The sequence below is a fragment of the Vigna umbellata genome, chromosome 4, assembly GCF_029865625.1.
Source record: "Vigna umbellata cultivar VRB3 chromosome 4, Vumbellata_1.0, whole genome shotgun sequence".
NCBI classification, from domain to species: domain Eukaryota; kingdom Viridiplantae; phylum Streptophyta; class Magnoliopsida; order Fabales; family Fabaceae; genus Vigna; species Vigna umbellata.
The window spans coordinates 51009044-51081132 of record NC_142168.1 but is presented as its reverse complement, the minus strand read 5'-3'; the positions used below and the strand labels follow the sequence as shown (position 1 = coordinate 51081132).

The following is a 72089-nucleotide window of genomic DNA, read 5'->3' as shown; positions in this document are numbered from 1 at the left end:
AACTTTCGTAAACAAATTCATGTTAACTTTTTTCATTGGTTTGTTATCAATTCCTCTACTAAACGAAGAAATTTATTTGTTAACGATGAAGGCATGGTAGCAAACAAGAGGAAAATGTTAACACTTATGAATTTAAAACAGATTTTATTCAAAAAAAATCCTTCTACAGTTTAACAAAGAAAAAGGTTGAAAGATTTGGATTTTGCACCCTTTCAAAACGGTACAACCTCCATTCACAAAAATCCTTCTACAATTTAACAATCCTTCGGATCTTTTCGTGGTTCGATTTTCATTTTTTTTCCTGTGTTTAGTGTTATTATGTTTCTCCTTTGTTTCATTTCCATTTATAACCTACGTAATAATGGATTTCTTTTAGAAATCCTTCAAGTACTTTTACGTCGAATACGGAAGGAAAAATGACGTCCCTATGTATTTCCAAAATAACGTGGACGTCGAACGGTGTCAATATTGGACGTGTATCTCTTTGTTTTAACGTAGCATTTATCATGCCCTACCAACAGTCTCTTCCCATATACCTGGACGTCGAGTGATGTCAGTATTTGACGTGGATCTCTTCATTTCTAACACAACATTTATCAAGCCCAACCAACTATGTTTTCCCATATAAAGTTGGACGTTCTATTTGAATTTAAAAAGGATACATAAAAAAAGGGAGCGACCTTTGGGTTTGGTTAACGAATAATATGTCACATGCCCAAGAAATTGGACGTTTGTTGTTGGTTTAAAGGAAAAAGAAATAAAAAGGGAGTAATCTCGCTGACAATATAAGGATGATGAAGAAACCATTTCTAATCAGATTCTGGAACGTCTTTCACATTTCTAGGGTTTGTAACTCTTCAGTTTAGAAAACACTGAGTGCGTTTTCAAATCTAGTATTTATAAAGTTGTGCATCAAATCTTATCAGTTTCAAGCCCAACTATAATTTTCAATCTTATATGTCCCAATAAAATAATGGTTTAATCCATTTAGTTGTTCCTATTTATGTGGGTTTTTCCCAGTTTGATCCCCTTCTTATTAGAATCCCCAATTGAGTCCTTATAAGTGCTAATTTGAATCAATTGAGCCTCTGTCGTTAAATTTAGTTAACGGGGTTAAGTTTATGAACAGTTGAAAGACTGATAAGTCAAATTTTTAAAATGTGGCATACTGAGAATTGAATACGTGGAATTTAGCAACTTTTTAAATTTTAAAAATATGAATTTCTGAAATGGGATTTAGGGTTCATAGAAGAGTAAGAAGAAGCTCCATGTGGCAAAGAAGATGAAAGTAAATCTGTCATTAAATGGACAGAGGATGACCAAAAGAACCTCATGGATCTGGGAAATTTAGAGCTGGAAAGGAACACGCGGTTGGACAATCTTATTGTCAGAAGAAGAAAGGAGATTGATATCTGAGAAGAATCTAATAGACTTTGCCTAAATCCCATTTCAGAAATCCCTAATATTGTATTATTACATTTTACCAAAATTCCACGCCGGCCGTAACCATGCCACGTTTCAACTCTCACCATGCCACGTCTTAAAAAATTAGAGACATCAACCTCCCATCTATGCACAAACTTAACCATGTTAACTAAATTTAACGGTAGGGGCTCAATTGATTTAAATTAACACTTATAAGGACTCAATTGCGGATTCTAATAAGAAGGGGATCAAACTGGGAAAAACCCACATAAATAGGGACAATTAAACGGTTTAAACCTAAAATAATTTCAGCAACGACGAATTTCTAAAGCGTTCGACGTTTTATTATGCGATTGAAGTTGAACTCTGACAATATAAGGATTGACCTGGTGGGAGACGAATTTCTAAAGGGTTCGACGTTTTATTATTGATGGGCACTAGAGTAGTTGGGCGCATTAGTGGCTCCCAACATTTTCTTTAAATACAAAATTCAAATCCTTTGGAACTACCTTTTGAAAACCTACACTATAGAGCTTTCGTAACCAAATTCATGTTAACTTTTTCCTTAGGGTTTCCATTAGTTCCTCTACTAAACAAAGACATTTCTTTGTTAACGATGAAGGCACGGTGGAAATCCTGAGGAAAATGTTAACACTTATGAATTTCAAAAACATTCTCCATTGTTTTTCTGTTTTTTTATTTAATTCCTGTGTTTTTTATGTAGTTTCTTGTTCATGTAAAAGTCGTCATATTGTTTGATTAAATCTATCATGTATCATTGTCAGAAACAAAATTCTTAAACCCTTCTTGTAAATGTCTAAATCTTGTTCTCAAATGGCTTCTTCATCTTCACGGCGTGGAAAGAAGGCTGCACACCTTGTAAGAAATGCTAGTCCAAATGGGTGGATCAATGATGACGAAGAACGATACAAATTTAGATGTTATAGAAAACTCTTCAAGGTGGTCCCCCATAAGTTCTTGGATGTGAAATTATTCAGAAGGGAGGGGTTTATCTTTCAAGAATGGCTTGTAGATGTTGGTCTTCTAAAATTTGTAGAAATGACCGATGATTGCTATCCTGGCCTGGTACAGGTCTTCTACCACAATCTGAAGGTTGTCGATGGTGTTATATTGTCTCGAGTGAAAGGTGTCGATATTAAAATTGATGACCAAATATGGCTATCTTTTACTCCTCTCAAAGCAGAAGGCTTCATGTCTCATGAAAGAAATTTTGAAGTCAACCAATGGACCAACAAGAAGAAAATTTATAAGGAATATCTGAGAAGTCCAACAAGGCTAAAGGTATACAAGCTTTATCTACTTGATGGTTTGAAAATGGAAGAAAAAATGTGTGCTTTTGTACTTACTTGGGTAATACTACCTGGAAGATGTTTACGTGATCGTCTAACTACTGCAAATTTATTTTTGGTTCATGCCATAGAAACCCGGATACCAACCAACTGGGTTGCTGTCATGAGTGAGCACACGATTGAAAGTGCAAGTAGTCGTTGACATATTCTGCCATATGGTGTTTTTATCAGTCGTGTATTGAAGCATCATAAAGTTGATCTTATTGGTGAAAAAAAAATTCGGTGCACTGAATCAAAGGAAATAGGAAAAGCGGCATTGAGGCATAATGGTCTAAAGAAAACAAAAGATGGTTGGGTGTTCAAGGATTGTGACGAAACTCCTTCTACCTTCACTCCACAGACTGAGTTTGAAAGATTTGTTGTGGATCAATTTCGAAGGCTTTAAAGAAGAATTTCTAAAGTTGAAAAATCTCTGATCATGATTCACAAGAAATCAGATGAAGACAATGCTCTAATAACTCCCACAGCAAGTGAATCTGATGATGAAGACTGTTACCAATGAGGAGCATTGGTATCTTGAAAGCTACTGTAAAGTTTTGATGATGATAAAAGCTGAAGAATTGAAGACTCTAAATGCATCTTTGTTAAACGCATTTTGTAGAAACAAATGTATAAGATAAAATGTAATGATGTAAAAACTCTTAGAAGTTTTCGTATGTAGTGAGTCATTGCACAAATAATCGATTATCAAGAGGAATAATTGATTATCAGGAGCCAGTTTAGAAGAGAGTTGCTTGAGCAAATAATCGATTATTACAGAGAATAATCGATTATCACTGTTTCATTTAATTCTGTCCAAGTCTCTGGAATAATCGATTATTGCTCAGGATAATCGATTATCACCATTTTAAAACCCCATAACGGACACAAATAATCGATTATCACTTATGATAATCGATTATCAGTGGCAGTTGGGAGATGTCTTTTCAGTTTTTGACCTTGCACGAAACTAGGCTTATAAATAGAGGTCTTCACAGCTCTTAGAAAGGACTTTTCATATTGAGAGTATTAGAGCTTTGTGCCTAAGGGAAGCTCTCTGTGAGTGAAAAGGATCTATGCCATTTTGAGAATACAGTTTGTCTGAGGAAGTTCTCAAAGTGATAGAGTGCTCTTGCCTGGTCTTGTGAATAGGAGAAGCTCGGGTTTTGTGTGTCAAAGGTCGGAGCGGTTCTCTTCAAGTTGGCTGAACAGGTTCTTCCGTTCGTTTGTCGAAGGAAGGTGTTTTCTATTCTTTGCTTATTTTGATTATCTGATTGTAATCTTCAAACCATATTTTAGTGAAAAAGGTTAATCACTATTTATAGTGATTAACAACTGGACGTAGAATCTTTTGATTCGAACCAGGATAAAAATTCTGTGTTGATTTTCTTGATCCCTAAACTCTTAGCCCATCAACTGTTCGATAAAAGTTCACTAAGAAAATCAATTTTTGAAACCAACTATTTTAACTTTTGTTGTGACCGTTACACGCTTTCCGCTATCTATATTTTATTTCGCTGTGCGACTCTATAACAGTACCGATTGTTCCGACAAAGACGACACAACAGAAGATGAGTTTATGGAGACATTTGACTCAGATTAGGAACAAGAGTCCATTTTAGGTTATTTTTTTTGAAATTAATGTAATATTTTAATATATTTTAGTATATTTTTGTATGTTTGAAGTCTGTTTGAAATTTTAATATGTGCTTTTCGTGGTTATATTTTCATATTTTTCCTTTGTTTAATGTTATTATGTGTTTTTTTTTTTAAATCCTTGAAGTTTTATTACGTCGATTTCTTAAAAACGTCGATATTTTAAAACATAAAAATAGAAAAAATTTAATGTTACGTCGCATATTGTAAAAGCCAACGTCAAAGATCAAGTCCATTTCTATACTATAAATACACTTGCGGATCCTTGATCTAGTCTTCCACTAATAAAATTTAGTCGTAACTTGTCACTCTGGTATCATATTTTTTATGTTTCCTCATATCTCTTCCTACGTCATCACAAAAGTTAGTGTGACACATGGAAAAGCTATAGAAAACATAACAAATGAGTTAACAATTTGGATTTCGTTTCAAGTAGTACAATTTCATTCATATTCATAGTGATTACAATCAGATTAGAAATAAAACAGACACAAAACAGAAACACAAAACTGACTCCATACTAAAACTCTAAGCCTCTATTCTAATTTAGAATATTTCCATTGAATCCTCCTCACTAGACTCTTCACTTGAATCTTCTGTTGGAGAATCACTTTTATTCTTTTTCTCATGCAGAGTGTCTAGTTTTTCAACAACAAATCTTTTAAAATTGGTTTCAGGGACGAAGTTGGTGCGGTCTTCATTTAGTGCAGGTGTGCTTCCAGAACTTTGAACCATATTCTCTTCATCCTTGAAGCACCGTCCCTTTGTGGTCTTCACAAGGCCAATGGAAGTCAAGTTGTTTCGATTTATCACATTTGAGCAGTTACAAGAGCATTTCTTTTCACCACTAACATCCACACCTTGAAGGGTCAGGATTTTGCTAATAAACACAACATATGGTAAATGTCGTGCATGTTTGGTTCCTGCATCAATCATATGATCTTTTATTACTTCCACCCAATTGGTAGGAACATCATTCTTAATGGCATACAACAGAAAAACATCTTCAGTCATCATTTTGTCTTGTACTTGTATAGATCTAGTTGGTAAAATCACCCAAGCAAGAATGTGTGTTGTTATCTTTTCTTCTTTATTCAGTCCCTCATGCACATTTAATCTTTCAATTGTGTATCTCTCAGGAAACCTTAACCAGTTATTGTACACGTCCTTTTTTCTTCAGCCATCTATTTGTTTCTGAGTACCGTAAGTGAGAGAATAACCCTTCGGCTTTTAATCCAGCAAGTTGAAACCAGACATCATTATCAATGTGAACATTTACTCCTTTTTCTCGAGAATGAAGGACACCATTTATGTTTCTCATATTCTTGTAGACGACCCTTACCAAGTCAGGGTACCAATCACCCTTCATCTGGACAAGTGTAGAGAGACCTTGAGTTTCAATCCATTCCTAGAAGTGAAATCCCTCCTTTTCAAATAAGTGGAGGTTCAAATATTTGTGTGGAACAATAAGTTTAAACTTCGTCCACCTCAAAAACTCTAGACGAATCTCCTCATCACTGATCCACCTAGAGAGATCAACATTTCTTGCAGCCACAACAACCTTTCTTTCGTGTGTTGAAGGATGTGATGAAGAAGCCATTTGAATTTGGATACCAAATAATTTTCCTCAGCCTGTTCATTCAATATGTTAAAGAACACGCAAAACCAGTGAACGAGGCATATTTTTGCCTATGTGTTTGTTGTCTCAATCAAGTATACGAAGACTTGGACAACATCCATGATCATCTGTTCATCTATGGAATAATGAGAAGTTATACAGTTTGGACTTGGCATGGGGAAGTATTATATAAGCCAACAACTTTAAGAGGTTTGGATTATGTCGACGAATGGATGAGTGATCATTTAGATGAAATGGTACGTGACGTTGGCGAAGAAAATTTTCATTGACATATTCATGGTGCTCCTTTATTGCCCACTCACGCACGGGTAATGATTTATGATCCAAGAGACCCCCAGGCTCGAGTGCTAGTGCCTACATCTGAAATCCAATTCGTGGGGAAGGCCTTAGGCACATTTATAGCTTGGCCTAAGGCTATGATCATGCCATATTTCTATCCACCCGCGGTATTATATTCTTCTTTTTATTATCTTAAATCTTCAAGTTATAATTGAACGATTCCTAACTTTTGTAAATGTGAGTTGCAGGTCTATCGTCCTGAGAAATAACCAATTGCTCAACCTGTGAATGAGGCTCGTGAGGAAGCAGAAGACCATGATGTTATATCCATATTGACCTCTAGATTAAATAAGTTGAGAAAAGGATCGGTAGAGATGTTGTGGGAGTTAAGAACATTTGGCCTTGAGTGCCATGTTTCATTGTATATTAATTTCGATGATGCATATGAGATCATTGGTGGAGAAAAAATGCTCAACATTTCATGTGGTGCAGTAAGTTTTTTATTTGTTCTTTTCCAATTTGTATATTAGTATTATTACTTTTTAATAAATATACTTAACTTTATTCTTACAGGTACATGGGCACCATCGTAGTTGAATCAGGTCAGGCGTCAGTTTATGGCTTTGTTGAACCTCAGACCATTCAACCATCTGGAAACACATTAGATTTCAGAAAATCATATATTCAAACATGGATGACTGAGTCTAACAGAGAGATATATGTCGCGCCTTACATTGATGCGTATGTGTTTCCCAATATTGTCAACTTTTATCAACTTTTAATCAATAAACTAACTCACTAGTTGTTGGTACATGACAGGGGCCATTGGCAACTCATGGTGATCATTCCAAAAAAAACACAAGTTGTATGGTTTTGTTTCCTTCATAGGAAGATTAAAGTGGAGTTGAAGTCCTTGATACAAACGTAAGTATTGCATTCATTCTTATCAATTCATTATGATATTAATATATTAACTTGTGTTTCTAACGTTTCAAATTTGTTTAGAGTTGTGACTAGGACCAGAGGACAATAACTTGAAATTATATATCCTAAGGTTGGCATTCGTTGATCTTTAATCTTAAATTTTCGTAGTCAAATTTAAACCATTACATTTGACTAAGTTCTTTCACATGTTTAATGTAATAAGTAGAATGATTCCTATGTATGTGGCTACTACATCATGTCATGGATGAAGGCAATCATCCGAGCAGAAATCAGAGGGGAATGGACTAAGGTAGAAATTTACATTTGAAAATCTTACAAATATCAATAAACTTTTGACATTAAAATGAATATAATAGTAAAGTTTCCTTCATTATGCAGCGGTTCAACACTACCTCTCCATTGTCCACTTCAGTAATAACCACGAGAAGAGAGGATTGTGCACGATAGTAGCATTTGCTTACTTGTGCAACTTTTAAACTGTTAATAGATTATTGTGAATAGATGAATACTGTGAATAAATAAATGGAAAAATGGGTTCTTTTAAGTTTTGATGATAGCATTAGCATATTTTAGTTTTACTATTTAATTGGATTTGATGAATTGATGATAGCACGATTTAAATTAATTAATTCTGTGAATATATATATGAATTGGCAAACTGGCTTCTGTATTTCAGGTTTGGTTGAATAAGCTAAACTGAATCAAATTTAAAAAAAAAAAACATAGTATGTAACGTCGGGGTATACACCGTTCGATGATCAAACATCGACAGTAACGTCCAATATCGACAAAGTTCGACGATAACCTTACGTCCAATATAAATATTTATTCAAATATTACTAAAAAATTGACGTCCTCTTTGAACTGCGACGTAAACATTACGTCAGTTATCCTCCTCAATGATGTTAACTTTACGTCAATTCCCTCGTACATATGACGACAAATCTTACTATAAATATAAATATTTATTCAAATAATGGACGCCAATTTCTTTACTAACGGACGTAAACTCACGTCGCTGTACAAAATCGACGTTAGGTTTACGTCAATTCTCGATCTACTCGACGTGAAATTGTCCTATTAATGTCACCTAGTGATATTCGACGTAAAATTTACGTCACCCGCTATGACGTCGATTGAGAAATCATCGTTAAAACCCAAAAATAACCGACGTAATACGCTATTTTTGCACTAGTGTCCTTTCGAGACTTTTGATTTTGGGCCTTGATTTGCAATTTTGGACCAATAAAGTTTTACTTTCAGCTGCACAAATAAACATTAGAACATCCAAGAATAATTTATGCGCTAAAACTCACCTTTTCAGTCTCTTTAATTCTCAAACCCAATAAATTCAATAGTCACACATTCACTTTAAATCAATCATTTAATCACAAGAATATCAATAAAATTTTGAATTTTAAAGCATAAATGTGGGCATAAATATGCACTGATCAATTACATTAAGTGTTAAATTGATTAAAACTTGTGTCTTTGCATATATCATTTTTTCAAATGCGTTGTGATGAGTTGTTAAAGAGAAAAAGTTTTCAAAGTTTGCTTAAGTGCTTAGCTTAATCGATTACACATGTTATGTAATAAATTAAGTCTATGACAGTCATATTTTTAAATATGTTTGACTAGCATTAAATGAAAATCGATTACATTAATTGAGCATTCAATTAAGGGCTATGTTAGTTGTAATTCTATTACATCTAGTTTTTATGTAATCAATTACATTACTACCATTAATTGATTACTTTGTGTCTGATATGATGAAAACTATAAATTGACGCATAACTTGTGATTCAAAAAACTTTTGATCAGTGTACACTTTCATATCTGACAACTTTGATCTGAGAAAGTTTTACAGATTACACATACGATCCAAGAATCAAGAAGTGAAGAATTTGAAGAAACTTGAAGGATTCTTGAGAGGATTTTTTAGAACGTGACTGCCTGATCCGATTCACCCTATTGAGGTGTATTTGTTGTTATCAAAAAAGGTTTATACATTTGTTGATTGTGTTGTTTCCCTATTTGTGTGCGACAGGAAGAATATTGAGGAGCTCTTGGACTTTGAGAGGTGTTTTGCAAAGGGTTTCTTCAGCAAGAACGTGTGGTTCTATGTGTGCAGGTGTTTTCTTTTCTATATTTTATAGTGAGAGTGTGTTCACTATAAAACCTTTGGTGTAAATCTCAAATCATTATAGTGAAATATCCTTCAATCAAAGGTTGATTCGAAGGGTGACTGGATGTAGGCATTGAGGTCGAACTAGGATAAAACATTATGTTTGTTCTTCTTTCCCTATCTCTTTTACATTCCATTGCATACGCATTTTACTTACATTGCAAGAAAGTTTAAAGATCATTCTAATTTTGCCAAAAGATTTGAAAAGCGTTCATTTTTATAAATCACCAATTCAACCCCCCCCCCCCCCCCGTCCTCTTGGTGTTGAGAAACGAGGCTCTCTATTTCTAACAGATTACATTAAGTGTAAAATCGATTAAAACTCGTGTCTTTGCAGACATCTTTTTGAAATGTGTTGTGATGAGTTTTGAAGTGAAAATGTTTTCAAAATGCCTAAGTATTGTTCTTAATCTATTACACATTTTATATAATCAACTACGTTTGTTAAACTTTGAAAATTGTTTGTTGATAAGTTTTAATTGTCTCAACGGTCATATTTTCATATGCTTTGACTTACATGATATAGTTAATCGATTACATTATGTGCTTAATCTATTAAATATATTTGAATGTTTTTCAGGTGTAACTCTGTTACTAATGTAACCGATCACATTATTATAGTAATCGATTAGATTGCATCTGTTATGAGAAAACTATAAATTGATGCATTGTACACCTCTCTAAAGAAATAATCATTCTAAACTTTCATATCTGGTATTTTCTGAATTTAGAAAAGAGTTACAAGTGTACTGAGACGCTCCAAGAAACAAGATACACAAAAGTTGACTATCTTGAAGGTTTCTTGAAGAACAAATTTGGGTTTTCACTGTTGATCAACTACTGCACTACTGAGGTGTACTCTTGACTGATCAGATTTCGTTTTTACCAATCTTAGATTGTGTTGTTCCCTTTGCGTGCGGACAGGAAGAAGAATTAAGAGTTCTTTGTACTTTGAGAGGTGTCTCAAAGGGTGACTATAGAAGAGGATTGTTCTTGCTGCAAGGTTTTGTTGTTGGCTATATTAGACTAGTGAGTTGGGGAGATGGTTACACTTGAGAGGTGGTCTTTGTAAAGCCTTGTTGTGAAAACTAAAATCTTTATAGTGCAATTGGCTTTCAATCTCAGGTTGATATAAAGGTCACTTGATGTAGGCATTGAGGTCGAACTAGTATAAACCCTGTGTTTGTATTTCTTTCCTTATCTCTTTTACTTTCATTGCATGCGCTTTATTTCTCGGATTTCAAGACAGATTAAAGATCATTCTTAGTTTACAAAAAGATTGAAAAAGTAATTGTTTTTATTGATCACCAATTCACCCCCCCCCCCTCTTGGTAAGAGAAACTAGCCATATCTTTTCTTACAATTGTCACCAGAGTTGGTTTTCAAAAATTACTCAAAAAATAATCGATTACATTTTCTGTGAAATCGATTAATTGATCCTGATGGCCTCTATTTCTCAGACCTTAGGTGAAGATGCTTCTACAAACAGACCTCCTCTATTTGCGGAGAAAATTATCCTTTCTGGAAAATAAGAATAAGAATCTTTCTTGAATCTGTAGATAAGGACGTGTGGGATGTTGTAATTAATGATCCTTTTGAGCCTACAAAATTAGTTGATGGAAAACTTGTTTTGAAAAAAATTTCTGATTGGAATCAAGAGAAAAATAGAAGGGCTCAATATGATATAAAAGCTAGAAATGTTATTTCTTCTACACTTACCATTGATGAGTTTTTCAGGGTGTCAATGTGCAAAAGCGCAAAGGAAATGTGGGAAGTCCTAGAAGTGACTCATGTAGGGACCAATAGGGTAAAAGGAGCTAGAAAGAATTCTCTAATCCAGGAATACGAGATGTTCAGGATGAATGCTGGAGAGAATATTTATGATGTGTAGAAAAGGTCCACCCACATAGTAAACCATCTGATTGCACTTGGCAAAGTATTTGAGAAAGAAGAAATCAACATAAAGATCTTGAAGAGTCTTAACAGAAGCTGGCAACCAAAGGTAACAGCCATATCAGAATCAAGAGATCTTACTACTATGAATGGGTTTAAGTTTAAGTTAAAGTGAATGAATTGACAAATGTGTGTTGGTATTATGGTAGTATGTTTATAATTGTTTTGACTAGGGATTAAAACATCATTATAATCTGCACTTTAATTTGAGATGTAATTGAAGTTTAAAACTTCGTAATAGGTACTGGTAGTGACTATTTCAAAGTTAATAAAAGTAGAATACATGTTAGAATGAATTATGGCCAATATCTTGATGTAAATGAAGTTATCCACGACGGAGAGTATTATTGAAGATAATGAGGTAGGCGTAGGTGTCTTTAATGAGTGTTAGTGTTTTAATTTTTTATTGTTTAAGTGGTTTGGTATATTATACTATATGTTGCATTTTTTTTTATGATAAGGTGTTGGTATGTGTTGAGAAATATAATGTATGTCAATCTTTTTGTACTAAGATAAGAGTGGTGGTGTTTAGGTGGTGTTGATAGTGTAGAAATTAGAAAAGTTAAGACATGGTTAAGTGTAACTTTTATTATACTTGTAGATGTGGTAAGAATGGACTAATACAAAATTTTGAACTCAAAATAAGTTTCATTCACTACGATAAATAACACGTCAATTATACAACACTAAGCTGAATGTATTTGTCATACATATTGCCTCATAATTACATTGGATCATAATTACAATGAAAACACTACTAATAGACGTCATGGATTTGTCATCCATCTTGTAACTACAATAATGTTCATCAGACAAACAACATTAACCAACCCTATCAACATCTTAATCCATTTTTCCAATCTCTTTGCTGATTTTTCCAAATCAATTATAATCTTCCATACCTTATACTTAACGAAAATACCATACATTATATACTTAAGGCAACCCCAAAATTGCTTACCTCTGTTTTTAGTTGTTCTCATAATTCTTAAACTGATACACCAATACTAGTAGATCCTTCACCACCACCACAAACCACAAACCACACTAGGGTTTTGCTACCGCCACCCACTACATGAGGAAGACGAACACGAATGGACCATCTTCAAACCTCTCTTAGCTCAACAACAACAAACACCCCTCCCCCCCCTTCTCGAAGAAGAAGAAGCATAATGAAGTTATCCCCTTTTATTAGAGATTCAATTTAAAATATATTAACAACAAATAAACATACCAAACCAAATTTTATGCCCTGGTTACAATTAAAAGATAATTCACCCATTACCTAAATTGATACATCAATACAACTTAAAATATAATTCAATTTAACCTTAAGTACATTCCTAAGTCAACTTTACTCACATTATCTGGACATGTGAACAGAAGGTTATTAGAAGCACATACAAAAAGTATATTACAAGATCTTGTATAAAAGGTTTAGAAGGAGACTAAGAGATTTGACTATTAACTCAAACTAATGGTGTACAAGTAATCTATGTGATTGATCTCAACAAGTAAAATAAGACAATAGTAGTTGTAAATCAAAAAATTGAATGTTGACCATGGTTGTAAATATGCATAATATCAATAACCATGTTGAAATGTTGGATAGCCACGATGAGATGTTGGAAATGTTAATGTTGTACCACCCATTATAAAGACAATTCTTTGCCACAAGTGTATAAGTATGAAGTAATAGTCGGATACATAGATAGGGATGGAGATATTAATCATACACTGTAGTCAGTAACAACTTTTCAGTTTCATCATTGCTAATATAATTGTTATACACCTCATAACCATGCATATGCTTATCTATGTTTCATTCCAGGTTAATGAAATAGCGCAACCACTCCCTTCATGCATTTCAGATTACAATACAAACCAAATGCAAATTTTCTTTAACATTTTATCAACAAAATGGCGAGTAAGAGTATATTCACAAGATAAACATATAGGTTCATACATTCATCAAATATTAACATAACTTAAACAAATCAGTTCAAGTTAGCTTTTCCCATACCTGGAATTGGTCCTTCCTCACACAGGTAAATCCTTTAGGGAGGGAATGCGTCCCTTTTATCTACTTAGCCTCTCACGACCCACTCCTTCTCTCCTTCTCCCTTCAAATTCAATCGTTGTTTTTCATAATTTCTCTTTTCTTTGTCACGATCTTGCCATACCAAAACTCTCCCTTTTTCCTCAACCTAGGGTTTGTACTTTTTCGAATGAAAAGAATGAATAACCAAAGATGAAGAAGAAATTAATGGATATAGCCTTCACAACAGGAAACATGGACAACCACCACGATTGAAGAAAGGCCCAAAGAGAACACCAAATAGAAGAAAGGAAAGTTTAAGAGCGAGACAAAAATAAAGTCGAAGAACCAGAATAAGGAAAGAAAAAGAAATTCCCAAAAAAACATGCAATTTCCTATTTTACCCTCACATCATTGTGCATGTTTTAAATGAAATATGAGGTGGAGTAGTAATAGGTTGACACGCCTACGTGTCAGTTACACTCATTTGACACGCTCCAAGTAAGCTTTTCTTTAAATAAATTGCAAAGTGATGGAGGGTAAAAGTGGAAAAACACTTACTGGAGTTTGTTTCTTGTTTGGGTTCACAATCGAAATCCCCATTTAGGTTTTCTTTCAAAACCCGATTTCCATGCTTCCCATTTCCTTGTTTGAGGCGCTTCAGTGGTTTATTGTGGACGTTATTCAGGTGCTTCAGTGGTTTGTCGTGGAGGATTCGGTTGGTGTATCGATTTGTGTCGCGTCTATCGTCTTCAGGTTTTAGGTACGGGGTTTTGATTTTTTTTTCTGTCTTAGCCTGTGTAGTTTTTGTCGCTATGTCATATTTTACTATATCCGTTTATTGATGTGGGGTTGCGGGGGACCAAGCTCTTATTTTTGGGTTGACGGGAGGTGGGGTTGCTTTGTCGGTTATGTGTTATATATTGGAGGTGGGATTGTTTTGCTGGTGACGTGTTTTATTATTAGTACACTTTGAGACTTTTCTGTAAATTGAGGCGTAATACGGGTTCCATTTCGTTAAAAATTGGGGAGCTTCAGAAAGTGACTGATATTTTTTCATCTAAGAACTTCATTGCCTGAGGTGGGTTTGGGTTGCTTTACAATGGAACCTTGGCTGATGCAAAATTTAGATTCACCCAAAATAAATTTGAAATAGTTATAATATATATAGTTAAAATTTTAAATTTCATTTAGAGAAGTTAATTTAATAATTTATGTTATATTGATTAACATTATGAGCAGCCATGATTCCATTGGATTATATTTCAGTGGTAGTGTCAAGTTTACAGAAATTGAAGGTAATTTGTGTTAGTGTGTTTCCCTCTTAAAACAATGCATGTCCACGAAGCATTTTCCTAAAACAAACTTTATGCATGCATTAGTTGAGTAATGAGCTGCAGTAAGTGGTTATGTTGTTAGTTCTATGTGGTTATTTGTAAATCGAGTTTAGTACAACAGTAGAAGTTTTTATATTCAATGAGACAATGAGACCCTTAGAAACAATGAGACCCTTCAATACATAAAAAAGGTTTGTATAACAAGAACGAAATCTTAGTTCTAATTGAATAACAACGTTAACTTTTGAATAAACCTTTTCATTTTGAAAACCGTAGATAGGCTATGTGAAATTATGGTGAAGAGTATATGACAGGGGAGGAAAAGGATTAAGCCTAGGCAAGGGAACATAAAGGAATTTTTTTGAGCCCTTGATTGAGTTAACCCAGGTTTGTCTTCCATGTCAACAGTCTCATTTTGTCCTTTAACCTTCCATTCAAAGCACTGAATCATAGGAGCATGGTTGGTCTGTACAACCTGCTAAGCCAGTGAGGTTCCAGGACAACCTCTTCTTCCACTCCCAAACAGAATCAGATGAAAATATTGTCCCCTCACATCTAACAGGCTCTTACCACTTCCCTCTTGATTAAGAAACCTCTCTGGTCTAAACTCAAATGGGTTCTCCTAGTGGTTGGGATCCCTACCAATACCCCACACATTAACAAACAATTGAGTACCACTTCCGTTAAGAAAGGTTGAGAAGGTCTGATTCTTCTACTAATGTACCACTTCCAATCACACCATCAATCTCTTGGCTTGCTTTGTCCATCACATCTGGACGGTTGATCAGCTAGAGCCCATACGATTGTCAAGGCTGTAGTGTCTGTTGGTAGTATTTTAATACTATAGTTGCACTATATGCATGCATTAGTTGAGTAGTGAGCTGCAGTAACGAGTTATCTTCTTAGTCGGATGTGGTTATTTGTAAGTCGGGTCTTGTACAACTGTAGAAGTTTTTATATTCAATATCAATGTTCACATTTTTTGGTGCATTAAGTGGTGATATGGTTAGTTATGCATGCATTAGTTAGATACATTGTATTACAGTAAGTGGTCAATGTTCAAATTTTAATACCACAGTTCCACTTTATGCATGCATTAGTTAGATACATTGTATTTAACCAATTTATTAATCTGAACATGTGACTGTCAAGTGAGATACATAGTATTATACAATCAATTTTATTTTGTTTTGATAATGTTGCAGGATATAGTGATATAGACAAAGAAGTTGGGGAAATGGTAAGTATGGCGTAATTTTATTAATTTAATATTGAATATGCACATTGTTGTATTCAATTAAGTAACATATTGTTTGATTTATACTTGCAGGCTTCACTTAAAGTTAGGCATCGAGTCCAGACACAACATATAGTTCAAGTGAACGGTTGCCTATCATCCTTTCAAAAGGAACGTTTAAAGTCAACACCTTTCAAGTGGTTGGTGGATATGGTTGACAATATGGTTATTTTTAGCCCCATTCTTATAGAGTTAATTAGTAGGTGGGACGTGGTTCATAAGGCGTTTAGGATTAAGGAGAATTTAGTGCCTTTTAGAGTTGATGAAGTTTGTTTTTTTTTAGTTTTACCAAATGTTAGTGAGTATGTTAATTTAGAGAATGATGTTGGTGGCATTGTCAATGACTTGTTTAAGGATGAGGACATCACAATTTTAAGTATAATGGAAAAGATGATGCATAAGACATTTAAATCCAAAAAAAGTGTTGACATGTTTTGTAGGTTATATATTTTGTTAGGTTTTGCAGCATTTTATTTTCCTAGGAATAGTAATGTGATAAATAGTGTCCCTTTTAGTAAACTAGATAACATTAATGATCTAAATATATACAATTGGGGTGATGCTGTACATGGTTTGATAGTAAGTAGTTTGAATCGGGCATGCGATAAATACAATCGCAGATCTTACCACGAAGTTATACACATAGCTGGGTGTGCAACAATTTTGCAGGTATGTTTATACATTCATTTATTTAACTGTTAGGAAATAAATGATGATATTTTTTGAAAGAGTTAAAATTGTTGTCATGAACTTTACAATTGTGGGTTGTTGAACACATCAGTTTGTATCATGTTGGTGGAGGGTGTATTTATCCCCGATTTCTTCATTGGGTTGTTATTAAAGATAAAAGGAAAAATATCAAATTAAATTTTCAACAAACAGAGGTAATTCCATAATTTTTTATATAATTCTTAGATTTGTTGTGTTATTTGCTTAATATGATTTATTAGCGTTGGTAAAATTCTATTTTGTTTTGAAGATATTGTGGGAATGCAACTTGTCTGAAGAGCAATTAGATAATGATGAAATAAAGAAATCACAAACTTACGGTGGGAAAAGTAATCCTGAGTCAAATGATGAGAACTTAGAGTTTGCTAGACTTGTGGAAGACCAGAGAGTGTTAAGGAGAAGAGTTGATAAGCATGTAGAACGGCTTGATGAGTTAGAAATGAAAATAAGACGTCTTCAAGAAGAGGTACTCAATGAAATTCCATCTTTTAATGATGGTATGGGGGGACCATCCACAGATGACAAAATGAATGATTTAGGTATGGAGGGAGCTTCCAGACATGAGAACATTGATTTTGGAAGTGTTTACACCACATGCACTTCATCGCTTTGTAATGATGGTGATGTGTAAGTTATACATAACACAATGGTTACAAAAATAAATTAAATGATGTATAAATGTTTTATAATTGAAATTTATGATGAATTTGTTTTGTATATAGAGCGCTTGTGGAGGTGTCTAACAACATCTTAACTAGAGGATACTTGCAATGCTTTCGACCTCGTGCAAAAATTGATAACATCGTAAGTTCAAATACCCGAAAAGCGTTGTGTACAAGTACTATGTGAGGAGTATATAGAATGGTTAAGATTCAAAATATCTACATTATTTTATATTAATGAAATATAAATGTGAAAAAGATATTCAATGATTGGTTATGAACTTTTGGTGTAGGTTATGTTGTTTGAGACTGCGATGACTGTGTACAATCAATTGCATAAATCAGGCATGGTTACTCGATGTTGTTTCAGTCCATTTTTTGCGATACGTTAAGTATTCATTGATGTTTCACCTTACTGAAGTACACATGTTTGAACTAATGTTACTAATGCAATTTTTGTAGACAATGATCATTGAAAGAATGAAGATTCCTAAAAAAAAAGAGAAGTATTGCAAGCAACAAATTATCATCGTTTCTTCCAACCTCAAAGTTCTTCATTGAATCATTTGTTAATTTCTGAATTTGTAAGTACTTCAACCTATACCTTTATCATAACATTTGTTGTTTACTATATTGATCTTTGTGGTTGTGGTTCTTTAGTTGTTTGTGCCTAGTGTGGGTGATGACCATTGGTGGTGTTATTGTGTCAATTGCCAATCAAGGGAATTGTTCATTTTAGATTCTCTTGGTCATAAGAGGCGGACCAGATATGGTATTGACAAGGCAATGGTAAGAGAAGTTGTTTTGTAATCTTGTTCTTTTGATGGAAGTATTATTTTAGAGTAAAAGCTTTACAATAATATTGAATGTGTTGAATACAAATTTGTAAGGTTGGTTGTTTGCAAGAGTTATTCAATATGATTGATAATGAAGCAAATGGTAAGGAGCGACAATTGAAGGTCATTAAAGAAGATTTGTCAATCCAACCAAATACGTTAGTGACCTTATCCATAACCAATGTATTGTGTTGTCTCATATATGTGATCTTTCTAATATTAGTTTAATGTGTAGGTATGATTGTGGTTTGTTGGTGATGAAATATATGGAGTTATGGGACATCTAACCTAAATTTGATGGCAAAAAAATGCCCGATTACACAACGGTTGGTCTTCTTTAAGTATATGTTTATATTGTTTTATATGATTTATGATAAGAAGTTATTAATTGTAATATTTCACAACTGTAATATCAATGCAGGAGCAATTACAACTTATTCGACAACAAACGGTTTGTGATTGGGTATTACATGAAGGAAATCTTCATAGAAGTACAGTAATAAAGAAGTGTGGAATGCTATAGCAAATGAAGAAGTCGTCAAGTAAGACAACATGAAGAATTTGAAGACACTAAAGAAGGGATAGAACTTGTAATGAAGTTGGTGGAATATGATAGAATATGATAAAATTTTTGTTATTGTTTTTGAAGTTGTTCTATGTATAATGAAGGATCACAAATTGCATTACTTATGTACTAGTACCACCAATGTTCAATGTAGTTACAGCATGTGTGAATGAAAAGGTTTAAATGACCAATGTCCATTTTGTGTACATAAGTTATTAAGTAAATTAGCAGAACATATAGTGTACATAAGTTATTGAGCAAATAACCATATAAAACTTAACATATAACCACTTACTGTACGAAAAAAATGTTATCATTTAAATTGAATTTGAACACTTATATTGTTGTACATAACCAATGCAGTAATTAATCGAATATAGCTATCCATATATCCACTTATTGCATCAAAGAATTTTAACATTGATAATCCAGTTCAGAAATAACCACATAGGTCCAACAACATAACCAGTTATTGCAACCACAAATGTAATGAAAAAGTGTCGTCAAGAACTACTACATTTCATGTATATAACCAATTTGTTAGTACACAACATACCCTTCATCTTAGAAGAACTTAGTGAAACAAAGTAATACAATCGTTGAAATTGAAGTAAAGTATTTTTTATTGTACATAATAACAGTAACAAATAACCACAAAATAGTTAATACATAACCACTTACTGGACCATTACTTCTTTTGGACTCAGTTGTGGCATTTGTCCCTGATTGTTTTGGCCTGCTTATAATTATTTGGTGTAAGCATTGTACTTCGTTGTTTAATCATTCTATTATGGTTTAATACTTACTGAACTGCAACATTGCATGAGAATTGATTTCAATATTAGTCATTTTATAAGTTGTATAGAATTACGTTCATATATAACCACATAATGAAGAAGGAATAATCGGATACTGCACCAATTTATGAAATTTTGTTTTTCAGCAAATGAATATCATATAAAACTTATAACATCACGAACATTACATAAGCACTTAATGCAACATCAATTTGAACAAGCTAACTTTAGTAGTTCACAAATTTTATTACATAACACATCCATGTAATCACACACAATATTCGACAACAAATAAGAACGATAAATCTGAAATACAAGCAAGCAAATTATGAAAGTTTTGAAGTTGTTGCATTTTTATGGTTCTTCTTTCATCCACTGCCTTTAGGTTTGTCGTTGTGAAGAGGTGGAATCAATTTGGATAGGATGTCATCAACGGAACGTGTTGGAGGCTTGTTGGTATCAATTGGTATTGATAGACGTACTAGGTCATTAATTGGGTAGCCAATATCACTTCCATAAACCTGCACAATCAAAGACTATCATTCAAAGTCATAAAAAAGTTCACATTGTATATAACAGTACAATACAAAACTGTTCACAAAAATCTTTACCTTAACAATATTCCTCAGAGTTATGTTAAAATAGTATGTTCCGCGTATTGGTGAATAATTGCAACCTGTTCAAATATTATTGGTTGACTCCACATATTGATGTGGGAATATAAGGTCTATAGCTACGTATTTATGAACATAAAATATACTTACATCTTGTAGGATTATCACACTTCCAACTTTTAAGTGTACACCTATTTTAGGATGATCAATGGCCTTGTGGTGAACAGTTGCTTTTACAGTCCCTGTTGGATCCTGTTAAGAAAGAGGTTCATTTTCCAAAAAAATATTTGAAGATGGTAGTAAAAGTAAATATACATGAACCTACCCGAATTGTTATTTTCATGTCACCCAATCTGTTATGTTCTCAAGCTTTAACAAGACATCGTAACAAAGATACCTTACAAGTTCCTCTTAATGAATCAAGGGTTGAGGTATGCTCAACCTCATGTTTAACCAACAATCCTGCAAATGAAATTATTATTTCGATAATCTTCCTAAAATAGCAAATTACAAAAAGTTTATCAACATCAACTCCCAATTAGGGTACTTACCATGGATGTCAATGAATTTTTCAACCCATAGCCAAGCATTGGAAGTGAAGTCACGATCAAAACTGGCTTTAGCTATGTCACTCAAAAATTCTTGTGTTGGAATGTTTTGATTCACTTGTCGGTTAAGCATAGCTGCCTCAATGACACCAGCAGGGCCCGGGATGACACTGTTATTAGAATTGCAACGGCGAATAAAACTATCAAGATCACTTTCATCAATATCAAGTTGTTCCCATGGCTCCATTGCTCTTTGTTGCTGTTGAAAGAAACAATATTGAAGAAAAAATCAAGTTAAACAAACTAAAACGATGTATTCCCTAAGCAAAGTATTGGATTACCGAGAACGAAATGTAACCACAACATTATAGCCTATGGTTGTCTACTGTTCGTTTCGGCCCTTTGCATCGTTCGCACCCCCTTTCTACCTTTCAGTCCCCCTTTCTACCTTTCGGTCCCCCTAGGTACCTTTCCATTCCCTTGTTCTATACCCTTCGGGTTGTATTTTACACCCATTACATCCTATGACCCTAAATCCTATGACGTGTGCATGAGAAAACACAAAATTGAAGAGGATGTGTGCAGCAAAAGTAACCCTAATAATTAGGGGAAATTTCAAGGGTATACAATAACGAAGGTCGATGTTGTTCTTCACAGAATTAAAAAAGGAAGAGGATGTGGACATAACCAAATAAAATCCATAAGTAAAGAAGTAGTTGGGGGTGAAGGAAATGAAACGTTCCGTATTGGGCATACTTGAACCGTGGATATTGTGCCTCCCTTCCAGTGAAATGATTCGTATTCCCACCCAACCACAATTTTTAATAAGAGAATTGTGCAATTACATAAATTCCCCTATGAAGCATTAAATGTGATTGCTTGTGATAGAAGTCATGCAATGACGGTCCATTTAATGCCTCTGCCAAAACTTAATGACCCACACACTTTTTTCGTTTTATGATTGGAATGAAAGGTAGTGACAATGTTGCTTTCACCACAATGAAGTTATTACCCAACCATAAACCCTAATATTGGTGGGAGATAAGATGACTGAATGGGGAGAGCTCAGACTCATTTATTGAAGTGCATTACTCTCAACAACCATTGCAGTTTTATTAAATAGGTAAGTTATTACAACTTTCTATTCAAAGTAAAAAACATTTAGAGTTGCCTAGAAGGCTGTTCACTGCCTTTATTGTTAGGAATGATATTTGTCATCTTCCTTGTCATTCTGATATTGTTCTCAGTGTGTAATGTTCGGTGTGACAGAAATCATTGCATATTGTACGTTTGAAAAGATTTAATGGTACAGTAAATGATTGTTTCCTCATTGGTATGTGGTTATTTGTTAAACTGGTTATGGACATATAGAAAAATTATTAACTTAAATTAATGAAGAACGATATTAATTAGTCCAGTAATTAACAATAAAAGGTGTATTGAATTAATGTGCTTAAACAATGTACATGGACATTATACATGCATATTCGGATGATATTAACATTGATGAGCAACATGTAATGGTGTCGTAAATGGTTATTTTGTCATTTGTATCTCGTTATTTCCTCTAATGATTATGTACATATACAAGATTGATGAAGTTGAATAATAAGGATGACATTCATTAGTCCACTTTTTAGTAATATCTATTGTACTCCAATAATGTAGAAAAAAGAGGTAGATGGAGGACATATAAATACATTTTCGGATGAAATTGACAGTGATGAACAACATTTAATTAAATGGTTATTTGTGCATTGGTAGATGGTTATTTATTTAAATGGTTATGAACATATACAAAATTCATTTTCTTGAATATGAAGGACCATTTTAATTAGTGCAGTAAGTAGTAATCATTTTTGTATTAATTAAATGTAGGAAAATCAGGTACATGGAGCATACAAATACATCTTTGGATGATATTCAAATTGATGAACAACACGAAAAAGCAGAACAACAATTAAATGAAAACAATGTTCAACCTCTCTCAATCGCTCCAACAATTGGAATGGTTTTTGAAACTGTTAATGAAGTGAAGTTATTTTATAGACAATATGCAATATCAAAGGGTTTTGGAATTCGTACAAGGAGTTCAAGGAAGAACAACAATAACGAATTATGTTACTTCATGATGGTGTGTTCTAGGGCTGGAAAATATGTATCCCCCATTCAGAATCAAATGATTGGACGTCCAACATGCGCTAATGATTGTTCAGCTCGAATGATTATATCAAAAAGAGATGAAAAGTGGTACATTTTAGGATTTGATGTTGTACATAGTGATGAGAGGGTCGCACCTCACACAAAAGTTGATTGCATAAAAGAATGTAGTATAGTACTAGGAAGTGACTCCTAGGTCGTCTCTCAAGGACCAATGTTGTGGTTTAGTCTCAGATCAAACACGTAGTGGGGGGGTTTGAAAGTGTTTTTGCAAGGAAAATTAAATTAAATTAAAATTGGAAGTTAAAGACAACTAACAAAATTAAAAGCTAAAAGCAGAAAACCGAACGGTTCTAACCATAAGTGTTAAAACCGAACGGTGATATAAAAGACCGAACGGTCTAAAGCACTGACCGAACGGTGCACTATAAATTGCACAGAAGTAAAAACCATACGGTAATAACATTGAGACCGAACGTCACAGAGCAACGATAATAAAAAGCAGAACAAAGAAATGGACGAACGACCTCTAACAGTGAAGTTAGAGACCGAACGGTTGTGCACCTAGGCCGAACGTCTTGACATGAGACGAACGGTCATTTACAACAACAAACAGACCGAACGGTCATACACAGAAGTATGTCCGAACGGTATTACGCTTAAAAGCCTACAAGCTAAAGGAAATAAACAAGACAAGTCGAACGGTAATAAAGCAAGACAATGGAAATGAGATTGAAAACTAAACAACTGAAGGCAGAAAAAGCCGAACGGTCTCTAAAGCTGAACAGAATTGAAGATGAGCACAAACCAAAGCCGAACGGTACAAACAAACCGAACACTATGAAAATGCAATAGAGCCATAAGTCGAACGGTGCAAGCAAAGACCGAATGGTCTACAAAGAATGCATGAACAGTAAACACCGCAGAATCTAAACGCAACAGAATCAAAATACAACTGAACTTAAAACGAAAACTGTAACAGTAGAAGCGAAACTTAAACAGCAGAATGTGAAATTGCAAATGGAAAATGCCCCACAAACATAAAACGCCAATGAATAGTAAAAAAAAAGAACTGCAACATTAAAAAGGACGAAATGAACAGTAGAACGCAACAATGAACAGTAAAATGCAAGAGCGAAGAAGACAATGAACAGTGAAATAAAACTGAAAACTGAATGCATCAATGATTTCAACTCTTAAATTGCACTGTAAACAAGATTCAATACATGGAAATGCAAAAGAAATAAAACCTAAACCTCCCCAAAGGTGGAGGAGGAAGAAAATGCTCCCTAAAAACAGGTACGTAGTGGTGGCTGGGAGACCTCCGAGAAATCTGATTTTAGGGTTTTTATATACCCCAAAAGACCAAAATGCCCTTCTAATGGGCTTGCCCTAGTAAATGACCTAAAAAGGGGACCAAAGTCCTAAGCTTTGACCCAACGACCATGTTAACCAAAACTACACTCTAACATTGACGTGGCCACACTCTTTTAGTCCCAAAATATGATTATTGCTGATAACTTCATCTGACCGTTCGGTCACAACTAGATGGTCGTTCGGTAAGCAATGGTCTGCAGGCTCAGGAATTGATCGGTGCAGACTTCCTCAGACCGTTCGGTCATAAGTGGGTCGGACATGTTGTATACCATTCGGTCGGCATGCTCTACATGTTTTTCTGATCATTTGGTGCAACACAGACCGTTCGGTGGATGAAATGCAGCATGTTCAGTAGAGGCTTCTAGCAGTGCTTTCTCAACTCGTTCAGTAGTGACTTTGGCAGACCATTCGTTGACGCTCGGTTTGTAGTGGTCGGCCTAAGTGCAAGCTTCAACAGACCGCTCGGTACTCATTCACCACCCGTTTGGCCAAGTCATCAGAAGACCGTTCGGTCATGACTCTCAAATATCTTCGGTGACCGTTCGGTAACAGACCATTCGGTATTAAGCTGACTGTTCGGCCAAGCCTATGTGTGCACTAAGTTTTCAAACAGTGAGTGCCCGTGTGCTTTTTCTTTCCAGTCGTGCTTCCAAAAATCCTGAACGCTTGAGTGCACCGTTTCAGCAAAATCAATCCCACTTCCTCCACCAACGTATCATCAGCCATAACCTTCCATTCTCTCCGTCCGTGTACGTGGCCTCTTCTTCATCCAAAATGAAGTACCTCGCTGCTGCTCCCTCTCCAGGTCGAGAGCTACTCCCAAAGACAAGGCTGCTGGAATAAAAACCCTTCTGGACGTGCTGTTGTTTTGCTCATGGGCCGTGTTGCTGCATTTTCCAACTCCACGTGTTGCAGCATTTTTTCCTGGCCAAAACCGAGCTGCTCCCAAGCCTTGTTGGACTGAAGAAATGGGTGACCATCATCAACGCCGCTCTCCAGCAAGCTGGACTTTTTCGTGTGCACCCATGCCTTGGCTGGAACGTTCTCATGCGCCACCGCATGCTCTCTTTCTTTCCAAGCACACATTTATCATTTAACCTTCAAATGTCCCAAATTGTATTTCCAAAATTTTCCCTGAAATCAATAATGCAAATAATAGCCTCAGATAATTCAAATTAATTAAAATAAGAATTTCTGATGAAATTAAGCACAATTGGCAAAAACGGAAAAATACCGGACATTTAAGCACAACTCCCTGATTAATTCTAGCACACTAAACTAAGTGAAGTGAATAAAATATTGACTCATCACATAGTCATGATCTTAGTCCAACGAAGTCCAGATTGTTTCGAGGCAATAAAAGAATGAATCTCAACGTCAAAAGAACTCTAGACTTGAATGCCGAAGCAGGAGTTAGGATTAACAAGAGTTTCTAGTCCTTGGTTTGTGCAACAGGAGGTTATGAGAACATGGAGTTCGTCGAACACGATGTTAGAAATTATGTGGCCAAACAAAGAAGAGCCTTATCAAAAGATGGTGATGCTAAGACACTCTTAAACCATTTCTCTTCCATGAGAGAATTAAATAAGGATTTTTTTTACGACATTGATGTGGATGACGACAACCGCATACTTAATGTGTTTTGGGCTGATGCACGAAGTAGGGCAACTTGTGAGTATTTTGGTGATGTCATATCTTTTGACACAACATACTTAACAAATAAGTACGACATGCCATTTGTTCCTTTCGTTGGTGTCAACCATCATGGCCAATCTATATTGTTAGGTTGTGGTTTGTTATGTTCAGAGGACATAGATTCATTTGTTTGGCTATTTAATTCATGGCTTCGGTTCATGTCCAATAGACCACCCGAAGGAATTGTTACGGATCAGTGCAAAGCAATGAAGAAATCCATAGAATTAGTGTTTCCTAACACTTGTCATAGGTGGTGCTTGTGGCATATAATGAAAAAAATACCTGAAAAGTTATAAGGTTATGCAGGTTACAAGGATATCAAGCGCCAACTTAAGCAAGTTGTGTACAATTCTGATTCAGTTGATAATTTTGTTTATGGATGGGAGAGGATGATAACAACCTTTTCACTTCACACGATGAATGGCTTTCTTCACTTTACGAAGAACGACATAGGTGGGTTCCTTGTTACTTGAGAAACAGTTTTTGGGCTGGCATGTCAACAACTCAAAGAAGCGAGAGCATGAATGCATTCTTTGATGGATATATTAACTCACGCACTACTCTTCAAGAATTTGTTAAACAATATGACAATGCACTACAACAGAAGATAGAGAAAGAGACCCAAGCTGACTTCACGTCATTAAACACAACTCTTGCATGCGGTTCACAATCACTCATAGAGCGGCAATTCCAAAAGCATTACTAACATGCTAAGTTTACAAAAATACAGTCAGAATTTAGAGGTAAAATTAATTGTTTCGTTGATGGCGTTGTGGTACAAGATAATTCATCACTGTACAAGATAATTCATCACTGTACAAGATAATTCATAACTGTACAAGGTCATGGAGGACTCCATTCATAATGAAATAAGGGAAGAGAGGGCATTCATGGTTACATTTCAGCGAGACACAATGGATTTTAATTGTAGTTGTTTGCTTTTTGAGTTTAGGGGCATTATATGTAAACATTGTGTTTGTGTCTGAGACAACTAACCAAAAAATTGTACTTCAATAACCACTTACTGAACAAAATAATCAAACTAGTTAAAATGACCAAATAACTATTTTGCCAAATAATAGTCAATTTGACCACATCACGCAATGCACAATAACTACTTAATCAAACCTTAATATCAAACAAATTTAAATGAGGTTGATCAATTTATTGTTGAACAAAAGATGTGTAAGGACCAACCAGAAATTTTAAATAAAATAACCACTAACTACAGCCAAAAGGCTGAGCATTTAAAATGACCAAATTATTATTGTGCATAATACCATTCCCTTTACCCAAATATTGGGCTGCACATTAACTGCTTACTCTACTATTGTTGTCAAAGCACTTGAAATCAGTTATATCATTTTATTCTTGTACACAATATTTGTTACAACCAACCACAACTTTTCAAACAAATAACCACTTACTGTAGCAAATAATCTACTAATTTACAGTATTGACTACAAAACTTTTTCAGTTATAGCTTATCTCTAATGAACCACATGGTTAATTCAATTGCCCTTATAAACAAAAACAACATAAAAATTACGTATTCCCAAATGAAGTTCAATCAACCTGGAAAATAACAACTCAATAACAATTACAAATGGATCATAGATTCAACCTCTATTCATCAAAAAATACTAACAGTTAACATAATTCAAAATAACATTTGAGGTTAACAATATTTATCATTTCAACCTAATATTGTAACATAAACAAGTTCATAAGCTATACAATGCGCCTACGATTTTTTCTATCTAATCTTGTCCAAGGAGTTTTCAAAAGAACACTTCTAACACGCTTCCTAGGTTGAGCTTTTAAACGCGTGTACATGTCAGATTTTTCAATATCCATCTCTTCATTACCTAAAACATCAACACCTTTTTCATTGAAACTTTTTCCAACAACATCAAGTGTAACGTCAAAAGCCTTCTCAGAATTGGACTTCTCCACATCATCACCTTCAATCTTTGACTCTTTCTTAGAATTTGACTTCCCAACAGATGAAACTACTAACTCATAATCTTTCTGTGAATTACTGGTCCCAAATTCATCAACTAACACGTCGCAATTTTTTTTTGAATTTGAATTCCCAACATCATCAACCTGTTGCCGCTTCTGTGCAACAAACATTTGCAGGTTGTCAACCATTTTCTCAAGCTTGCCAATGGATGCCTCTTGGTCAACAATGATAGCAATCAAAGCTTCATTTTCGACAACAATATCAGTCATAGATTGCCTTTGCAAGTTCTCCTTCAATCCAACATTATGATGACCATCTAAGCCTTCTTTAACTATTTCAGTACACATCTCTTCATTGCTTACATATACCTCAGTAATGACCTATACAAAACAATATTAAATCATATTAAAATCAATACAAATTCCAAAACATCCAATTGGTATAACATATTTTAATTTAATCTCACTTCATTACAAGAAAGGCTTTCTCAATTTCTGCTTCACGAACTTTAACATGTATCCAATGAAGGATTATAGGTAAACAATTATTTGTTTTAGCCAACTTCTTGTGACCAAATAAAACATGTTCCATTGCCCAAATCTGTTACATACAAACTTCAATTTCAAAAAACTAACAATTATAAATTATAACACAATAACTTTTGTAACTAACATCAAAACATACATGTAATGCAAATACACAACCAACCACATGACAGTGTGATCTGTTTTGTCTCTTTCCCACACACAATGCAGCATCACACAAACTAGAAACCAAATACTCATAAATAACACGCCCTCAGTTATACTTTCCAATACACGATAAATCATCTAATAATTCAAATAAACCTAAGTAAACTTTTTCACCTCTATTTGGGAAGAAAAACTCACTCAACCCTAACAGTAAATATAATCTACAAACATCACCCACTTCATCCCCTTTTATACGCTTTTGAATTTCTTCATAAACATTATGTACACTCACATCAATCGTGTCAAACAATCTCCTAGTATGACAATCAACTTTGTCTTTAAACAACTTAAACATCTCTCCATTAACCCTAACCCCTAAACCTAAGCAAAGGTCTAACTTGGTGAATGGAATAAAGACAGACCTAACTTCAAACCCGCCCCTCCTCTCTAACCATCTAGTACATAATTCTAAAAGTAGCGTCCTACTCATTTTGGCATCCACATCAATGGACAATAGCCATGCAAATGGAGTTGTTTGTATCAATGTCTTTTGAACATCTGTTAATAATCTGTTCACATGTGCCAAGTATTTTGTCCTGCATGAATGTCGTGCATAAATCTATACATCAAAGTATACAATTGAATAAGTGAATAAGTCAAACAAATCATTTCACCAAATTAATTTTAAAAACAAAATACATCATCATTTGCATTCAAGCATGTTTCTCCATAATGACTCTTCCAACTATCTCTATGGTTTGTACTGAATGTCCATAAAATAAACAAGTTAGACTTCAAGCCATAAAATATTAAAATGAAAGACATACATAGGCACATCTCACAACAAAATCACATTCAAAGGAGCATATATAATAATTATATTTTCCACGTATCTCATTTTATCTGCCACTCATATAAAATAAGTGTAGTACTCCTTATTGTGGAATCACAACATACATGATGACCACAAATGAGGTATACCCCAATAACAAACAGGAACATCAAGTGACATAGATATTTGTAATCATTAATGATGATAAAAATAGGAAAAGGAAAGAAACCAAATAAATAGATGAAGATGGAAAATATTGACGAAGACCTTGCACAATTTCAAATCCATCAGAGGGCTAGGCCTAAAAATGCATACTAAAGAACAGTGGTGAATGAGACTCAGAGTGAATGCTACGTCACAAAGGAGCACACTACCATGCTGCTCTTTCTAGGCTGATGACTACTTTATAACAGTAAACAGCCCGACAAAATCAACATTAATACACTTATTCAACTAGATAACTCAAGTGCAAGGATCAAAGAATGTCATCAAACTTGGAACAAAATGAAATCCTAATATATATAAATCATCATTAAATCCATTTTAATAATTTCGTAATGTCTTTTTACTTTTCTTTCAACCTCTAAACACAAGAAAAAAGTCATACATAATACTCCACTCAATAGTCGGAATAAAGATAGAAATGAAATACATACTTGACTAATTGAACAAAAATCTCCACAGGAAACAACTTTTGCACCAGCCAGTTGCAACCAGGAAGAACAATTAAGACAATAACCCTGTCAAGAGGAGCTATGCTTTAAAATTAACAACATGTATCCATCTTAGAGTATAAAAACCTCCACCATACTTACATATCAACACTAAAAAAAAGTTCAAAAATTAAGTACACAAAATGTTAATCAAACCTACAAGAATTACCAAACTATAGAGTACAGAACAAATAATAATCTTCTTCAGTTATAACATATGGTCAAAAGTTCATGGAATATAAAGCTATAATTACCAAACTATAAACTCAAAGCAATACTAACCAATGACAGCTATGAATTTCAATGTTGATATTCTTCTCTGCAAAAACCTACAAGGGATAATTGGTAACTAGTTAAAATTCAAACACCACAACAAATTCTATACTGGTTGCAGAATCAAATCTCACATCGGTTAGGACTTGGAATACAAATTGTGGCATAGTCTATGCTTTCACCAGACAAAAAATAACTAGCCAAACATGTACTATAGTTATTCTATTTTTTGTTTCTACTCTTTTATGTTAATTATTCCAACACATCTCTGATTAGAAATAATGGTCTTCCTCATCTGTATTGCATAATTTAATTATTTTAGGCTAATCTTTTGCATAACATGCTAGCTATATTGTAATTGCATACAAGAGATATGAGGAAATATACTTTCATTTTATGCTAACGAAATATTGAAATATTTAAGCTTAGTTATCTCTAACTATTGTTATTAATCTTAGATATGCTTTCAAACAAAAAACAATATTTTATGAGATAAAATATGCAATATTATTTTATGATGCATGTAAAAGTTCTATATGAAAGTAAGTAATATGTAAATATAATTCCTCAGAAGAAGACAATTGCAGGAGTAAAAAGTAAAACCTTATGTTAGAAAGGTAAACGAAATTATGGAAATAATTTTATTTTCTCTCATCCTTCATGGTGAATTAGATTAAAAAATTATCCTTTGCATGCTTCCAGAAACGACCTAAGGAATAAACCCTAATGTTGACAACAAATTTATAAAGTGAATGCTATGTTAAAATATTTCACAACAAATTAGCCCATGGGATCTTCAAGGTAACAGTCAAATTTATAAAGTGAAATATGTTAAAATATTTCACCTACATGTCATAAAAGATGTTGACTTATATAGAATTGACCCATGGGATCTTCCAGGTAACAGTCAAATTGGATTGTATAATTCAAACTTAACAAAAAGTCACTAATATTTTGGTGTTTTGAAAATATGAAGAGCTTTGCAGAATAGGAACAGAAGAGCACAATGAATGGTACTTCTTTAGTCATAAAGATAACAACTATCCAACAGTACCTCGCACAAATACACCAACTACAGTAGGGTTTTGGAAAGAAACTGGAAGAGACAAAGCTATCTGTTCAAAGCATGACTTCATAGGAATGAGGAAAACCCTAGTCTTTTACAAAGCTCAAGCACCCAATGGACAAAAATCAGATTGGATCATGCACGAGTATCGACTTCAAACACACGAAAAGGGCACACCACAGGCAAGTTTCACAAATTATTACATTCATATAACTAGACAGAAAGAAGTTATTCTTCTCATGATTTAATTTTGTTCAACAAAACTTAATCATGCATTGTTTTTTTTTCATTATAACTGGAATATATATGTACAAAACCTTATGATAAACATATGGGGTATGATTGGATTCAAAATAGAAGTGCTTTCAAGAGTTTCTCTACTGAGAATACAAGGTTTTTTTTCTCTAATAACAGACTAAACTTTTCCAACTTTAAATCCAAAAACATTCATAAACTTCAATATAAAGTCACTGAAATCACATTTCCAAAAGCACTTGGATTTATGGAAGTAAGTGTAATTATTATCATACTTTTTTAGCTTTTGTAACTCTTAAGCCATAACATTTTCTTCTTTTTTTGGAGTCTTATGCGTTGTTAATGTAGTTTTAATCGTTTTTCTCTGTTTTTTAGTACAACGATTGATCATTCAATTAAACAAATGTGATATGGTTTAAAGTAGGATGAAGGATGGGTTGTGTGTACAATATTCAAAAAGAGACTAACAACCATGTGTAAACAATCACAAAACAGAAACTTTAACTGATGGAAACTAATCCCAGCTGGAACGTGCAGACAGAGGCTCCAGACCAAAAGAAACCAGTAGTGAATGATGGTGCAGCGGATTGATGAAATGTTGCAGTGTTTGAGGTGTGTTAATGGAGGAAAGGTGTATGGGTGAAACCTCACAGCTCAGAGGGCCTTCCTACAGAGGAAGGAAGCTTGAGGAAAGGAGAAGAAGTAGTAAATCAAAGGTGACTTAAGAGCACAAAAGCTGGAAAGCAAATTCTGCAGCATATCATTAAGCTCAAAAGTGTCTACAAAAGGGGGAAGAGGTCTCCTATTTGTAGGAAGATAAGAGCCTCAAATCTGAAATGAAATTCAATCCAAAAGCAAATGAAATTAAAGAAAAAGGCGCCAATTTTCTTCAGCTTCAAACATGCCTCATTCCAACTCAGCAGCACACGTGAAACAACACCAATTTTGTAATGCTGGGCTGGCTAGGTTATTGGCTGAGCTTTTTGATAGCTTTGGCACCAAGCTTCTCCCTCCAAGTCTCTCTTTTCACGTGATCAAAATGCTATGTTGGCAGCTGCCCCCTCCAATTTTATTAAGCCTACAAAGCAAAGAAAAATGTGCTTTTAATTATGGGAAGAAGGATTAATGTAAATTACCTTCCATAGAAGCAAAATGGTAGGTGATCCTTCTTCCTCTTGAATCCTCTTTGCCATGGCTCTAGTAAGAGGTCCAATGTGTGTCTTAGATGGTCTTCCATTAGACCCTCCCTCTTGAAACTGATCTGTCCTCAGATCTGCTTCAACCTGTTGATCATTCCCTGTGAAAGCAATTAAGTCACAGATGTTAAAAGTATGACTAACACCATAACTCTCAGGGAGATCTAAGATGTATACATTATCATTTATCCTTTTGACCACCTCTAATGGACCATCTCCTCTTGGACTAAGTTTGGACTTCCTTTGAGAGGGAAATCTTTCCTTTCTCAAATGAAGCCAAACTAGGTCTCCGTTTGCAAAAACTATTTTCTTTCTTCCTTTGTTTTTGTATTCTGCATATTTTTGAGTTTGTTTTTCAATTTGGATTTTGACTTTCTCATGTAACTTCTTGATGAACTCCGCTTTAGAAGCACCTTCTTTATGAAGAAAAGAAGATGATTTTGGAAGAGGTAGTAAATCAAGAGGTGTGATAGGGTTAAAACCATAAACAACCTCAAAAGGAGAAATATTAGTAGTCTTGTGGACTACTCTATTATAAGAAAATTCAATATGAGGTAGATGTTCATCCCAAGATTTGTTATTACCTCTTAATATTACCCTTAATAATGTAGATAAAGATCTATTTACTACTTCAGTTTGCCCATCAGTTTGTGGGTGACATGTAGTAGAAAATAGAAGTTTAGTTCCAAGCTTTTCCCATAAAGTTTTCCAAAAATGGCTTAGGAACTTCACATCTCTATCAGACACTATAGTTTTGGGTAAGCCATGCAATCTTACTATTTCTTTAAAGAAGAGTCTAGAGATATAGCTAGCATCATCTACTTTGTGGTAGGGTATAAAATGAGCCATTTTACTAAAACGATCTACTACCACAAATATTAATCATACCCCCTTTGAGTTCTTGGCAATCCTAAGACAAAGTCCATGCTTATGTCCTCCCAAGGGGTATTAGCTATAGGAAGAGGTGTATAGAGTCCATGAGGCATAATTTTGGACTTAGCTTGTAAACAAGCTATACATTTAGAACAATGCCTTTGAACACTTATTCTCATGTGTGGCCAATAAAATTTACTTTTCAAATTGTTTAGAGTTTTATCAACTCCATGATGGCCCATGAGTCCTCCTCCATGACTCTCTTTGATAAGAAGTTTTCTAATGGATCCTTGGGGTATACAAAGTTTTCCTTCATTAAAAAGATACCCCTCAGAAAGATAGAATCCATCAAAAGGCTTCTTAAGACAAGATGAATAAGTGGATGCAAATGTTTCATCATTTTCATATAACTCTTTTATGTCATCAATATTTGGGATCCTAGGGTTACTAATAATGCATGTCTTCTAGATAAAGCATTCGCAACAACATTAGTACTCCTTTTTTTGTGTTTAATGACATAGGGAAATTGCTCAAGGTATTCCACCCACTTTGCATGTCTTTTGTTTAGCTTTGCTTGCCCTTTAATGTACTTGAGAGATTCATGGTCAGTGTGTATGATGAATTCTCTAGTTACCAAGTAATGCTCCCAAGTTTTTAAAGCTCTAATGAGGGCATACAACTCTTTGTCATAGGTAGGATAGTTCAAGGTAGGCCCCCTAAGTTTTTCACTAAAGTAAGCTACGGGATGTCCCCCTTGTATTAAAACAACTCCTATACCTACCCCAGATGCATCACATTCTAGTTCAAAGGCTTTGGAAAAATCAGGCAAAACTAGAATAGGTGCATGAGTCAACTTGTGTTTCAAAGTCTCAAAAGACAACTCTTGCTTATCACCCCAAAGAAAAGGCATATCTTTCTTGACTAGCTCATTTAAAGGAGCAGCTATGGTGGAGAAGTCTTTCACAAGTCTTCTATAAAAACTTGCTAACCCGTGAAAACTTCTCACCTCTCCTACATTTTTAGGGGTTGGCCATTCTTGTATAGCCTTGATCTTCTCTGGATCAACATGTACACCTTCTTTTCCAACTTTGAAACCAAGGAAAATCACAGTTTCTTGAAAAAAAGTACATTTGTCAAGGTTGGCAAAGAGATTATGTTCTTTAAGAAGAAGCAAGACTTCTTTGACATGGTTAAGGTGCTCTTGAAGACTTTGACAATAAATTAAGATGCCATCAAAATAGACCACTACAAATCTTCCTATGCATTCCCTAAGGACATGATTCATTAATCTCATGAATGTACATGGAGCATTGGTCAAGCCAAAGGGCATAACTAACCATTCATACAAACCAAACTTGGTTTTAAAAGCAGTTTTCCATTCATCTCCTTCATGAATTCTTATTTTATGGTATCCGCTTTTGAGATCAATTTTGGTGAAAAGATTTGCTCCATGTAATTCATCCAGCATATCATCTAGCCTAGGAATGGGGTGCCTATACTTGACAGTTATGTTGTTGATGGCCCTACAATCTGTACACATTCTCCAAGTTCCATCCTTTTTAGGGACCAACAACACAGGCACAGCACAAGGACTTAGACTTTTTTGGATCCACCCTTTGTTCAATAATTCATTACCTTGTTTCTCTGTTTCTTTTGTTTCCATGGGGTTGGTTCTATAGGCTGGCCTATTAGGTAGGCTTGCCCTAGGCACCAAATCTATTTGATGTTCTATTCCCCTCAAAGGTGGTAATCCACTTGGTACCTCTTTGGGAAATATATCATCAAATTCCTTTAAAAGTTTTTGCAACCCCTTTGGTAGAGAACCAATTTCATGAGTGATTGAAACAAATGCCTCTTTGCAATAGAGAAGAAAATGAGGTTGTCCAAGAAAAAGATTTTTAGAAATGTTCAAAGTTTGAGGTTGGACAACTTCTTTATTTGAGGCATGGGTTATGGTCTTCTCCTTTCTTTCTTTCCTACTTTACTTTTCTCCATCCAACTTCTTTTTAAGAATTATTTGGTCCTCTCTTACTTGTGAAGGTGTAAGAGGACACAAAATAATTTTCTTTCCCTTGTGTTGAATGGTGATTTTGTTGGTGACTCCATCATGTAGAGCTTGCTTATCATATTGCCAAGGTCTTCCAAGTAATATGTGCCCAGCTTCCATTGGTACTATATCACAAACAATTTGATCTTCATATTTGCCAATGGAAATTGGTACTCTTACTTGTTCTTTAACTACTATTCCATCATCCTCTTTGATCCATTGAAGTTTGTAAGGTTTAGGATGAGGAGTAGTGGTTAAGCCAAGCTTCTCTACCATTCTAGAACTACAACAATTGCAACAAGAGCCACTATCCACAATCATTGAACATGTCTTTTCCAAAACTTTGCATCTTGTGTGGAATAGGTTCTCTCTTTGTGAGTGTTCTAATTCTACATGCTTGCTTTCCAGGAGTCTCCTTACCATAAGTAAGTCACCATCACAAGGTAAAGTTTCTTCTTCTTCAGAAGTGGATGTTTCAGACTCACTATATGAAGAACTCTCACTTTCACTCTCATGTTCAAGAATGTAAGTTGACCTTTTATTGCGGCACTCAGATGCATAGTGCCCTTTTTCCCCAAATCTAAAGCACTTAGTCTCCTTACTTTTATGGTCTCTTGAAGGTTCTTTAACCTTTTCTTTTTCTCTCTCTCTTTCCCTAGGCCCGTCATACCTTGATTTAGATAGACTACCCTCCCTCTTGTATTCTCTCTTAGAACTAGTAGGGAAGTCCTTTCTAGTGGAGCTTTTCCTCTTGAGTTGTTGCTCCACCCTCACACAAAGTTGGACTAACTCATTGAGATCATTGTAAGGTAAGAGTTCTACCTTATCTCTTATGTCATAATTAAGTCCACTTTGGAACCTAGCAATTGTTATTCTTGGTTCCTCTCTTATCCCAGCTCTCAACATGAGTAACTCCAATTTTTGCCTATATTCTTCAACACTCATGTTTCTTTGTTGGAGTTTATGGAGCTTGTCCATTAACTCCCTATCATAGTAAGCTGGCACATGCCTTCTTCTTAAGGCAGACCTTAACTCATTCCAAAACCTAATGGAAGGTAGATTTCTCAATCTCAGATCTTTGACCAAGGCTGTCCACCAATATAAGGCATAGCCTTGAAAGCTTAAAGAGGCCATAGTTACTCTCCTCTCATCATCTATTTGGTGACACTCAAACAATTGCTCAACTTTCATCTCCCATTCCAAATATTCTTCCACATCATCTTTTCCATGGAAAGGAGGAAGATCAATTTTGGGTTCCCTTGGGTGATGCTCTCTCACTCTATTATTTCTCCTAGGAGGCATTTCATAGGGGTCATCATTGTGATGACTACTATAATGCTCAAGTTCACTAGGTGGAGAGGATGTATCTCCAAGGTATTCTCTTTTTCTATGTGTAGACCCTTCTTTCTTTTTACCCTTGTCTTGATTGATCAAAAGTTGACCAATCATATCCTTGAGCTCACTAATCTCTTTGTCCCTTTGTTGGAACTTTTGCTCAAATTCCTCTTTTAGTTGTAAGCTCTCACTTTTAGGTTTTACACTTCCTTGGACACTAGATTGACTCATTCTTGACAAGTAGGTAGAAATTATTTTCACAAGGTTTTCAAAGACTTGCACAAGTAATGAGTGAAAAGATTTTCACAAACTTTCCTTGCTTTTGGTGAAAATTTTCTAAGAAGATTCTTAGAGGTAAAAAATTGTTTCCAAGTAGCTCCCAGGAAAAAGAGGTGAGTCACAATTGGACAAGCTTAGAAACCAAGTTCTTCCTTAGCCAGAGTTTCCTTAGAGTTATCTTTTACCTTAGTTTCTAAGTAGAAATTCTTCAAAATATTTTCAAATGATAATGAAATGCTCCTAAAAACCAAAAGAAGGTTTAGTTATATGCTATACAATCCTATACACCACGGAGACTTAAAACAAAAAATCAATCAAGCAATTTAAAGAAAACAATAAAGATGCAAAATGTAAATGTTAAACGGCCCTAAGTGAAAGTGCAAGTGACACTTGGAGCCCCTTGACACACTTCCACACTAAGAAAACGAAATTGCACTATTACAATGTTTAAATCTGATCTTGGAATTGCTTCAAGAGCATTTTCCCAAGTCACTTAGCCAAGAAATGAAAATCAACTTTAAACAGCAAAGGTTCCGTGATATGTGGTGTAAACAAAATTAAAAGAAGGCCTAAAACTATTGTAAGCTTCACTCTCTTGCTGCTGCAGATTGCTACTCCAAAACAGGTTGCACTTCAAGCTTTTCTGGTGTATTTTTAGCTGCTGGAACAGTAGAGTTACAACTGCTCAAAAGCTCTCTTTTTGTTCCCACTTCAACCTCCTTTTCATTTCCTAATATGCTACCTCAGTAGGTGAAGGTTTCTGCTTCTGGATGCCTCACAATAGTTACTGTCGCAACCGGAATTGCGACGGGACGACGATCCAAAAAAGGAAACGGTTTTTGGAAAAGAGGTTTGGAGTCGCCACCATAGTTTATTCTGGGAAACTACGGAAAAACCATAAAAAGGATAAGGCATGGTCTACAAGAACCAGATTCTGGGTTCGGGAGTCGGTTACGTGTAGGGAAGGTGTTAGCACCCTACAACGCCTGTCCTAAGGCAGTACCTTTAACTAAATGCGCCAATATGATGTGGTTTTCAAAATGTTTAACTATCCCCTAAAATAAAATTCTAAATAAACAAAATATACTTTTTTTAGTTTTTTGGGCCCGACAAGGATTGACCTTGCTCCTACGTATTCTCATTCAAAAAGAGAAATCAGGGTTACGTAGTTCTTTTGGAAACTATTTGAGAAGTTTGTTTGGAATTTGTTTGAAAATTTGTCTTGAAATGATTTTGGATTTTTGGGAAGTGAACCTGACAAGGACTAGCCTTGCTCCTACGTATCTCCATTCTTGATGGAGAATCAAGGATCACGTAGTTCTGGCAAGGAAGATTGTCTCTTGTCTGAAATATGGATTTTTTAGTTTTTTTTTTTTTGAAAATTTCATATTTTTGTGTAATTTTTATTTAGGAAAGAGAAAAGGTTTTTAGCACAAGGACGATGCGAGCGATCACACATGTGCCTAAACCTTTAAAATATATTTTTTGTAATTTCAATTAAAAAAGAGAAAAGGATTTTTAGCACAAGGACGATGCGTGCGATCACACATGTGCCTAAACCTTTAAAATATATTTTTTATAATTTTACTTAAGAAAGAGAAAAGGTTTTTAGCACAAGGACGATGCGTGCAATCACACATGTGCCTAAACCTTTAAAATATATTTTTTATAATTTTACTTAAGAAAGAGAAAAGGTTTTTAGCACAAGGACGATGCGTGCGATCACACATGTGCCGAAACCTTTAAAACATATTTTTTTGTAATTTTTTTTAAGAAAAAGAAAAGGTTTTTAGCACAAGGACAATGCGTGCGATCACACATGTACCTAAACCTTTAAAACATATTTTTGTTCTTTTTATTATAAAATATTTATAAATTTTAAAGTTTTATCTTTTTTTTTATTTTTTTATTTTTTTTTTATTTTGTGATTTTATGTAACACGAAAAACAAGTCTAATAGATATAAATAGAGCAAAGAGGTGGGGTTATCATACAAGGGGTTACATGCAATAAAAACCAACTAATAAAAAGAAGACAAAAACATAAAAAATAAAGCAAGAGGGAAAACCTAAGAGGCATGGGTACAGAGATAAAAACCAGAAGTGCGTGCAGAGTAAAAACTAGGGTTCCTTTAGTTTGGGCCGAAACCCTCTTCCCCAACTTTGGATCTGCCAGGGGTGTAAGGATGAAATTTGAGGGTGTCATTCAGTATTTACTTGTCAGGCCCAATTCTTGTTTTCTTCTTGTCTCTCTTTTTTATTGTTGGCAGAAACGTAATGGGCTTAAGCCCAAACAGAATTGGGTGTGCACAGGATATGGGCGTGACAAAGGGAGGTTAGAATCCCCTTTTTTTATTTTATATGGGTTCGGGCCCACGTATTTGCCTACCCAAACTCAGAATCCCCTTTAGGGGTTTTCAACATCTTCCCCCACTTCTCATTTACTCAACTCAGAGACATGATCTCCCTTCTCCCAACCGACAGTCGTCATCTCCGCGCATACTGCAGCCTCCGCCAGACCAACCACCGTCAATCTGCCTCTGCGTCGCGTTTGCCAAACTGGTCGCCATTCACCGCTGCGACCCAGTCACCCGTGCCACCACCTCTTGCGATCTTGGCGTCGGCGGCAAACCCCAAATACCACCGGATCCGTTTCCAACCGCGACACCGTCAGCCTTGGAAGCCGTCGCCGATGGGCTCTCCCATTCTCCTTTATCAATTTTTTTGTTTTTGTGTTTGGGTTGTTGGGAATGGTAGGTTTCTGTCGTGTGCCTGTGTTTCCTGTTCAACGATTCAACTCCTTTGGTGGTGATTAGAAATGAAAGGAAGCTTGATGGCTTAGTCCCAGTATCTGGTATGGTTCTCTGGAATTCCTGGTGGTTGGCGGATGGATAATGATCGTTGCTGGAGGTAAGGAGTTGGGAGTGATAGGGAAGTTTGGTTGATGGGTGAAGTTGAACTGGATGCTGGTTGATGATTATGATGTTGGCTGTGTATAAGGGGCAAGGATGAAGAGATGATGCTGGAGGTGGTGTGTGGATGGAGACGGTGGAAAGGAAGTCACAGGTGTTGAAGATGATTGAAGAAGATGAAGATGTTAGGCGCAGGCCGTGAGTTGTTGGAAATGATGGTGTTGGAGACGAATGCTCGTGGGGAAGACGAGATGGATGTTTGGCCCTGAGGTAAGTTGGAGATCTGTTGGAGACGAACGCTCGTGGGGATGACGAACGCTCATGGGGAAGATGAGATGAATATTTGGTCGTGAGGTAAGTTGGAGATCTGTTGGAGACGAACGCTCGTGGGGAAAACGAATGCTCGTAGGAAAGACGAGATGGATATTTGGACGTGAGGTAAGTTGGAGATCTGTTGGAGACGAACGCTCGTGGGGATGACGAACGCTCATGGGGAAGACGAGATGAATATTTGGCCGTGAGGTAAGGATGTAGATTGGGTGGTCGCGAGTGTTAGAAATCAAGCATTGGAAGTGAAAATTGATGATGTTTGGCAATAATCAACATATACAAACATCCACAACACTAGGAATATATTCAACAACAATCACATGCAAACTTAGCAACAACGTGACAGAGACATGTTCAAGGTCAATTAACCAAACTCAGTAAAACATAGAGTGGAAGGCATTACTTACCTCTTGAAGCTTGGTTTACTCTTTGCTAGCCTCGTGCGTCCAACCTTGTCTTCCTCCTCTTGGTTGGCTTTCGTTTTCAATAAGGTGCTCCTTCCCCAGTTCTCGGAGTGATGTCTCTTGGAAAAATAACGGATCCCCCTCCCTAGTTCCTTGTACTTCTCCTTCTTATGAATAATGTCTCTTCTTCCTCCTTTCCAGTAAGGTGTCCTCTCCTTTTTTTGCTGAGTGTTTTCCTTTTTTTTCTTGGTGAATCGTGGAAGCTCTCACTAGGAATCGATGATGATTTTTCTAAAGGCTCTCTCGTCTTTTCTTTTGGTCCCTACTCTCTTTTTTGTGTATCCCTTTTATTTTCTCTTCTCCATTGCTTTTTGCGAATTGCCAATCCCTCTGTTGTGCCTCCTGCCAAACCAAATCGCGCCTCTGCTCTTCCCCAAACTTGCCTTGTCCTTGCCTGCCCAAAACCAGTTTGTCTCCTCGCAGTAGAAAACCGTTTTCCTCCACTGTGTCCCCTCCTTTTTGCCAATTTGTCTTTTTCTCACTTTTTGATTCATTTTTTTTATTTTAATTTAATTTAATTTTAAAACCTTTTAATTAATAATAATTTTTTAATTATAAACAAAATGAAAAGATAAAAATTTAATTAAAATTAAAATAAATCAAAAAATAAGAAATAAAAATAAAAAAATAAGAATTAAAATTAAAACCAAGAATTAAAAGAAAATAAAAATAAAAAATAAATAAATAAATAAATAAAAGGAAAAGAAAAAAAAATAAATAAATAAATAAAAAGAGATAGAATAAAAACAAAATAAGCGATAAAGAAAAAGGGTAATAAAAACAATAAGATAAAATAAATAGAACTAAAAAAGGAAATAGGTAAATGAATAATAAAAAGGTTAAATATGTGACAACCAAAATGCAATAAAACTATAAAAATAATCCGGACGAAATTGGGTATTGACAGTTGCCCCTCTTTGCTTAGATTTTACTAGATAATATGACAATGTGATGTCTTCATATTATTTAGTAAAAGATAAGTAAAGATAGAAATACTAATTTCGTCTGGATTTCTAAGGAAGCAAAATGAAGTAAAATGAATACGAAACATAAGTTAAACAAATCGATGAAGAATGTGAGATTGCAACATAAACGACCATTGCCGAGCAGAGCGCCGAAAATCACAAAAAAGCTAGAGGCGCCAGACAAGACTGGGCTTGAAACGCTGAACCAAAACCGTGCTTGAGGGGAACGAGGTGTACAAACCTCGTGGAGGGTGTACAAACCCTGAACGAATGATGTGAGGTGTGCTAACCTCGTGAAGGGTGTACAAACCCTATGGATGAATGATATGAGGTGTACTAACCCTATGGATGAATGATATGAGGTGTACTAACCTCGTGGAGGGTGTACAAACCCTGTGGATGAATGATGTGAGGTGTACTAACCTCGTGGAGGGTGTACAAACCCTATGGATGAATGATATGAGGTGTACTAACCTCGTGGAGGGTGTACAAACCCTGTGGATGAATGATGTGAGGTGTATTAACCTCGTGGAGGGTGTACAAACCCTATGGATGAATGATATGAGGTGTACTAACCTTGTGGAGGGTGTACAAACCCTGTGGATGAATGATGTGAGGTGTACTAACCTCGTGGAGGGTGTACAAACCCTGTGGATGAATGAAATGAGGATCAATAGGCTCGACGAGTGCCTTGAGGTGTGCTATCGTAGAAGAAACTCTTGGATTCAGATCTTTTTTGAAGAAACATTGGTAAATACTGAGCAAAACATTAGAGAGATTTAGATATAAAGGTCTGCTAACCTTTTTCACCACTTCATTTTCCCCTTACGGATTTTTGAACAATTTTCTTTGCTTTCTATGAAATGATGTTATGTTATGATGGTGCATGAATGCATATGAGCCATTGGTTTCGTTCCCTTCTTTTGCTCTCGCTTTCTCTTTCTTACACCTTTTTTTTCTCTTTTTTTTTTTTTTGAAAATTCTATGCTTGGAATCCGTTGTCAATGTTGACGTCAAACGCGATGTACGTTCGAAATGCATTCAATCAAAATAATTTCAAGAAGCAGTGGGTTCTTTGATGAAAGGAAGAGAACGTAACTAGGGGTTCAAATTCCCTCTTGCACTAGCTTGAACCTGAAAAGGTGCGGGAGATGAGTATGAAAGGTAGATGGTTGAATGATTACCTGTGTGGGTAACGTTAGCATTTGAATTTTTCTTACTTTGGGAGGTGTTGTTAGTATCTACACATGCATGGCCCGCAAGGGCTGCCCCAACTTTGTTGCGTATAGTAAACTTGATTTGGAGAGGTGGAAAGGTTCGGGTAGGAAGGATTGCCCCAATTTGGCGATTCTTGATTGACGGGGAGACTTCACATTTTTTGTCTTTTCTCTTTTTTTTCGATGTTTTTATTTTCTTTCCTTTTTTTCTTTTCTTTTGAGTGATTGTGTCATTCACTACATCATTTCGTTTCAGGGTTAAATTCGTGAGAAAGATTAGGACAAACAGTCTTCAGTCAGCGTGGACTTTTATTGGCTTGTACCGTGGCTAAAGGTCAAAGGGTTTTGAAAGAAATGGATAATGAAGGCTCAAATAAGTGTTTGGCGGTTAAATTGTTTCAACAAGAATCATTTGCAAGGTGTCGAGTCAACTATCCCTAGAGATTTGAAACTTCAGGCATCCTTTTATTTTCATTGCTGTTTTTTTCTTTCTTTTCTTCTCCTTTTGGGTCGCTTGCTTCGTTGTCTCTGTTGTGTACTTCTTTGAGACTTTATATATATTTTTTTTATTTCTTTTTCCTTCTTCTCTTTTTTTCAGAAATCCCCTCCTTGATTTTTGGATGCCCTTGATGTACCCTTTAGGTTGACATCGATGTGCTAATGATTCTTGTCGAGGGTGATGAAAACAATTATAATTTATGGCTCAAAAGGGGTGCAATTGGATAAACTTCTTTTAACGTTTGGATAAAGAAAAAAATGGCCACACGTCACTCTGAATCTTTGCTTACCTTACTTTCTCGCGACTTTAGCCCTGGAATAAAACTCGGTAGTGGTTGACACATCGACTTCATTATTTTTCTTTCTCTTCTTTCTTTTTTTTTTTAGGCATAATACCCAATTTTGTCCTCACTTTGGTTCGGAAATCTCAAGTTAGTCCCTTTCTAGAAATGTGAGTGCAATGGATCCTTACTTGTAATTTTTTGAGTCTAATGAGTCCCTTCCGTTAAATAGAAGGAAACGGAGTTAGTGGGCTGATGATGTGGCAGTACTTATTGATTACGTGTCAAAAGTCCAAAGTGTCTTCCTCCGAATGCGTGTGTTTCTCTGAAGTTTCGTGTTTCTGAGTCTGTTTCTCCACTTTCCTTCCACCCATCTTCCTTTCCTTTAAGATTCTCAATATCTTGAAATCATAACAATCCAATGGCCTCTCCTCTGTTCCTTCTTCCACCATCTCAATGGCCTCTTACCCAAACCAAACAGGTTCTCCCTCTCTCTCTCTCTTTCTATATTTCTTCACTCTTCTAAATTTTTCATTTTTCGATCACCCTTTTGCTTGTATCAGGAACGGGAGCTGACGGGCAAGGAGAAAAGGACCCCCCATCGCCGATCCCAGCATCAGCCTTTCAGAATCCACTTTCTGAGATATCGCCGTCACCGTCGCCGTCGCCGTCCTCATCGACAGCTCCGGCGCTGGTGCTTTCGAACTCGGGGAAGCGCATCGACCAGACGGGGAGGAAGAAGTACGTGAAGCAAGTGACGGGGCGGCATAACGACACAGAGCTGCACCTGGCGGCACAGAGGGGCGACGTCGGCGCCGTGAGACAGATCCTTCTCGACGTCGAATCTCAGGTTATGGGAACTCTCGGCGACGGCGACGACGACGATCTCGACATCGAGATTGCGGAAGTGCGAGCTTGCCTCGTCAACGAAGAGAACGAGCTCGGTGAGACCCCTTTGTTCACTGCAGCTGAAAAGGGTCATCTCCATGTCGTGAAGGAGCTTCTCAACCATTCCACTGCTCAGACTGTTTCCAAGAAGAACCGATCGGGATTTGATCCCTTGCATATTGCAGCTAGTAAAGGCCACCACTGTATGTAGTATCTCTCTTTTAGGGTTTCGAGGATGTCTTTGGCAGAGGGGAAGGTTGTTTTGAAGGTGATTGGGAAATTGTGCGAGGAGAGGAAGGAGTTGATGGTGGAAACTACGGTTTGCTGGAACTGGCGGTCTTTGTAGAAATCGAGAGTGGGGCGTCCGCCGACGCCAACGGATGAGGGGCGGCTGCTGACGTCGGAGTCGCGGGAGGGGTACTGGCGGCGGTGGAAGTCGACTGGAGTGGGTGGCGGTGGAGGAAGGAAAGAGTCCTTGGGTTGGCGTCGCGCGGTAGGTCTCATCCTCCCCAATTTCTGAATAAAATCCTTTCTTCCCTAATTTATTTCCTAATTAACCAACACACGTAAGCACATTTTTTGACACGTAATCAATAAGGACTGCCACATCATCAGCCCACTAACTCCGTTTCTTTCTATTTAACGGAAGGGACTCATTAGACTCAAAAAATTACAAGTAAGGATCCATTGCACTCACATTTCTAGAAAGGGACTAACTTGAGATTTCCGAACCAAAGTGAGGACAAAATTGGGTATTATGCCTTTTTTTTATTTATTTTTTTATCTCCCAATCAACAGATCGTTTGGGATGTGTACCATGATAAACACTGCCCCAGTATTGTATTCATGACAATCCTTTGTTTTAATGGGAAACGAAAAGGTTGAGGGTTCAAGTAGTATGAATGCAGATGCTCTAGCCAGAAAAGAACGATGGTTACCCCCGAAACCTTGCATCAGGAGATGACCCAACTTTGGTATTTTCAAAATTTATTTTGCTTTTGCTTTTTGAAAACACTATGCCCTTGACAACCTCATTGACAACGAATTCAACATGTGTCTTTTCTTTTGCTCTTTTTTTTTATTATTTTTTTTTATTATTATTATTATTATTTTTTTTTTACGACACCCACCAGGACCGAGCTAAGCCGACTGAATACCCGTGATGCTTTTATTGACATTCGTTCAATTATTTTCATTTTCATTCCTCTTTATTTACCTAAACAGCTCAGCGCGACATGCAATAATTTCAGAAAGTATGAACAAAAATTAATATGCGGTATTTATTGAATAACACAGATTACAACAATTTAAAAGGCAATGTTAATATTCGCTAACGGCAACCCCTATCACGGAATCATCATACATAGAACTTTTTGACCGCATCAGAATTAACCGGTAACGGTAATTCCTCCCCATCCATCCTTGTGAGAATTAGTGCCCCACCAGAGAATGCTTTCTTCACCACAAACGACCCTTCATAGTTTGGGGTCCACTTGCCTCTATGATATTTTTGGATGGGCAAAATCCTCTTCAACACCAGTTCGCCTTCATGAAACTCTCTTGGGTGCACCCTTTTGTCAAACGCCTTTTTCATTCTCCTTTGATACAGCTGTCCATGACACACTGCTGTTGACCTTTTTTCTTCGATAAGGTTGAGTTGGTCGAATCGGGTTTGAACCCACTTAGCTTCCTCTAACTTAGTATCCATTAACACGCGTAAGGAGGGAATTTCGACCTCAAATGGAAGTACCGCTTCCATCCCATACACTAGCGAGAACGGCGTGGCCCCAGTTGATGTTCGTACTGATGTGCGATATCCGTGCAAAGCGAAAGGAAGCATTTCGTGCCAATCCTTGTAGGTGACCACCATCTTCTGCACAATCTTCTTGATGTTCTTGTTAGCAGCCTCTACTGCCCCATTCATCTTTGGACGATAAGGAGAGGAATTATGGTGGTGAATTTTGAATTCCTCACATAACTCCGCCATCATCTGATTGTTCAGGTTGGTAGCGTTATCAGTGATGATCTTGTTAGGTAGCCCATACCTACAGATCAACTCCTTCCTTATGAATCTAACCACAACCTTTCTAGTCACGTTGGCATACGAAGCAGCCTCAACCCACTTGGTGAAATAGTCGATTGCGACTAGTATGAAGCAATGTCCATTTGACACTTTTGGTTCTATAGCTCCGATGACATCTATTCCCCACATCGAAAATGGCCATGGTGCAGACAACACGTTCAGAGCAGTGGGTGGCACATTGATATTATCTGCATATATCTGACATTTCTCACACTTTCTCACGTGTATGCAACAATCGTTTTCCATAGTCAACCAGAAGTAACCAGCTCTTAAGATCTTCCTAGCCATCGAATGTCCATTCATGTGTGTACCAAATGTACCTTCGTGCACTTCTTTCAATATCAACTCGGCTTCCTTTGCATCCACACATCTAAGGAGAACCATGTCATGGTTTCTCTTGTATAAAACATCCCCACTTAAGATGAAACTGCCGGCCAACCTTCTTAGTGCTCTTTTATCGTTTTCAGACGCATCCTCAGGGTATTCTCGGGTTTTAAGATAACGCTTGATATCAAAGTACCAAGGTTTACCGTCTAACTCCTCCTCGATGAAGTGGCAATATGCTGGCTCTACATGGCTTTTCATTTTGATTCTTAGTAATTCTGCATCTTGATCAACCTCAAACATTGACGACAAGGTAGCCAGTGAGTCTGCTAATTGATTATCTTCTCGCGGTATATGGTTAAATGTGATGGAATCGAAATACTCCATTAATCCCCTGATGTAAGCTTGGTAGGGAATTAATTTTGTATCCCTAGTTTCCCATTCTCCTTTCAATTGATGGATGACCAAAGCTGAATCTCCATACACATCCAGAATTTTTGCCTTAGACTCAATTGCTGCTCGAATACCCATGGCACAGGCTTCATATTCAGCGATGTTATTTGTGCAGCTAAAACACAACCTTGTCGTCATTGGTATATACTGACGCTCTGGGGAGATAAGCAATGCCCCTATTCCATGTCCCATCACATTCGAGGCTCCGTCGAATAACACTGTCCATGCTTTTTCGTTTCGGTCTTCTTTGTTCTCTTCGAATAAAGCCATGATATCCTCATCGGGAAATTCAGGTTGCATTGGTTGATAATCACAAAGGGGTTCATGAGCCAGGTATTCTGCTAGCGCGCTACCCTTGACAGATTTCTGAGTGACATATACGATGTCGTATTCTGACAATAGCATCTGCCATTGAGCTATCCTTCCAGTAAGAGCAGGCTTTTCAAAAATATACTTGATAGGATCCATCTTGGATATCAACCATGTGGAATGACTCAACATGTATTGCCTTAAACGATGAGCGGCTCATGCCAATGCGCAGCAAGTCCGCTCTAACGATGAATATCGTTGTTCGCAATCTGTGAACTTCTTGCTCAAGTAATATATAGCGTGCTCTCTTTTGCCATCCTCATCATGCTGACCCAATACACAACCCATTGACTTGTCCAATACAGTCAAATACAAAATGAGTGGCCTTCCTGGTTCTGGTGGACGTAATACAGGAGGGTCCTGTAAGTATTGTTTGACTCTCTCAAAAGCGGCCTGACAATCCTCATTCCACACCACAACCTGGTTCTTTCGTAACAACTTGAACAGTGGTTCACAAGTAGCAGTTAATTGGGAGATGAATCTAGCAATGTAATTCAATCTACCCAAAAACCCTCGAACTTCTTTTTCCGTTTTAGGCGCAGGCATTTCCATTATCGCTGGCACTTTGTCTGGATCCACCTCTATCCCCCTCTGGCTGACAATAAAGCCCAACAATTTCCCGGATTTCACTCCAAATGTACATTTGGCGGGATTCATCCTAAGCTTATACTTCCTCAATCTCTCGAATAACTTTCTCAAGTTGAGGACGTGTTCTTCTTCTGATTCGGACTTCGCGATCATGTCGTCCACATAAACTTCAATCTCCTTGTGCATCATATCATGGAAAAGTGCCACCATCACCCTTTGATATGTTGCCCCAGCATTCTTGAGTCCAAAAGACATCACCTTATAACAAAATGTGCCCCACAATGTAATAAAAGTCGTCTTTTCCATATCTTCTGGCGCCATCTTGATCTGGTTATACCCCGAAAAACCATCCATGAACGAAAACAGTGAATACCTGGCTGTATTATCAACTAGGGTGTCGATGTGTGGTAATGGGAAATTATCCTTTGGGCTTGCGCGATTCAAATCTCGATAATCGACACACATCTGAACTTTACCATCCTTCTTAGGCACCGGTACAATGTTTGCTACCCATTCTGGGTATCTCGCCACAGCTAGAAACCCTACATCGAATTGCTTCTGTACCTCCTCCTTGATCTTCAAGGACATTTCCGGTTTCATTCTTCTTAGCTTTTGCTTTACCGGTGGGCATTCCGGCTTGAGTGGGAGCTTGTGTTGTACAATATCTGTATCGAGGCCTGGCATGTCATTGTAAGACCAAGCAAACACATCCCTGAACTCCCTCAATAAGACACGCAATTTTTCTTTCACTTCTGCTTTCATGGTTGTACCGATCTTCACCTCCTTTACCTCATCCTCATTCCCTAAATTGAGTACTTCAACATCTTCCTGGTGAAGTTTTATCTCCTTACACTCTTGTTCCACTAGTCTTAACAGTTCAGGAGGGGGTTCCGGGTCATCATCACAATCATCTTCCGTATTATTGACAGGGCGCCCAAAATCAGGAATATCGACATAATTACTTTCAAAACATTCATTGTCATATCTGCATTATTTAAGTTTACGAAAAGGAAATAAATAAACGGAAAAACGACGAGGAATGCAAAATGATGATAAAACACAAACAAACACACTTTGATTATCGCGCTGAGCATAACAAACTAAAAGCGTCAACCCGTAAGTCATGAATCCTAAAGCCCCGGGTAAAGCTATAGGATTAATTAAAGTTATTACATCTTATTCAAATTAAGCATCACGGGAAAATCCAGCATCTTCCAGTTGTCGAGTCGTGCATCTGGGGAGCAGGCCCACACGAAACTGGAGCCTTCCGATCCATCTTCATCTCCCGCAGCTGCTATGTGGCCAGCGTTAACCCAACCAGCGCTGCGAAAGCTCTCCTTGAGGTCACAGATACGAATTCTTCCCACTTTGGGCTCCCGTCTTTCCATCCGAGCCAGACTGCGCTCTCTCCTTTCTTCTATTAGCCTTCTCCTATCCTCCTTGGTGGGCTTGTATCCCAAGCCATACCTATTCTTGTTCTCGACGACCTCCAGAGGGAATGCTCGCCCCTGTCCATACCTACCCAAACCTTTCCCATGCATATAACCTTCTTTTAGCATGACTTTGGCCATCATGATAGAAGCACGCGATAGATGCGGGTTGACCGCGAATGGCTCCACATAGGTGTTTCCCACGATCTCCAGAGATTGGAAAGTTGTCTCGAGAGCTTCCTCGGCTGCTTCAATATAACGGGAGGATGATGGTCCGCTCACCAGGAAATCCTCCTCTCCTGCCACTATCACCATCTTGTCTCCCATAACATACTTCAACTTTTGATGTAGTGTAGAAGGCACAACCCCTGCAGAATGGATCCATGGGCGACCCAACAGACAACTATAGGCCGGGAGGATGTCCATGACTTGGAATGTCACTTGAAAGACACACGGACCGACTTGGACTGGTAGTTCTACCTCTCCCATCACTTCCCTCTTACTACCATCAAAGGCTCTCACAATCATAGAACTTGGCTTCATATGCGTTCCGTCACTGGGTAGCTTCTCCAAGGTTGCTTTTGGCATGACGTTCAGGGAGGATCCATTATCCACTAAGACACGTGCTATCACATGATCCAGGCATTTCACAGAGACATGAAGGGCTTTGTTATGACCTCTCCCCTCAACAGGTATCTCTTCATCAGTGAAGGTGAGGTAATTATTAGCAACGATGTTGCCAACAATGCCCTCGAACTTGTTCAGAGAAATACCTTGCTCCACATGAGCCTCACTGAGTATCTTCATCAACAACTTTCGGTGGGAGGCAGAGTGCATGAGTAATTCTAGCAAGGAGATCCGGGCAGGCATGCGATTCAACTGTTCCACCTCTTTGTACTCACTCTGTTGTATGAACTTTAGGAATTCACCAACTTCTTCTTCAGATATTTCCCTCTTCTCCTCTTTGTCGGGGGTCTCCTCGGCCTCCACGTTCTTCCCCCTCAAGAACTCCTTTGCTTTTGCAGCCATTATTGCTTCCCTATCATTGGTTCTTTCTCTCGCCAATTCTGGTGGTGTAAAGATTCGACCACTTCTGTTCATTCCACCAATGCCTGATATGTTTTCCACAGTCGGATTTGCATATTCTCCCTCATCTAATGCAGTTGCCCCATATCTCCATTGGACGGCTTTCTCGTTCTTATAAGGGAAAGGAGTTGGCACTCGGATGACAACAGACGGAGTTCCTTCAGTTACCAGTGCAGGGGTGGTCCTAGTAAAATGGATCACCAAAGGTTCGGGTAGAGTCACATCAGATTCTCCACCAATTTGTGCAAATACTTCTTCCTCTCTGACCTTGCGGCACACTTGCATCAGATTTCTATCAAGTAAGTCTTGTAGAAAAATCTCCAATTCCATACATTCCTCAATAGAGTGCCTGGCCTCCGGATGGAGTGCGCACGCTATACCCAGATCATAATCGCCCTTCACTAGGCCCTTCTTCAACAAAGCTTCAAAGATAAACCTCCTAGAACTTCGGATTTTGCCCACATCTCTTATCAGATCATGGTTTCCAACCTCGACGGCGTTCGTCGAGGAACTCCCGTGCCCGGACAATGGATTAGTGATGAGTCAATATTTTGTTCACTTCACTTAGTTTATTGTGCTAGAATTAATCGGGGAAATGTGCTTAATTGTCTAGTATTTTCCCATTTTTGCTAATTGTGCTTAATTTGACCAAAAATTCTTATTTTAATTAATTTGAATAATTTGAGCTTATTATTTGCATTATTGATTGTAGGGAAATTGTTGGATAATATTTGGGACATTTTGGAGGTCAAAAGAAAATGCCACATCAAATATACTTTAAACAAAGATGAGAGAGGAGGTGTGGATTTATTATTTTTTTTGGGAACGCACTACACGGCCCAAAGCACTTCCAAGGGGCAGCAGGCCAACCATCTTCATTCATTTTCCAGCTAGCATTAAAGTGGTGTGACGGTGAGAAAAAGGGGTGTGTCCAGCAGGAAGAAAGCCTCCGCGGTCCAACACGCTTTGAGGAAGTCCACGTTCACGGTCCTGCTGCCAGCATCTTTGGAGGGGTGCACACAAAGATAGACGGTCCAGCAGCTTGAATGAAGGGTGATTTGTTCTCCCATTCAACACAGCAGAGTTAACCTCGGTCCAGCAGCCTCCTTGGTCCAGCTTGGCACTAGGGCACTTATACTTTTGAGTTTTCGGGAAGAACGGGGGAGGCTGAAGCCGAGAAGTAGAGAGGAGGGATATTAGAGAAAAAAAAATGTAGCTTTGAGAGGTTCTAGTAGCCGCCACACTCATTTTTCTTTTTCTTGGTTTTTTGGCTTTTAACACTATTTTCAATGGAATGAAAAAGGAACACACTTCTCTTTCTCGGTAGGATGAAACGCTGATTGTGAAGGCTTCTTATTTTATTCATGCTTTCAATGCTTTCACACGGAGATTGGTTGGGTTTTTGGGGTGCATCCAGTCGCCAGTCTCTCGGTTTTTTTTTGGGGGTTTAGGCTTTTGGCTTTGAACGTTTGCTGGAAAACAGTAAAAACTGGAAAGTGATTTGATTCCAACGGTGATTTTTAATTATTGAGAACAGTAGCTGCAGGGATGTTATAACTGTTGGAAGGAAAGTAGTCTTGCTTTTGTTTTTATGGAATGCGAAATAGAGTAGGTGTTGATTTTGTTTTAAGCGGTGCACATGGTGACTTGTGAAGACAGCTGGAGCAGAAAAGTGGTGCCACGACTGGAAGCAAAGAGGAGACGTGATTGATTTTGGTGATTTAATGGGAATCCACATGGCTGCAATGTCCAGAGATAGGAGAGCTTCAAGGGGTTTTGGGTTTTCATATTATATATATTAGAATATTGCTTTATTGTGATGATATTCATTCAAAGTTGCTGCAATGTGCATTTCAAGTTTTGTTAGCTAAGTTATGATTTTTCATTTCCAACCACCGTGCAATTTCCAAGCTTTATTCCAATGTGCATTTAATTTTTTTAGCTCATCATCGCATTTTAATAGTTTTGGATTCCTTTTTCTTATTTCTCTAATGCATTTAAATTAGTTTTGGCTTTAGGAATGTTTAATTTACTGTTATCATGTTGTCTGTTTTGTTCAGTTTATTTATCTTCTTGCATTTCCAATTTCCTCACTTATTTTAGAAACCGTTCGGTATTCACGCTTTGTTAATTCATTTCACTGTTTTCAATTATGTTTGGTTGTATTTAATTTCCAGTCTTAATTTACATCATTTTCGAATCACAAAATCACTTTCAAACCCCCCCCCCCCCCACTTCGTGTTTGACCTAAGTCTCAAATCACATTTGGTCCTTGAGAGACGACCTAGGAGTCACTTCCTAGCACTATACTGCATTCTTTTATGCACAACTTTTGTGAGAGGTGCGACCCTCTCAACAATTAGTATCGACGCTGGGCTGGTCCTCTTGAAACTTTAACCAACCTGAATCTATCAAAGCCTGAACTTTGTATTTAAGAGCCATACATCCTTCGGTCGAGTGGCCAACGCCTCCTGCATGATAACTACACCTGGCATTTGCGTCATAACCCCTAGGGTACGGCGGTTGTACAGGCTTCATCGGGCAAATGGCGACCAGACCCATTTTTACTAGGTTAGGTAACAATTCAGTGTAGGTCATAGAGATTGGGGTGAACCTAACAAATTGATTTCCCCTTGGGTTGTTGTTGTGACCCACATTCAGTTTTGGGCCCATGTTTGCGGCCGGTCTTGAAGCTTCGGTTGGGATACGCTGCGGTGGATAATACGCTTGTTGTTGTTGAGGCCTAGCTTGGTGCGCAAACGTGGTGTTAGCAGCATAAGGAGGTGGGTTTAAGTATGGTCGATAATTAGGATCGGGAGCTCTTCCTCTCCACACAGGCATTACCGACGCCGCATGTACCTCCCCCTCTTTTTTCTTCCCCTGATTGAAACTGGGCTTTTTGTAGTTTGTAGCTGCAAGTGGGCCATAGGCTATCTTCCCGTTTTTCAATCCAATTTCTATCCTCTCACCAATGATGATGGTGTCAGCAAAATTGACAGATACATTCCCAACCATATGCTCATAAAATGGCGGCTGGAGTGTGTTTACGAACATCGACACCATCTCCTTATCAAACAACGGCGGCTCAACTTGTGCAGCCAACTCTCTCAATCGTTGGGCGTACTCTTTGAAAGTTTCATTGTCTTTTTTTGTCATATTCTGCAGCTGCAGACGGTCCGGAGTAACATGAGTATTGTATACATATTGTTTCACGAAGGCGTCAGCTAGATCTGCCCAACAACGAATTCGGGATGGCTCCAGGTGGGTGTACCAGTTCAATGCCACCCCAGCCAAACTTTCCTGGAAAACGTGGATGAGTAGCTGCTCATCATGAGCATACGCAGCCATCTTTCTGCAGTACATGGTCACATGGCTTTTAGGGCAAGTGTTACCCCTATATTTTTCAAACTCCGGCGCCTTGAACTTAGGCGGGATTTTCAAGCCCGGAACCAAACTCAATCTGGCCGCATCTCCAAACCCATAGCTCTCAACTCCCTCAACAGCTCTCAACCTCGCCTCCAGACTTTCCAACCTACCCGTAGCTCCAACGAGGCTACCGAATCCCCCAACCACCGTGGCGTGCGGTGCAGCTTCGACTGAAGAATCCTCCCTAGCAACCACATGCGGTACTGGGGTCACCCGAATTCCATCAGTTGTGTTGGTCTCATTCATTCCCGTGCCCACCATGGGAGCCGACACTAAGACAGGTCCCTGAGTGCCGATTGGTGGTATATTGACAGTCGCGGGGAACGAGAATGAAGCGTGCTCAGCTTCTGAGTACTCTCCTACAGGAGGAGCGTAACCCGGAGGTAAACCATACAGTGGGAAAGGAACTGATTGGCTCGCAGCGTTGAACATTGGGGGATAAGGGTGAGTATTCCCTCCAACATGCACAGATGAAGACTCTCCAGTAGTCTTCATGGATTCAAGCGTCGCCAAGATCTGGCCGATCTGGTCCTTCAACTGGCCAACATCCGTTTTGAGAGACTCCTGTGACTCCTCCCAGCTTGCCATGGCTTTTGAATTTGCCTGGGTCCGGTAGGGATGTCGTGGAAATCTGGTCGTCGTTTTTCTCACGCGTAACTTTTTATTATTTTAATTAATTAGTTGGAAATGAAACATGCTGAACAAAAGAAAAGATGATGCATGCTAGTAATAGGGGGGAAATCACAAGATTGTAATGACATCACTGATGGAAATTAACACAAGCAGATGCTAAACAACATCCCACACCTTTCATTTAAAGGGAAACAAGTTCATTACATTTCTTAAAGGAAACAAATCATAAAGATCTCTAAATACGTCAATTCCTAGCCCGAGTGATGAGGGATTTCATCTCGTCTATCAACCGTTTACAGTGATTAATAAAAAGCTCTATTTCTACTGGTGGGCTATAAAAGTGGGTACTCGCTTCAGCTTCCGACACCATTCTGGGGATGTCTTCAATTGCCCCATTTGCCAAAGCAGCCAACTGAGAGAAGCTTTCCTTCCAATGCTTTACAGCCGTTTCTTGCTCTGCGATGTGCTCTTTCATTCGCTTTATCAAGGCCTGATGCCTTTCTTCAAATTCCATCGACCTCCATCGCTCCTCCTGCTCCTCGATGTAATCCTCCATCTGCTTTAACATGGCTCGATACTCCCCTTCAGCCTCTGCCAGCTTCCAGCGCTCCTGATTCAACTCCGCTTCAAATGATGTAGCCATTTCTTTCATTTGATGCCCCGATTCTTGTACTTGAACTTGCGCTTCCCTTAGTCTTTTTAGGGCTTCCCTTTTATCCCTCTTGGCTTCTTCATAGAGTTGTTTCCACTGTCTGCCCTCTTCTAAAGCCACATTCTTCTCATTCACCCTCATGGATAACTCCTTACTTGCGGCCGCAAGATCCTGTTTTACTCGGAATGTATAATCTCTCTCGGCCTTCTGGCTTTTGACAATGTTTTCATAAGCCCGTGACTTTTCTTCGTTATCATTCCTCATATCCACAAAATCATTGCGAGCCTTATGTAATTCATTTTCCAACCTAGTATTCCTCACCCTCAATTTCTCCACCTCAGCCTTCAACTGTTTCACCTCTTCACTTTCTGGGGCTTGAGATGTTCCTTCACTCACCGATTGATCATTGATGGGCTTGAAAGGCAACTTGACTTCTCTTACCCTCTCTAGAATCCAGGTATGATAACTAACCCTGCTATCCATCACTCCACTCCTCAGGTCCTTCTCTGCTTGCACCACATTTTCCCAGGCACTTCTGACTCTCCTCAACATTTCAGTACAATGTCCGTCCTCATAGTAGATGAAGAAGGCTGTGAGATAATCTGGTGAAGGCGCTCCCTTCATAGGATATCCGAACTGTCTTTGGACCAAAACAGGGTTGTAGTTAATATAATACCTAGCACCTATGAGAGGTATGTTAGGGAAGTTGCCACAATGTTGGATAGATGGTTTAGTCTCAAGCCAAGGAAGGCGCTATTCTACGTTTCCTTCCCTCAAACCGGCAAAGAAAAGAGCCCACCCATTACCTCCTTGATGCGACAGATTCTCAGGTGAACTTCTAACATTGATTACCCCCTTAAATACTCGTGTCGTCATCCACGGATATAACGCCGGCAAACAACAAAGAATCCTCTTCCCTTTTCTCTCATGGCAAAAACTCATAGTCCCATACACATCTGCGAGGACTGTTGTTACGGGGTTTTCTGATCTCGTCTTTTTTGCCACGAAGACATCAATAGCAGTGTAATCTACAAAGTCTTCCAGCTTGGGAAACAGGACAATGCCAAACACAGTGAGGGCTAGTACATCCATGAAGGTCTCCCATTCTCCCCTATCGCCCAGGTCGTGCAAATATTGTTCAAGGTAACCTTGTGTCAGCCCCCGCATTTGATGTCTCGTTATCAACCGGTTCTCCAATTCATTAGGCTGTAATTTCATTATAGCAGCAAGGGTAGAAACGGAGGCATGATGCTCCAAGTGCTGATATGGCTTGGTACCCTCTAATGGCAAGCCCAGAATATGCTCAAATTCTTCTACAGTTGGCGCCAGCTGGAAGTCCTGGAAGGTGAAACATCTCGGTGGAGGATCATAATATTGAGCTAGAGCTGTAATAGCGGGCAACTGTACTTTCACCTCCATTAAACTCAACAAATTCCCATATTTCCTCCCGAAGGCTTCTCTCTGTATGGCCTTGAGTCTTCGGCCTAAATTTGTCAACCCGGTCAAATTTCCAACATGTGTCCTTAGGCTAGACTTCTTTCTTAAAATGGCGGAGTTGGTATGCAGTGTAGCATCAGATCTGGTGTCAACATCCATCTCGTGTGAAGTCAAGTGTATACCTGTGATTTCCCCTAAAACCAACATGTTACTAAATGATGCATGAATATGATGCATGATAATAAAACAACACGATGAATCAAATGCATGCATGGCATGAAAATGCAATAACATAATTTTCGAAAGAGAACGAACAGCGTGAGGATTACAAGAATACACGTTTCTCCCTTTGTGCCCTAATAAAGGTTCAATGGCTTGGATCCGAGGTCAAGTATATGCAATTTCACAAGGATGGTCTCCTGAACCTATAGGTCAATGGTCACTAGAGCTATGGCCTCCTTCATAGCATCTCCACAACAGTTGAGTAATCAACTAGATGAGGAGACACAAGTGAAGAGAACAGACTCTAGCTGGAGTTCTCACGATAGCCAGACAGGAAGTACATCCTAGAGTGACACCGCTACACAACTCCTCTAATTCTAAGTTATGCTCAGACCCGGGTATAGGGCCCCACTCATGATATGCACAAAGTGTGTGTGTCAAGAGAGAATGCAATGCATACCCAAACCCTCACCTGCAAAACAACCAGAAAAATTCCCAGGCAGATATAAACATGTTTTCTACCCTAGGGTTCCATATTCAACAATTCACATGCAGTTATTCCAACTATCAAACACAGATAAAGAAAAAACAGGGGAAGAAAACACAAAGAAAAATCATGTCAAATTCGCGCATCTAATTAAATGGCCTGACTCTCGACGTCCCCAGTGGAGTCGCCATTTGTCGCAACCGGAATCGCGACGGGACGACGATCCAAAAAAGGAAACGATTTTTGGAAAAGAGGTTTGGAGTCGCCACCATAGTTTATTCTGGGAAACTACGGAAAAACCATAAAAAGGATAAGGCATGGTCTACAAGAACCAGATTCTGGGTTCGGGAGTCGGTTACGTGTAGGGAAGGTGTTAGCACCCTACAACGCCTACCCTAAGGCAGTACCTTTAACTAAATACGCCAATATGATGTGGTTTTCAAAATGTTTAACTATCCCCTAAAATAAAATTCTAAATAAACAAAATATACTTTTTTTAGTTTTTTGGGCCCGACAAGGATTGACCTTGCTCCTACATATTCTCATTCAAAATGAGAAATCAGGGTTACGCAGTTCTTTTGGAAACTATTTGAGAAGTTTGTTTGGAATTTGTTTCAAAATTTGTCTTGAAATGATTTTGGATTTTTGGGAAGTGAACCTGACAAGGACTAGCCTTGCTCCTACGTATCTCCATTCTTGATGGAGAATCAAGGATCACGTAGTTCTGGCAAGGAAGATTGTCTCTTGTCTGAAATATGGATTTTTTAGTTTTTTTTTTTTGAAAATTTCATATTTTTGTGTAATTTTTATTTAGGAAAGAGAAAAGGTTTTTAGCACAAGGACGATGCGAGCGATCACACATGTGCCTAAACCTTTAAAATATATTTTTTGTAATTTTAATTAAAAAAGAGAAAAGGATTTTTAGCACAAGGACGATGCGTGCGATCACACATGTGCCTAAACCTTTAAAATATATATTTTATAATTTTACTTAAGAAAGAGAAAAGGTTTTTAGCACAAGGACGATGTGTGCGATCACACATGTGCCTAAACCTTTAAAATATATTTTTTATAATTTTACTTAAGAAAGAGAAAAGGTTTTTAGCACAAGGACGATGCGTGTGATCACACATGTACCTAAACCTTTAAAACATATTTTTGTTCTTTTTATTATAAAATATTTATAAATTTTAAAGTTTTATCTTTTTTTTTTTTATTTTGTGATTTTATGTAACACGAAAAACAAGTCTAATAGATATAAATAAAGCAAAGAGGTGGCGTTATCATACAAGGGGTTACATGCAATAAAAACCAACTAATAAAAAGAAAACAAAAACATAAAAAATAAAGCAAGAGGGAAAACCTAAGAGGCATGGGTACAGAGATAAAAACCAGAAGTGCGTGCAGAGTAAAAACTGGGGTTCCTTTAGTTTGGGCCGAAACCCTCTTCCCCAACTTTGGATCTGCCAGGGGTGTAAGGATGAAATTTGAGGGTGTCATTCAGTATTTACTTGTCAGGCCCAATTCTTGTTTTCTTCTTGTCTCTCTTTTTTATTGTTGGCAGAAACGTAATGGGCTTAAGCCCAAACAGAATTGGGTATGCACAGGATATGGGCGTGACAAAGGGAGGTTAGAATCCCCTTTTTTTATTTTTTATGGGTTCTGGCCCACGTATTTGCCTACCCAAACTCAGAATCCCCTTTAGGGGTTTTCAACATCTTCCCCCACTTCTCATTTACTCAACTCAGAAACATGATCTCCCTTCTCCCAACCGACAGTCGTCATCTTCGCGCATACTGCCGCATCTGCCAGACCGGCCACCGTCAATCTGCCTCTGCGTCGCGTTTGCCAAACTGGCCGCCGCTCACCGCCGCAACCCAGTCACCCGTGCCACCACCTCTTGCGATCTTGGCGTCGGCGGCAAACCCCAAATACCACCGGATCCGTTTCCAACCGCGACACCGTCAGCCTTGGAAGCCGTCGCCAATGGGCTCTCCCATTCTCCTTTATCAATTTTTTGGTTTTTGTGTTTGGGTTGTTGGGAATGGTAGGTTTCTGTCGTGTGCGTGTGTTTCCTGTTCAACGATTCAACTCCTTTGGTGGTGATTAGAAATGAAAGGAAGCTTGATGGCTTAGTCCCAGTATCTGGTTTGGTTCTCTGGAATTCTTGGTGGTTGGCAGATGGATAATGATCGTTGCTGGAGGTAAGGAGTTGGGAGTGATAGGGAAGTTTGGTTGATGGGTGAAGTTGAACTGGATGTTGGTTGATGATTGTGATGTTGGCTGTGTATAAGGGGTAAGGATGAAGAGATGATGCTGGAGGTGGTATGTGGATGGAGACGGTGGAAAGGAAGTCACGGGTGTTGAAGATGATTGAAGAAGATGAAGATGTTAGGCGCAGGCCGTGAGTTGTTGGAAATGATGGTGTTGAAGACGAACGCTCGTGGGGAAGACGAGATGGATGTTTGGCCCTGAGGTAAGTTGGAGATATGTTGGAGACGAACGCTCGTGGGGATGACGAACGCTCATGGGGAAGACGAGATGAATATTTGGTCGTGAGGTAAGTTGGAGATCTGTTGGAGACGAACGCTCGTGGGGAAAACGAATGCTCGTAGGAAAGACGAGATGGATATTTGGACGTGAGGTAAGTTGGAGATCTGTTGGAGACGAACGCTCGTGGGGATGACGAACGCTCATGGGGAAGACGAGATGAATATTTGGCCGTGAGGTAAGGATGTAGATTGGGTGATCGCGAGTGTTAGAAATCAAGCATTGGAAGTGAAAATTGATGATGTTTGGCAATAATCAACATATACAAACATCCACAGCACTAGGAATATATTCAACAACAATCACATGCAAACTTAGCAACAACGTGACAGAGACATGTTCAAGGTCAATTAACCAAACTCAGTAAAACATAGAGTGGAAGGCATTACTTACCTCTTGAAGCTTGGTTTACTCTTTGCTAGCCTCGTGCGTCCAACCTTGTCTTCCTCCTCCTGGTTGGCTTTCGTTTTCAATAAGGTGCTCCTTCCCAAGTTCTCGGAGTGATGTCTCTTGGAAAAATAACAGATCCCCCTCCCTAGTTCCTTGTACTTCTCCTCCTTATGAATAATGTGTCTTCTTCCTCCTTTCCAGTAAGGTGTCCTCTCCTTTTTTTGCTGAGTGTTTTCCTTTTTTTTCTTGGTGAATCGTGGAAGCTCTCACTAGGAATCGATGATGATATTTCTAAAGGCTCTCTCGTCTTTTCTTTTGGTCCCTACTCTCTTTTTTGTGTATCCCTTTTATTTTCTCTTCTCCATTGCTTTTTGCGAATTGTCAATCCCTCTGTTGTGCCTCCTGCCAAACCAAATCGCGCCTTTGCTCTTCCCCAAACTTGCCTTGTCCTTGCCTGCCCAAAACCAGTTTGTCTCCTCGTAGTAGAAAACCGTTTTCCTCCACTGTGTCCCCTCCTTTTTGCCAATTTGTCTTTTTCTCACTTTTTGATTCATTTTTTTATTTTAATTTAATTTAATTTTAAAACCTTTTAACTAATAATAATTTTTTAATTATAAACAAAATGAAAAGATAAAAATTTAATTAAAATTAAAATAAATCAAGAAATAAGAAATAAAAATAAAAAAATAAGAATTAAAATTAAAACGAAGAATTAAAAGAAAAAATAAATAAATAAATAAAAGGAAAAGAAAAGAAATAAATAAATAAAAAGAGATAGAATAAAAACAAAATAAGCGATAAAGAAAAAGGTAATAAAAACAATAAGATAAAATAAATAGAACTAAAAAAGGAAATAGGTAAATGAATAATAAAAAGGTTAAATATGTGACAACCAAAATGCAATAAAACTATAAAAATAATCCGGACGAAATTGGGTATTGACAGTTACCACAGCACCTCAAGATTCCACTCAAAACACACCAAATAGAATTAGCAAATTGCACCAGAATTTCAAACCAGATTTTTGAATGTTTGACAATTTGGAAGCCAAGAATGGGGAAATCAAATGGGGACAGGGATGGAATAACAGAAAGCACTCAAAAGGAACCTAATAATGGCACTAGAACAGATTAAGAAAGCAACAAAAAAAGAAATAGCATATCACAAACTCATCCAGACCAAATTGTTTGATATTTTACCAAAGTGTTTGTTAAAATGCCCCAATGAAAACCAGATTTTGTGTTTTGGGGTTTTTAACTGCCTGAAACTGGATTGCACGATTCAACAGGCTTTTTAACACTTGTTCTGACTTATTTTGATCATTTATTTTCAATTTAAAACATTGAACCATCTCTTACTACAATCCAGAAATGAATTTGAACAAAAATGACCAAAACAGTTGCTGGAAAATGATTTCTACATCAGAAAAAGTGGACTGAAATGGTGGTTTTAAACCCAAAATTGATTGGAAGTGATTCAGCAGTTCAATTGATGCATCAAACAACTTTGTATCATCATTTTAAAGATGTTTAAACATTGAAACAGCTGGAAAACAAATTGCAATGTGAATTCAGTGGTGCACTTCCATTTTAAAGGCAATTTTAAGGTTTAAAAAGGCAAATCTGCATATAGGCTAGAAAATGACAAAATGAACAGTGCAAACAACTTTGGAATGACAATTTAAACTTGCTCAAATGTTGTAAATGCACAGAAATAGCAAGATTCAACAATTCACCCTTGCTATAGCCTATTTATGCAGCAAATTCCCACCAAAATTGCACCAAATTTAAGAAACTTGTGGAGATAAGGCTGGACAGCACACACAATGACTCCAGAGAATGTTATTACACTGAACTAAGCTAGAATTAAAGTGCTTAGTATGAATAAACTCAGACTGGACTAAGCAAAGAATGATAGCACGGTGAAAAGCTAGAATAAAGCTGAAATAGTGACATGCTAGTGTTTATGCTCAACCAGACTATGCAAATTGCATTTCATTGCTTGTAATGGTTTGCTACACTTTTAGCCATGTCCAAAAACATCAAACAAAGTTGTACAATTCTTCAGAATCAAATGAAATTAACTGAAAACAGGTTTAAAGATTTAAAACCAGAAACAGAATTCTGCATCAGAATTCAAAACTGAAATGAAACCAGATTTGAATTTCTTGAGCAGATTTGAAATCAGAATTAGTTTCTAGTGCTTTTGTTTCTCTCACCAAGGCTAGAACATGTTCTCATTCCCTATTTGGTTGATTAAAAGCTTTTCTAGCACTTGAACTCAAGCAAAACAAATTAAACCAGCAGAAAAGAATACCAAAGCAGTGACAGAAATTAAAACTGCAATATTCACTTGCACATGACCAAGACAACACTGAAATTGAAAATTAAAGTTGGAAATGACTCAAACAAAGAAAATTCACTGTTTAAAATAAAGGATAAACATGATAACAGAATGGAAGCACACCGAACAATGATTAAACACACCAAATTAAGAAGAACAGAACCAAAACAAAATGGAAACAGTGCTGGAACAAAAATTGGACAGAATGCAAAAACAGAAACAAAATTGGAATAAAAATGGATGAAATAGCTTAACTCTTGGTGCATGGACGACCTAAGCTCTGATACCACTTGATGGAAACTAATCCCAGCTGGAACGTGCAGACAGAGGCTCCAGACCAAAAGAAACTAGTAGTGAATGATGGTGCAGCGGATTGATGAAATGATGCAGTGTTTGAGGTGTGTTAATGGAGGAAAGGTGTATGGGTGAAACCTCAAAGCTCAGAGGGCCTTCCTATAGAGGAAGGAAGCTTGAGGAAAGGAGAAGAAGTAGTAAATCAAAGGTGACTTAAGAGCACAAAAGCTGGAAAGCAAATTCTGTAGCATATCATTAAGCTCAAAAGTGTCTACAAAAGGGGGAAGAGCCTCAAATCTGAAATGAAATTCAATCCAAAAGCAAATGAAATTAAAGAAAAAGGCGCCAATTTTCTTCAGCTTCAAACATGCCTCATTCCAACTCAGCAGCACACGTGAAACAACACCAATTCTGTAATGCTGGGCTGGCTAGGTTATTGGCTGAGCTTTTTGATAGCTTTGGCAGCAAGCTTCTCCCTCCAAGTCTCTCTTTTCACGTGATCAAAATGCTATGCTGGCAGCTACTCCCTCCAATTTTATTAAGCCTACAAAGCAAAGAAAAATGTGCTTTTAATTATGGGAAGAAGGATTAATGTAAATTACCTTCCATAGAAGCAAAATGGTAGGTGATCCTTCTTCCTCTTGAATCCTCTTTGCCATGGCTCTAGTAAGAGGTCCAATGTGTGTCTTAGATGGTCTTCCATCATTAACGCCACACCTTATTTTGTTTTCCCTTTTCCGCAACCCTAGCTTCAAATTTCATGTATCTCACTCTCCGCTCTTGTGTTGACTCTATAACTACCAAACTTGTTTTCTCAATGCGTCTCACTCAACAGCTATCAAACTCGTTACCGATTCACCATTTGTTCTTCTCCCTACCGCAACTTTTTCTCACAACCTTACCCCTTTAGTTTAGGGTTTTCGAAAATCAATCAAAAATTAAAAGAAACATAGACAAATGATGACGAACGGAAGAACAACCTCATATACTTTCTATTCTTCAAACACTACAAAGGGGAGAAAATAGAAAGGGGACGAACCTTCCGCCCTACACACCATTCACGACCAGTAACAACTTTTCCTTCGCCTTCGACTTTGCCGGTAAGAACTTCTCCGATCACGTCCACCCTTCGGTGGCAACCATGGACTTCTCTCTTTTTCTTTCTTTCTCGCGTTCTCTCCCAATCCTAACCCTAACACGAAAACTGTGTCTTTCAAAATGAAATGGTCGCCCTTTGAAATTTTCAAATCAGCAGCTCCAATTCAGTGAAACGCAACGTTTCATTTAGTCTCTCACAAACCACCTCAGCAGCAGCCCACAAACTAAAATGACCAATATATCCTTAATGACATTGACAATTATTGGGTCCCACGGCGTGTCAAATGAATGTAAATTCCTTTCACCGTGTCAAAGAGTCATTTTTGTACGAGGTGACACCATGTCAAATGAGTGTAATTGACACTTCGGCGTGTCAATGTACTACTTCTTGCTCTTTTGTTGGTTGAGAAAAAATACAGTTTTGAATGAAAGAAAAATATGCTATTGAAAAGATTAATACAGTTACCAATGGAGAAAACCTAGAAATTGCATAGAGGTTCTGTAAGACCCATGAAAAATATTTACTTTAGTAGTAATAATTTTATTACTAGTAGTAATAAATTTCTTTGTGAATGGAAAATATAGTAAGTTTATAAAATGTGAAAAAAATTAATAAGAAATTTTGATAGCTTAATTTGTAAGACTCATGAAAAATATTTGTAATAGTAAATTTTAGCATTTTATTAGTAATAATAATTTTAATGGATAGAAAAAAATATAAATTTTGGATATAAAATTATAGTAATTCTAGAAGGAGAGGTTCAAATTTTTGATAACTTATTTAGGATCTTTTTTTTTAGAAAATTGAATAGTAAAAAGTGAATAGTGAATAGTAAAAAGTGAATAGTGAATAGTAAAAAAAAATAAAAACTCCTTAGCATGGAAGGAATTAGGATAAGAATTCCTTAGCATGGAAGGAATTAGGATCAGATTTGATCAAGTGGATGATTAAAATATTATTTTTAAATAATATTAAAGTAATAAATAATATTAAAAAATTAATGAATAGTAAAAAATTTTACCTATAAATAGCCACGGGAGGGAAGGGTATTCTGCACCAAGAGAAGAAGAATCAAGTGAGAGCTTGAGAAATAGAGAAGAAAGAGTTATGAAGAAATTTTTAGTTGCAAAAAGAGTAAAGGTTCTGAAGAGTTTTCGGGGAACAGCTTCTAGTAGGAAAATAATTCTAGAGAAGAGGTAGGGGAGCTAACCTTTCTAAGCTTTTATATTATGATTTAGTACTATTTTATTACTATTTATGTCTTGAAATTCTGTGTGAATACTGTTAATGCTTATTGTACATCTATCTATATTGAAATTCTGTGTTGATATTATATGTTGTTGTTTTGAATCTGTAAATAAGAAATTTGTTAAAACTAGTTGAGGAACACTTTGGCTAAGGAAAGACTTGGTACTTAAGTTGTCCATTGTGACGCACCTCTCTTTCCTGGAAGTCTACTCGACAAGTTTTTAACTTAAATCTTGTTGAACAGATTATGTACTGTTAAACTATTATGCAATATATCTCGTTGGAATGAATTCATGTTCTTGTGGTAGATACGAATTTATGAATTATAATTGTGATGGTAGGATAGAGGAATCTTAAAAACCGGAGTTGGTACATCCCTGATCATAGAGCAGCCCTGGTCCAATCCAGTAAGTTGTGACTAGTCATATGTACTGGCGTTTATGGTGAGTTTGATTCGTCAAACATTTGATTCTTCTCCGGTGACCATTTATAGTGATATTTTAGTATTGTTAATTTATTTATACATTCATTTTGTATGATTTCTGTGAGGATTGCATTTTATTTGAATTTATGTATCTGAACATGGTATGAGTATTATGGGGAGATTTTGTAATGATATAATGTGAGTCAAGGAATATGAGCATGGTATGAGTCTCGTGGAGAGATTCTGTAATGATATGGTATTTGTGTATATGTTGATGTCGAGGGTCCTGTTGTTGGAGGTTATCCTGATACTCTAATAATCATCCAGTCTCAAGTAGAGAAGGATGAATTGTGTGGTGAGAGGGGCAGGAAGTCCTGGTCTATGTGCCGGTTTTGGACATAGTGAGGGGACTAACCTTGTGGATGGTATGAAGGGCAGGATGTCCTGGTCTATGTGCCGGTTTTAGACATAGTGAGGGGACTAACCTTGTGAATGGTATGGAGGGCAGGATGTCCTGGTCTATGTGCCGGTTTTGTACATAGTGAGGGGACTAGGAATGACATCACAAGTGCGGAACCTCTCGTTGATCGCTCATCAACATATCGTTGGGATAAGTGTTTATTGAGTATTGTGGAAGGAGTTACTATTGGGTATTGTAGAAGGAGTGTCTGTCAAGTGTATCAAAGTAATAGATGAGTATCTATGATGTGATTATTGTATGATGGTATGAGTATGTCTGACATAATTATTATATGAGGTTTGTTAAGTGCATCAAAGTAAATATGCATGTTTCAGAAATGATTGGTTGCATGTTAGCTCACCCTACTTGATTGTGTTTGTATTTGGGTATGTGCGATGATCGTATAATTCGTTATACGGTAGCAGATGAAGGAATGTCGTATGACTTAGTGCCAAGAAAGAGAGGGATGGAAGAACTCAAGTTATAGTTTTGTAGTTGAAATCTGAGCCTAAAACATGTATAAACATATATCAACTAGGAATTTTTAAGTGTGAGATTACGGGATGTTACCGTAAATGTAATGCTACAATACACAAATTATGAATTTTCAAGCGTGAAAATTTGGGATGTTACAGATTCCGTCTCGAACCTTTCTTCTTGTACTAAAATTGCTTCTTTTATATTCATCCTACAGTCCAGTTCAGCTCATTGGTTCAGAAAGGAGGAAAACAAAACAATTTTCAAAGAAATGAATATTTATTGAAAAGCTAATAATCATTATGCAGAAATACAAATATATTTTGTTTCATGGCCATGGTCCCACTTCAACTCATTGGTTCATGAAAGAGGCAAAAAGAAAACAGTTTTCAAGATTCATTGAAAAGTTATTGCAGAGAGATTCGCTCGTCCTATACTTCTTGTTCCTAAATAAAATTTTTCGTCTTACAGAATTCAAATAGATCTTTAATATTCTTCGACCATAACTCTTCAGAGATTTAATAAAAGTAACATAAAATATGAACATTTCAATTTTTTTATAAAACTTTGTATTCATTAATTTTTTTTCTTAAATTATCTGATGACAAAAAACATTTCAAGAGTATAGAAAACAGATTAGTTTCTATAATAAAAAAATAAGTATATTTCTTTTAAATTATGTATCCACTAATATTTTTCCTTAAATTATCTGATGACAAAACATTTCAAGAGTATAGAAAACACATTGGTTTCTATAAAAGAAAATTACTTGACTGAATGATAAATTTAATTATATTTCAAATATTGAATTAAAAAATGACACTAGATAAAATACAAATAATTATTAGGTAGAGAGTAAACAATTTTTTTATCTCCCTATAAATATTGGATAATCCAAATATAAATTAGTCATATACAGTACGTCTTAAGTTTATAAGCCTATAAATATATTAAATATGGAGTGAAGTATATGATAAATTTTTAACATAGAGAAATATTTTATTCAATTTGCTTATACTTAAACTCAGTTATTTAAATAAAAATTATGAAAATGGTATATTTATGATGTATATGATAAATTTCATACTCATTTACTTTTCATGGAGGAGAGACTTTCTTTAGTGTGAATTTTTCTTTTATGTATATTTGTTAGGAGATGAGGATGATCATATGAATTCAGTAAGATTGAAGCTGAAATTTTGAAATAGATAATTTTTTTTTTATCTATATTAGTTGAAAATTAATATTATGTCTTTGATCCAGTATAATATCATTCGAAATATAAAACTTTACAATTATCTAATATCACTCTTATATATATATATATATATATATATATATATATATATATATATATATATATATATATATATATATATATATATATATATATATATATATTTAGATAATTGTGATAGGTGATTTGAGTAATCTCTTCTTTCCTTCTTTCATATACAATATCTCTTTTAATAATTGTAGTTCCTTCTTTCATATACAATATCTCTTTTAATAATTGTAGCAGTATTATAGCTATAGTTAAAAACTTTCTTTAGAAACCGCAGAATATATATTATAAACTTTTAAAGTAGGTATCAACTCTTTTTTATCAAGAACATTTTTAGTTGAAAAATAGATCTGCATAACTTATATGTTCTTAATATATATCATTTACTTTTTAGTTCTATTAATATTTTTTAAACGGTACCTTCTATAATAAATATTTTAATTTTAGTTTTCTATGCATGAGCATTAGTGTATTTATCAATTTCTTTTAAAGAAAAATGAAAAATCATAAAACGGTATATATATATATATATATATATATATATATATATATATATATTATTGTACATCTAACTAGTTAAATAAAAAATGCAACTATAAATAGTAATTAAATTACAAAAAATTATTTCAGTTCGTATTCCACTAAAATAAAATATAAAAAGAATTATATACAATGATTACGATAATGAAGGTCTCTTGAGTCTAAAAACAAAGGAGGAACCTACTCTAAGTTTGATAAAAATGGCCACCATATAAAGATTTACAACTTATAACTTTGAACCATGGATATTTGTTCCACACCAAAATATTTTGACCTAAAAAATGAAAGTGGAGGACTTTAGCCAATATATAATTCATAATCAATTAATCATGACATACATTTTTCACTTGTGCTCTTTAACCTTAACATCTAAGTCTGTGTTTCGTCAACCTCAGTTCTTATCTTAGAGCATCATGCTCCTCAATCGGAATGGAGATACTTTGATCTTCTCTGCAACTTGTTCTGTGCAAGAGACTTTACCTATACATATCATACACATAGAATTATTATAAACACACTATAACATCAAGATAATCCATATACAAAGAGCATCATAACACCTTGTTTTCTATTACCTTTTCCTTAGCTGCATCAATCTTAAGTTTTTCTTCTTTCACTACTTTTGCATGTCACGAATTTTCGTACTGAATATAGCTCCTTAGTTTTCTGGGCATATTAAACAAGTAATAAAACAAAAGAAGAATACACAAAAAGGAATATTTTTTAACAGAGCACTTGAAATACTTACTCAGTGTTCAAAGCTTTGTCACAAAGAGTCATCAGTTTAAATTTCTTAGACAAATTCAATTTATAGTTCATTGATCCCTTCTTGAAATCAATCCAAGAGAAATAATTTAGAGGGTGATGTGATTGCATAATCAAATCCTCTAAATGTTTCAACCATGAATTAGTTTCATGACAAGGATGGAAACCTACACCAAAATCATCCATATGAAAACTTTAATTCAAGCATCTCAAAAAAATTTAATCACTCAGAAAACTTCAAACAAGAGTTGTAAGGGATAACCCACTCCTTTTTCGAACTGTTTACGATCAATGCCAACAATCTAATGTGTTCATCCATACATTCTTTACTGATCAATATTCTTTAAAAATGGCTTCAGCTTCTCCTTTCTTGAGATCAAGAGCCTGATTATAATTACACACAAGAACAACAGTGAAGAAATACTTGACAAATATATTATGAATGGCTGCAGCACCATAACTATAAAGCAAGAAGTTTGAAAAATAATACAATTTTTTCAAGGCAATATAATTTAATGTAACAGAAGGAAATATCGTTGATGGTCAAAACGTTCAATTAAATAACGTTCATGATATTGATAGAAATAATTAGTTCCAATTTGGTAACATCCCTCTATAACATTAAAGGAATTTGCCGATTGGGGTTATTTTCAATCAGTGAACTATTAAATGCAATTAATTAGAAAAAACATCAGGAAAATTTGTTAACATGAAATCATACCTTTCCAAACACTCTGCAAAACTCTAAAATCTGCAACGCATTCTGAACCTCTTTTTCCTTTGCAATTGTTTTGGCACTGAGTTCATTCCAAAATTCTCACCACCATCATCTTTGGTGCAAACTTCAGTGACATTTGCATCTGAAAAATTTTCATTTCCAAGTTTCCCTTGGAGAAATGCTTCAGGCTCCTCTGCAAGAAATAACAAAAAGAACACGAACCATCTCATGAAAAATTTATCATAAATTGAAATATAAACGCATTCACTCATATCATCATTAACTTATCATAAATTTGCACAGTTAAACAAGAGATCTTTTCCAACCAAATTTGTCAACCACAAGAGATTTAGCAAAAGGGACATGTAGAAAAATAGCATACCTTTATCAGATTACCCTTATTTAATGGATTTGATGTTTCTAAATTCTTCTTCATTGCAAGCATTTTTGCAACTGACTTAAAACCAGATTTTTTGGCACTACGATACACGGGACCAGTAGGCTGTTAACCTCGTCGCTTTCTACAAACATAACTCCTTTATCAGAATGAACTTATGGATACAATACCAACTCAAAAAGCAAATAGAAAAAATCGAAAGAAAACCCACTGGCAAAGACTACAGTTGCAAATGCCTCGACACTTCGGACATGTCCAATTGTGCGACCTCTTCAGCATTCTCCCCGCACCTAATTCACCACAGGAAAATCGTCATTGGAGAAAACATATACGTATATATTGTATTGTTATACTCTCTTATTCTTTGATTTTGTAGCAAGGATATCTCAGCTGACAATCAGAGCCTAATTCCTTCTAAATGTATAGCATGTTTGGAGCCCTCATTTGGAACATTTCACATTTACAAAAACAATATTATTAGTCATAGATTTTAGAAAATTTTAAGTTGTTCCTTGCATTGGAAGTGTGTCCAAAATTCTTTAACAGCACAAAAAGGAATATTTTTTAAAGTAATAAAACAAAAAGAAGAATACACAAAAAGGAATATTTTTTAACAGTACTTGAAATGCTTATTTAGTGTTCAAAACTTCGTCCAAAAGTTTAAACTTCTTAGACAAATCCAATTTATTGTATCCAGTGATGCTTTCTTGAAACCAATCCAAAGAGAAATCATTTAGTAG

The 72089-nt window shown here is 36.7% G+C and overlaps 4 protein-coding genes, 1 long non-coding RNA gene and 3 pseudogenes across 6 annotated transcripts; 3 read left to right on the top strand and 5 right to left on the bottom strand.

Annotated features, from left to right (window-relative positions):
• Positions 1 to 14706: 14706 nt before the first annotated feature.
• Positions 14707 to 17466, top strand: LOC148200532 (uncharacterized; annotated as a pseudogene).
• A 2597-nt stretch (positions 17467 to 20063) lies between these two features.
• Positions 20064 to 20652, bottom strand: LOC148200531 (uncharacterized). Its single transcript, XM_088112555.1, has 4 exons — positions 20635 to 20652; positions 20456 to 20561; positions 20307 to 20371; positions 20064 to 20216 (listed from the first exon to the last, which is right to left on the bottom strand). The coding sequence occupies exons 1-4, from the start codon at positions 20650 to 20652 to the stop codon at positions 20064 to 20066; spliced, it is 342 nt and encodes a 113-aa protein (XP_087968681.1).
• Positions 20653 to 22748: 2096 nt separating this feature from the next.
• Positions 22749 to 26915, top strand: LOC148200530 (protein FAR-RED IMPAIRED RESPONSE 1-like; annotated as a pseudogene).
• A 905-nt stretch (positions 26916 to 27820) lies between these two features.
• On the bottom strand, positions 27821 to 28649 carry LOC148200529 (uncharacterized). Its single transcript, XM_088112976.1, has 3 exons — positions 28530 to 28649; positions 28106 to 28435; positions 27821 to 28021 (listed from the first exon to the last, which is right to left on the bottom strand). The coding sequence occupies exons 1-3, from the start codon at positions 28644 to 28646 to the stop codon at positions 27821 to 27823; spliced, it is 648 nt and encodes a 215-aa protein (XP_087969102.1). The 5' UTR covers positions 28647 to 28649.
• Positions 28650 to 28853: 204 nt separating this feature from the next.
• Positions 28854 to 29759, bottom strand: LOC148200528 (uncharacterized). The gene is made up of 2 exons (XM_088112975.1): positions 29742 to 29759; positions 28854 to 29366 (listed from the first exon to the last, which is right to left on the bottom strand). Exons 1-2 carry the CDS (start codon positions 29757 to 29759, stop codon positions 28854 to 28856), a joined length of 531 nt encoding a protein of 176 aa, XP_087969101.1.
• A 6177-nt stretch (positions 29760 to 35936) lies between these two features.
• On the bottom strand, positions 35937 to 37568 carry LOC148200527 (uncharacterized). The gene has a single exon (XM_088112974.1). It carries the CDS (start codon positions 37566 to 37568, stop codon positions 35937 to 35939), a length of 1632 nt encoding a protein of 543 aa, XP_087969100.1.
• Positions 37569 to 44816: 7248 nt separating this feature from the next.
• Positions 44817 to 46127, top strand: LOC148200526 (ankyrin repeat-containing protein ITN1 pseudogene; annotated as a pseudogene).
• A 23527-nt stretch (positions 46128 to 69654) lies between these two features.
• LOC148200525 (uncharacterized) lies at positions 69655 to 71600 on the bottom strand. 2 transcript variants are annotated; one of them, XR_015786405.1, is made up of 4 exons: positions 71335 to 71600; positions 70218 to 71145; positions 70045 to 70135; positions 69655 to 69949 (listed from the first exon to the last, which is right to left on the bottom strand). It is a non-coding gene; the product is annotated as an uncharacterized LOC148200525 (long non-coding RNA). The 2 variants fall into 2 exon arrangements; XR_015786404.1 differs by having other exon boundaries at positions 70045 to 71145.
• Between the last annotated feature and the right edge of the window lie 489 nt (positions 71601 to 72089).

What these genes read in the sequence shown, in the direction of transcription:
- LOC148200527 (XM_088112974.1), bottom strand. Translation starts at nt 37,568, where the DNA reads ATGAGTCAATCTAGTGTCCAAGGAAGTGTAAAACCTAAAAGTGAGAGC.
- LOC148200529 (XM_088112976.1), bottom strand. Translation starts at nt 28,646, where the DNA reads ATGGAACATGTTTTATTTGGTCACAAGAAGTTGGCTAAAACAAATAAT. An exon ending in AAATTGAGAAAGCCTTTCTT is followed by an intron (nt 28,436 to 28,529) that starts GTAATGAAGTGA and finishes TGTTTTGTATAG; the next exon opens with GTCATTACTGAGGTATATGT. An exon ending in CACAGAAAGATTATGAGTTA is followed by an intron (nt 28,022 to 28,105) that starts GTAGTTTCATCT and finishes AATTCTGAGAAG; the next exon opens with GCTTTTGACGTTACACTTGA.
- LOC148200531 (XM_088112555.1), bottom strand. An exon ending in GATAATCCTACAAGATGTAA is followed by an intron (nt 20,372 to 20,455) that starts GTATATTTTATG and finishes ATATTTGAACAG; the next exon opens with GTTGCAATTATTCACCAATA. An exon ending in CTCTGAGGAATATTGTTAAG is followed by an intron (nt 20,217 to 20,306) that starts GTAAAGATTTTT and finishes TTGATTGTGCAG; the next exon opens with GTTTATGGAAGTGATATTGG.